Source organism: Polypterus senegalus, chromosome 18 (assembly GCF_016835505.1).
Source record: "Polypterus senegalus isolate Bchr_013 chromosome 18, ASM1683550v1, whole genome shotgun sequence".
Taxonomy (NCBI): domain Eukaryota; kingdom Metazoa; phylum Chordata; class Cladistia; order Polypteriformes; family Polypteridae; genus Polypterus; species Polypterus senegalus.
This window is the reverse complement of record NC_053171.1, coordinates 42,496,680-42,568,768: the sequence shown is the minus strand read 5'-3', so window position 1 is coordinate 42,568,768 and position 72,089 is coordinate 42,496,680. Positions and strand designations below refer to the sequence as shown.

The 72,089-nt window shown below is 39.3% G+C and overlaps 2 protein-coding genes across 2 annotated transcripts in view; both read right to left on the bottom strand.

Annotated features, from left to right (window-relative positions):
* The window catches only part of brf1b (BRF1 RNA polymerase III transcription initiation factor subunit b), a 319,216-nt gene extending 309,044 nt beyond the window's left edge, over positions 1-10,172 (bottom strand). The window contains exon 1 of the mRNA XM_039741834.1: positions 9,870-10,172. The gene's annotated coding sequence lies outside the window, so the exon portion shown is untranslated. The remainder of the gene's footprint in view (positions 1-9,869) is intronic.
* A 4,598-nt stretch (positions 10,173-14,770) lies between these two features.
* Positions 14,771-49,924, bottom strand: LOC120518965 (protein phosphatase 1 regulatory subunit 36). Its single transcript, XM_039742008.1, has 12 exons — positions 49,885-49,924; positions 46,078-46,241; positions 44,323-44,387; positions 42,437-42,526; positions 40,197-40,339; positions 40,044-40,113; positions 24,176-24,274; positions 23,775-23,918; positions 22,728-22,770; positions 19,475-19,665; positions 17,066-17,260; positions 14,771-15,418 (listed from the first exon to the last, which is right to left on the bottom strand). The coding sequence occupies exons 2-12, from the start codon at positions 46,111-46,113 to the stop codon at positions 15,163-15,165; spliced, it is 1,332 nt and encodes a 443-aa protein (XP_039597942.1). The 5' UTR covers positions 46,114-46,241; positions 49,885-49,924; the 3' UTR covers positions 14,771-15,162.
* Positions 49,925-72,089: the final 22,165 nt, after the last annotated feature.

Below are 72,089 nucleotides of genomic sequence, written 5' to 3'. Positions count from 1 at the left end.
GGTTTATAAAGCCTTAAATAATCTTGCTCCACCTTATATATCGGAATGTCTGACACCCTATATTCCAAATCGTAACCTTAGATCTTCAAATGAGTGTCTGCTTAGAATTCCAAGAGCAAAACTTAAAAGAAGTGGTGAGGCGGCCTTCTGCTGTTATGCGCCTAAAATCTGGAATAGCCTGCCAATAGGAATTCGCCAGGCTGATACAGTAGAGAACTTTAAAAAAACTGCTGAAAAGACATTACTTTAACATGGCTTTCTCATAACTTCACCTTAATTTAATCCTGATACTCTGTATATTCATTATAATAACTATTCATGGTGGCTCTAAAATCCGTACTAACCCCTACTCTCTCTTCTGTTTCTTTTCCCAGTTTTCTGTGGTGGCGAGCTGCGCCACCACCACCTAATCAAAGCACCGTGATGTTCCTACATTGATGGTTTAAAAGCCAGAAGTCTACATGACCATCCTCATCAAGTCCTTCCATGAAAACCCTAAATACAAAGAAGACCGTTTCATTTATGTTAGGTAGAATGCCCAGAGGGGGCTGAGTGGTCTCATGGTCTGGAACCCCTGCAGATTTTATTTTTTTCTCTCCAGCCATCTGGAGTTTTTTGGTTTGTTTTTTTCTGTCCTCCCTGGCCATCGGACCTTACTCTTATTCTATGTTAATTAGTGTTGTCTTATTTTAATTCTTACTTTGTCTTTTATTTATCTTTTCTTTATCATGTAAAGCACTTTGAGCTACATAAATTTGTATGAAAATATGCTATATAAATAAATATTATTGTTGTTCTTGTATTTCTAAGAAATTCATAAATATTTGTATTTTTTGCCATAGATGTAAGTGGTCATATTGTTTGGTATTTTCTGCAGACTTTCTTTCTTAATTTCATCCAAATGCTAATGACTATCGCTGGGCAAGGCAGACATGGGTGTAAACATTGAATGCTAATGGAGGGAATTGCTGCACTGCCACTTCCACTTGTCTGCATATTAATTTGCTTGGTGTTAACACTGAGCATGACTCAGGCTAGTAATTCTGTGTAAATACGGCTAAGCCCAAGTCAGACTCTGGGTGACGTGTAATGATCCATTTTACGGTGTGGGGCCTAAATAACTTTTGATGCCGTACTCTGCTGCCATCTAGTAAATGAAATGATATGAGGCTGCAAGAAATCATGTACAGTCATGTGCATACATCCTTCAGTACTATTATACCTTGGAAGACACAAACAGTGTCTGATTTAAAGAGAACATAACATGAGGGCTGAACGTAAATGGAAAAAAAAGAAAGATAAACTGATGGTCCACTATGAAATATTGAAGGCTAAGATAACGAAGTACAATAACGTAGTCTGCCTTGAGAGGCAGTCCTATTTCTCTGAAAATATAAATGACAATGCTGGTGATCCAAGAGTTTTATTCAAAACTACTGATCGTCTTCTAAATCCAGCTCACTCAATGGAATGCCTCCTAAAAACTACTAGTGAAACTTGTGAGGCTTTTGCAATATTTGTTTAAACACAAAAGAAATATTAGAAATAGTACATTCCCTCAAAGTGAATCCAATTGAATCACAATATTCCCTTTTAATCATGTCAAATTCTTTCACTGGAATAAATCTACCCAAATTTGGAAGAAAAATTTCTCAACTGAAACCCTCTATCTGCCTCCTTGACTTCATTCTAACAGGCTTTTTCAAAGAAGTCTCCGATGTGCTCATAGATAGTGTACTTGACATAGTAAACTCATCATTAGATATGGGGGTCTAATGCGACTGTCTTAAGACTACAGTTGTTAAATCCCTGCTCAAGGAAAATAACCTCTGTTTTTGACAACTTCAGAACAATTCTAATCCACTTTTCTTAAGTAAAATTCTAGGAAAGGCAGTTATCAAGTAGCTAAAAGGTTAATAAAAATTCTATTCTTACCAAATTTCAGTCAGGTTTTAGAACAAATCACAGTTCAGAAACTGCACTGTTAAAGCAGTAATTGTTTTGTGGGTTAATACTGACAGAGGCTGCATATCTTTTCTAGTTGTCTTAGGCTTGAGTGCAACACTGTCACCATACCACAGTATTCTTGTAAATTGCAGACAATGGGTTGGCCTCTCTAGCAGCAACTTAAACTGGTTTCAGTCAAATTCTTTGTTACTTGTAGTGACTGTACTTTGGAGACCCATGATATTGTAAAAGATCTACACAAAGATCTATTCTGGGTCCACTGCTTTTTGCAATCTACAGGTTTCCATTAGGTCAGAATATTTTCAAAGCACAAATTGAGCTACCACAGCTATGCAGATGACGCACAGCTTTATTTATTGATAGTGCCCAATGACCCCGACACTCTAGGCTCTCTTACCATCCTAGCAGTATTTCTGATCGGAGGAGTAGTAATTTTGTCAAACTAAATTAGCAAAAAACAGAAATCTTAGTGATTGGCAAACATAGGTATAGCAAGGGCATTAGAAACAAACTTGATCCTTTAGGCTTAAAAGTCAAGATGTAAAGAATTTAGGGGTAATTATTGACTCTATCCTAAACTTTAAATCACATATTAACCAGATTACTTGGTTTGCATTTTTTCACTTAACTCTTTTAGGGCTGATGTTGACTTTTGTCGGGGTAGAGGATGGAAATCAGCTGTAAATTGTGACAAAACTCACCCTTACTTTTTAGTTCAACTCTTTGCTTGAAGGAAAGTTATGTAGCTTTGTTTATTTGACTTTGATTCCCTGCATGTACATGAGAAGTTAAGAGCAAACATCTGGTGAGAGTAAAGCATATGTGCAAAGCAAAATACTCCATGAACGTTTTACGTATTATCGCTGAATTGCACTCTGACTTTTCGAAGTCTGAGTTTGATGCATGTGATCTGGAGATATATATCGAAAATGAAAGTGAGGTACCAGCATCAGCCTATTGGTCCTCAGCTGATCGTGGTGCAGAACACGTACATGATACACTTACAGCAGCATTTGCCTAGGAGGACCACCACTTGTGATGACGAGAGGTACAAACCAGATTGCATCACACTGCGACTGCCACCGTTGCCCACCTGTTGTGCGAAGACAGAGAGGTACCCAGTGAGCCATGCATTCTTGCTTGTCATTAAGCCACCTCTGTACAGCCACTGCTGCAAGAGATGCCGAACAGGTGCCAACAGCAGCCACAGCACGTAGCAACATATGTTTTATGTTGATTTATGTGTGAAACTAGTGCATTGTGTGCTTTTCAAAAAACTTAAGTTTTTTGGAAAAAAAATTCAGCCCTCAAAGAGTTAAAGAATATTGCAAAAATTAGACCTCTTATTTCTTTACAAGACACTGAAAAATTAGTTCACACTTTTGCCCCCCGCTCGCTTCGCTCGCCAACCCCGTTTTTGTTTTTCCGGATACATACTTTTAAGATTTTTTTTTTTTTTCTGTAAAGACAGCATTTTGAATCTTTCAAGTCCCAACGTGCTGAATCTTTTTAATGAGGTCAATGAGACATGTGTTTAATGACTTTATACCATAATTCAGGATAGGTTTCTCTGTTTGGAATTTCAGCACAGACAAAATGATCTACATCATCAGCAGTTAATCAATTTTTTGCAAAGTAACCAATAAATGCATGTGAGGTAATCTCCGTTTATGAAATTCTTTTGACTTTAATTTCGAAGTCTTACAATATTTACACATACTTCTGACATATCACCTATGTCCATATATTCGATCTCTATTCGCCTTTTCATTATTTCTCTGAGTAATAATTTCTCTTTCTTTGCGTTAATGCAATGTTTACTTTCTTTTTTTTGACACTGTCGTTTTTTTCTGATTTCATATTCTGTTGCTTGCTCTGTATGTGTTTCGCGCTTTAAGTTTTTTTTGAGTCTTTTGAATTCCAGTTTTCATTGTCTCTAACCTGCTCTGCATGTGTTTGGCCCCCTTGTTTTTCAACCTCTTTATGACGTTTTACTTTGTTTTCTACTCTGTCTTTTATTTCTGACCTCGCTTTATCTATGCTTTTGTTTCAATAACACCTGGTCCGTTGTGATTATTTTCCTTTTTTCGAGTAATAATTTTCATTTGTTTGCGCTCCTGCGATCTTTACTTTCTTTTTTTATACTTTCTAATTTTCCTACTTTCATATTCTTTAACTTTTTCCACATGTGTATCTCGCCAAATATTTTTTTTTTTGAGCCTTTCGAATTCCACTGCTTTCATAATCTCTAACCTGCTCTGCCTGTGTATAGCGCCAACATCCCGATTGGACGTGCTTTTTTCCCCCCCAATTCCACTTGTTCCGGGCTGATAATTACTTTCCTTATTTTCTAAATTTACACCTAGATTGTTCTTTTTCCTTTTTGTCTCTCCAACGCTTTTGAGTCTCTTTTCTCCGCACAGCTTTCTTCTTCACTTTGTCGTTTACGTTTCATTTATAACGTATTGTCCTTATACGCTTTATATGTGCTGGGAGCCCTGGATCTGTGTGTGCTCAAAGCCAAAATACGACTTGAGTGCATTTGCTGGTTGCCCTTGTTCTTATTTATTTCTAAGTAGGGCGTGCCTTGCAAGAATCTCATGTTCTACGTCATCGCAAGACAGTCCTGGGTCAACCCCTTGGCACAAAGTCTCATGTTTAAGGTCCCCACAAGACGTTCCATGGCCAATCTCTCTAGTCTCACAGGTCTTTTAAGTGTCTTCCGTTATCTTAGGTGAAGATCATGTCTCGTCGCCCTACAGTTTCTCTACAGGATTTTTTTTATAATAGAGAGACTAGATTACAATAATGTACTCCTAACAGGACTACCTAAAAAAGACATCAATCAGTTCTAATTAGTGCAGAATGCAGCAGATGGAATCATAACTAGAAAAAGAAAGCTTGTGCACATTTCACCAGTTTTAGTGTGGTTACACTGGTTACTCATGTCACTCAGAACGGACTTTAAACTACTACTACTACTGTATTTTGGAATGTCTATTCTCCTACACTCCAAGTCGTAACCTTAGATCTTCTGATTGGAAGTCTACTTATAATTCCATGGGCTAAACTTAAAAGAACTGGTGAGGTGGCCTTTTGCTGTTGTGCACCCAAATTTCTTTACAGATAGAAATTTGTCAGGCAAGCACTGTGGAACATTTTTAAAAACTGCTAAAATCCCATTATTTAACGTGGCTTTTTGTAGCTACATTTTACTTGTATTCCTGATGGAATATATGGGCAAAAATGTATCATATTCTTCAGAGATCCACAATCTGTACTAATCTCTACTATTCTCTGCTGCCTTTTCCAGTTCTATTGTAGTGGCGATCTGTACTGCCACCACCACCTGATCAAAGCACCATGCAGCCCCCCTGCATTCATGGACTGAAGATGGGTGTCCCAGCTGTCCACAAGATATCAAATACTAGCATGTGAAGCCTGAAAATCAAGAGGACTGATTATGTTAAGTAGAATGCCCAGAAGGGGATGGGTGGTCATTTTAGTCTTAGAACCCCTGCAGAATTTGATTTTTTTTTTTTCTCCAGCCTAACTGGAGTTTTTTTTTTTTTTGGCCATCTGACCTTAACTTTTTCTTTGTTACTAATTTTTTCATATTATTGGCTAATCTTATTTGTTTTTCGTTTCATATAACTTTTGTTTTGTTGTCTTGTAAAGCACTTAGAGCAACACTGTTTGTATGAAAATGTGATCCTTCTATATAAAAGCGGTCGGGATTGTCCTTCCGTCCCGTGAGTGCTACGCAGGCGCGGAGTTTCACACACGCCCCATCCATTTTGCAATGCACGATGGGGTTTGTAGTTTCGTTTTTCCAGGTAAAAGATGATTTTCTACTCCAGACTGTGCGGTATCTTCTTCTTTCTTACTATATAAAAGAGGTCGGGATTGTCCTTCCATCCCGTGAGTGGAAAGCGTAGCAGTATTCCACTTATCACAGACTTACTACTTGCAGCTTGCGTAACGAAGCGACATGATGTGAGCAGAGTTCTGGTGCTCCAATCGTTCCCTTGCTTTTGAGCGCAATGCGCTGGAAAAATAGACAAAATTATGTCTCTGGAAATATTTAATGTTGATGGAGTACAAATGCCTCACCGCATAGTAAATATAAGGGGGGTTCAAAAGGGCGACCTCAATATAGAAAAAAAGTTTAAATTTCATCACAAAAATAACAGAAACTACGAGTATTAAAGTAATACCGCTCAAATGCAATATAACCAAATTAATGAGTTTGTATAAAATATCTAATTGATCTACATATTGAATTGCCTTAGGAAGTGGTCAACTTAAAAGGCGGGTCAGCCTAGCATATAAATAAAAGTTATTGTTCCAAACTTACAATTCCGTTTGGAACTGGCAGTATGTCAAATTGGCAACATGTCGGTTTCAAAGTGTACAGGTCACTGCAATCGAGACTCTATGGTTCTGATGTAGCTCACCAGTTGGCAGACTTAACTGCCGGTATGGAGTTGCACAAACCAATGTTGATGACTAGGCATCTGTAAACTGGTTACATGTAAGGTAGCAAGCTGGTTTCTCAACCACTCAGCTGCACCACCAGTGAGTCGAGAGTTGCCATTACTGGTAAGAGAGTGAGTCAGGGTGGGTCATCTAAGCTAATTCAGCAGTGCTGAGTGCAGTGAGCTCATTTCACCAAGAGAGATCCTCCGATTATGCTTCTTTCACCAAAGGGGCACTTTGCAATAGCTGTCAATAAATTTAAAAAAGACAAAACATGGTCGTGGTAGCATAAAGGTTGAGAAGCACTGATGTAAAGAAGGCAGTACAGCCAAATGCACTAAAGAAGGCAGTACAGCCAAATGCACAAGAAGTTTCCACATGGAGCAGCGCTGAAGAAAAAACATCCAGAAGGGCCCACCTAGTGTCAAAATAATATGAGACTCTTGGTGAAACAAGCGTGAATCAAGCAATAGCGAGGACTATGTGAACTGGTCGTCACACGTTGACATGGACCGTGAAAATGAAGCCTATTCATTAGATAGACCTACAGACTCATGTTTTTTTTAAGTCGTTATTGGCTTCATAATATAACCGACAATACTGCACCTCCTTGTTGCCCATTTATGGGTATCTCTGGTCTAAAGGTGTTGATTGAACATGACTATTTGAAATATTTTATGATTCGTCAATGGTAGTCTGGTGGAGAAAACAGTTGCTGTAACAAACCGCAGTGTCAAAAACGCTACACTGTAAACCAGCAGTAAACCATTTGTAATCACTGGCAGCCTGTCACTACAGATGACATGTGGGTGTTTTTCAGTCTCATGATACTGCAGGGCATAGTTGGGTAACCTGTCCAGAGATACAATAAAATTTATTTTTGTATAGCCCAAAAAAAAAAAAAAAAAATCACACAAGGAGTGGTACACTAGGCTTTAACACGCCTTGTCTTTTAACAGCCCCCCCAGCCTTGGCTCTATAAGACAAGAAAAAACTCAAAAAAAATACATAAATAAATAAATAAATAATGGAACAAAACCTTGGGAAAGGCTGTTTAAAGACAGACCCCTTTTCATGTAGGTTGGGCATGAAGTGGGTGTCAAAAAAGGGGGGGTCAATACAATACATAGAACACAAGTAAACATTAATATAATAGTGCAATAGAAATATTACACATACACAAGTTAATATGGCTCTTCTTTTGTATTCTGTGTTGTCGGCATTTGGATACAATTAAGAAAGCAAACTCTACAGAGAAAGGAGAATTACAAGGAAAATGACAAAGGAAACAAAATGAAATAATTGAAAGTTTTGGCAAACAAACACTCCACAATTTCTTAGAATAGGAGAATTAAAAAGGACAACTCACTAAGCAATGAGGTCAATTAAAAGTAAGAAATCAAGTGCTTACTTCAAATTGGTTGGAATAGCGTACCCTGACTGAACCAAAAAGTTGCAAGCAGTAATGACAGAGGATTGTGCAACATGAGAAAAAAAAAAAATCTATACAACATAAGACAAATTTTATAAAACGTGTGCATTTAAATAAACATTGTTCTAATTAAAAATTCAACTACAAATAATTATTCAAAAGTAATGTGTATCAATTAAACAATTAATGCTAATAATCCATTAAAAAATAGCTAAAAGGTGCCTAAGTGTTTTCCTTTCTTAACACTTAAATTCTTAGTAAAAGACAGAAAACACAGGACTGAAGGATATACAGTGTTTAAAGAAACACTTATAGTCTTCATTTGATGTTTTGCACTTAAACATGACCTCGTTATAATAAAAAAATAAAAACAAATAGTCGTCATCTACAATGGAATTTTAAAAGCAACAAACATCTGAAAGAGATTGGTGAGCAACAACTTCATGTGTTGACTAAAAGAAGAATTAATCCTCAGTGGTCAGCACATGTCTGCAGCATGTTTACACCCAAATCTCTGCAGCTGTGCCAATGTTAGCTGTGGAAAACCTGTGGAAATGTGGAGGCAACACATTTTATGGAATACAGCCAACCATTAAATGCAAGATGAAACAGTTCCCTATAGTTATAATAGTGCATAATCATATAAATAAAAGGAGCAGCACTTGCCAACCTGTAAAAAGGACCAAAAAGTCTTGGTAGACCATTTCTAGGCTACACCCAAATGAGTGAAGAGAGGGCTAGCAAAATGGCTACCATCAACTAAATACTAGCATATACATATATATATCTTGAAGATATACAAACAGTGAATGAGAATCTGACATGTATTATTATTTTAGGTCCTGGATGTATTCTACAGGAAACAAGGCCACACCATGTATTCCAAAAGAACAGCAATAAAAATTAAACCTATGCAAGACAGGCAGACGTGCCATGTCACTGGAAATCTGAGAAATCATTGCAGAACAGAAGAGTTCAAAAAGTCTTTGGAGATTTTCTCCCAGGATAAGAGGTGTCTTTAATCATAAGTTGCACATTAGAACTCTAAACTGCATAACTGACATTATGTGTCCCATGGCCTCCTATAAATAAATTGATATTCCTTGGTACAAAACTATCCCAACACTGGTTTCTAATCCATTCCAGGAAAAAAGCCTTATAGATAAAGTAAATGTGAAAGGGAGATACCTGCCATATACCATTATTTAAAGATCTCAAGAAGACACTTTCTACTGTTACCATGATCCACACAAATTAGCAAGAGTTATAGATAAAACTGCACAGCATACACTCAAGCCCAGAAACTGTAAACAAAACAACAAATACGGTAAATGCGCCCTTAACCTACCAAAAGTAATCTAATAAAACGGCACCGAAACACTGTTTAACCAGGAGGCTATGGTGAAAGGTCCGATGGCAGCTGGTAAGCAATGCGTTGTGGCAGAATTAGACTTTTAGCTAAAGGTGAATGTTGAACTGGATGGCACGCACTGGACGTGAAGCATCACTGATGCCTGATAAAAACAATCTCCTTCTTTCTGCTACTGGAAGGCAAGACCCCAGAACTAAAGACGGACATATTTCTGGATAGTTGATTCTCACTTTGTCGGAAAGCGTACTGTAGACCCCATAAATTAGAATGTCTGACAGAAAAAGTAACCACTTGGAACACACATACAGTACTGCATTCCTTATCTGTCACCTACGCGGTTGATGAAATAAGCAAGCCAACTCTCGAGTCTCACTAAAACTTAACGTACTCACTTTCACAGACCCACCTTTAGGCAAAATGAAATGTGCAAGAGTTACATCAGCTGAGTAAAGCAAGTATTCCTGGAACGAGCACTTTTCATGCACAGGCTTCCAGTATGAACACGTGTTTGCAAAGCAGCTTTATGAAGGTTCCTTAGTACTTCGTGCCATGGATGTTACAGATAAAATCTTAGTATTTGTACTTAATCGACGTGTTAAAAAAATTAAAGCTACATACCGTAACTGCCGGTCACCGGTGCTCGCAGCAGAGCACCACTACGACTGGAACAACCAACAGGAAGCTCCCAGGCTTTACTCTCCGGTCAGGCTCTGACACTACAAAAGCGGTTGGCCCGCTGGGGATCTTAAATACACCTCTGACCCAGGTTAGATACCCAGTGACGCCACCAGTCTTTTTATGTTTTTTAAAACATGTTGTCTTTTGATAAAAGCCAAGCAAAAAAAACGCACGCGGCTTCTCCCATTCGAGCAGTTCCAACTACAGGCGCACAACAAAGACTTGCTCAAGTGGAGACGGTAAAGGAGAGAGATAACACTTGACAAGTCAAATAGGGTAAAGCGAGAAAAATATTTTATAACAGAATACATCCGGAAACTAAATGTGTGCTAATTACAAATGCAGATTTTATTGGTTTAGATACCTGCTTGCATACATTTTGCTAAAGAGTAACAATTAGAAGAAACAAATGTCCCACTCACCCCCCCTTCTACGGGAGGTGCTTTTGGTTTATTCCAAATAGCCGGGTGGCTCGTATCGCACTGTTAGGTTATGTGGTGATTGTTTCTATTCACAATTGATATGTGTGCTTGCAGATTTACTTTCGAGTTTGTTCTTTAATGCCATAGTTTATTTGTTAATATCATAAATGTGTATCTTTCACAGAGGCTGAACTTCACTACCCATAATGCTTAAGACAGTTCTTCTACTTCCTTTAGGGTTGATTTCCGGGACGAGAGGCGGGCTTTTCCGTTTTGTAATGTAAGGTTATGTGTAATAATAAAACTGATTTGTTAAGTACAGCTTTAAGCATCTAAACGACAACACGTCCAATGAACAAAGGCAACAAGAAGCACAAAGAAGGAGGGACTTAAGGACTAGTGTATCCACTGACCAGAGGTTCTTAAATGCCCGACATGATCGAAACAGACGGACCTACCATTGTATCACTGTGCCCGTTTTAACAAACATGAGTTTCGCTATGCTAGTTTCTTGTATTCTGATGGTTTACAAATATATTTAAATCTGATGGGTGAGTGATACTGCTTCACCTTGATGTAACCGTAGATGATAAGTGAGGTCTCATTTATTTTAAAAGGTATGTACACCAATCCATTGTAAGTACATCGTTCTCTCTACATGAAAGGTAACGTTTAATAAAATAGCATTGACATTGGAACTTAATATTCCTCATTTTTTGTTAATGTTATTTAAAATATGTGTGTGACCGTGCAGTCAATTGATATTGTTTATACAGGCGCCTTTTACTTACTGATTATTACTGTCTGGGTTGCCGTGTTATATCTTAAATACAGTATATTTTAACAATTACTGTAATCGTTCTGAATGCTGGAGACTTCAAACAAGGAACCGAACGTCTAATGTTGATGCTTTAAAATGTCAACCTGTGGCTCATTGGGCAAGTCCGACCTCATCTTAAAGCGATCTATTACCCTGTTATTGAAAGTAGCCGCTCTCGTATTATCTAGGTCAAAAGTGTTTTAAGGGGGTGGAGGGAGAGTATTGTAAATATCTTACTTTTAAACTTATGTAACATTTTAATTTGTACTTGCAGACAAATAACGTATCTATGCCGCTGATCTCAACCGAAATAAGGTCACATTCATAAGCTTAACTCGAGCACTTTCAGTTCTGAAGCCAGACAAGATTGGGTCTGTCTGATACATTATGAAAAGGCAGGTGATTGTGTAATTGAGCAGAGACAACATATTCGGTTATTGCAGCAAAGAAGTGGAATGTTAGCAACGAGTCTACTGTATAGTGCGATACATCCGTTCACATCATGCCCTGCCATCTTGGTGTGACTGCAGCAGTTTTTTCTTCAGAGGTATTTACAGTCACAGTGAAAAGATGAAGTATATTAAAGATGAAAGTGAGTAGTAGGTCAAGAATGCTGGTGATAGCCCTCTTTTTGTCACCAATTTAATAGTGTAAATGTTTTATAGTAAGCTGTGTGTATTCAAAGGTACATTTGTTACTGATAACTGAAAAGTAGTCAAGAATCATCGAAATATAATACCTCTGACATTTTTTTTTGTTTAGTCTAATGTTGCAGAATAAGAATTTTTCTTATAAGTTTGCTGTGAACCAAATTTTCACTGTAACTTTATTTGTATTGTAAAGTATACTTTATAACATCCATTGATCCATTTTTTGAAACTAGTATTTCCTGCAACAGTATTTGTAGCCAAAGCCTCGGCCAGTAGCATAGGCTGTAAAACAGTAATGTGCACTTTACAGGATAATACTCCCTCACCATGCCAGTTTGAATGTCTTTCAGCATCATGTCTTCAGACTCCAGTGGGGGGGGGACATCCTGGCCAGGACTATTAGATTTCTTAAAAGTTGTTAGGCTTGTGCATCTCACAGCTTGTGAATAACATCTTGACCATAAATTTAGCCAACAATAGCTTTAGATGTTTTTGTTAAACGGCTTGTGGGCAGTTGAGCATTGCTGCTGCCCTGCTTTGGTGTATTGGTATTGCCGTTTTAATTGTATGAGCTTCAGGCAGCTGATGTTATTATAGCAATACATTCTCTACTTTTATAATAATTATAGGAAACCTGGCAATTAATCACATCATCAATGAAAATAAGGACTTTAAAAACAAAGGCTACCCTAGTAAAAACAAAATTATCACATTCTTTAAATTAGAAGGCCAAAAATTACAGCATAAATGGAGAACAGCAACATCTACAAGGTGTACTCTGATTAATACTTAAAATTGATATGCAGAAATAGATAGATACTTTATTAATCCCAAGGGGAAATTCACATAATCCAGCAGCAGTATACTGATACAAAGAAACAATATTAAATTAAATAGTAATAAAAATGAAAAGAATTAAAATAAAATTAATGTTCGCATTTACTCCCTCGGGTGGAATTGAAGAGTCGCATAGTGTGGGGGAGGAATGATCTCCTCAGTCTGTCAGTGGAGCAGGACAGTGACAAAAGTCTGTCACTGAAGCTACTCCTCTGCCTGGAGATGACACTGTTCAGTGGATGCAGTGGATTATTCATGATTGACAGGAGTTTGCTTAATGCCCGTCGCTCTGCCACAGATGTTAAACTGTCCAACTTTACTCCTACAATAGAGCCTGCCTTCTTAACAAGTTTGTCCAGGCGTGAGGCGTCTTTCATCTTTATGCTGCCACCCCAGCACACCACCGCGTAGAAGAGGGCACTCTCCACAACCGTCTGGTAGAACATCTGCAGCATCTTACTGCAGATGTTGAAGGATGCCAACCTTCTCAGAAAGTATAGTCTGCTCTGACCTTTCTTACATAGAGCATCAGTATTGGCAGTCCAGTGCAATTTGTCATCCAGCTGCACTCCCAGATATTTATAGGTCTGCATCCTCTGCACACAGTCACCTCTGATGATCACAGGGTCCATGAGGCGCCTAGGCCTCCTAAAATCCACCACCAGCTCCTTGGTTTTGCTGGTGTTAAGGTGTAAGTGGTTTGAGTCGCACCATTTAACAAAGTCTTTGATTAACTTTCTGTACTCCTCCTCCTGCCCACTCCTGATGCAGCCCACAATAGCAGTGTCATCAGCGAACTTTTGCACGTGGCAGGACTCCGAGTCATATTGGAAGTCTGATGTATATAGATTGAACAGGAGCGGAGAAAGTACAGTCCCCTGCGGCGCCTCTGTATTGCTGCACACAATGTCAGACCTGCAGTTCCCAAGACGCACATATTGAGGTCTGTCTGTAAGATAGTCCACAATCCATGCCACCAGGTGTGAATCTACTCCCATCTCAGTCAGCTTATCCCTAAGGAGCAGAGGTTGGATGGTGTTGAAGAAATATTAACAACCCTCACTTTTTCTTCAAAAACAAGTTAGACCTAGTTATATCTAATATTAGTAGCAGTGACCGTATAGATTTTTACTAGATAATACACGATTAAAATTCTGAGCTTCCAGCTCAGTTAGCAATGGGTGACAATATATTCCCCTAGTGTTTCCTGTCTTAAGATAGTTTTCATTAAATATGGGATGGGGAATTTTATATTGAATTTCTCAAATAAGATTTGCTACCTGTGCCTTGGACCCAATTTCAAGTACCTGGATGAGAAAGATGTCTGCACAGACATCAACACTGGACAAATGAACACCTAATTATTTAACAGTACTACATATGATTAGTAGTTCTGTTAGAGGTTTCTTAGCTTTCTCTTCTAAAATGTGATTTAAATCCATTATGTTGATAATAGTTAAAATCCAATTTCAAAAATTACGTTTTTCTATAGTCCTACTAAAAACTGTTCTCTGAGCTCACACCCTATCCAATAAGAAAAACCATTTCTGTGTAGTGTTCAAACATTTAAAAATAAAAAAATGTGAATTCCCTCTGATGCAAGAAATGCCACCATTATTATGCTTTTATTTTTAAGAACACCTTTTGCTACTCGAGCATAGCATTCTACAACACAGATTTGAGAATTTAGTCTTAAATGACTTTCTAATTAATTGGAGTGAACAGGACAGTGCTCTATTTCCAGAGCACAGGCACACGCACATCCCCGCCAACTGTCACTTCAAAGTCGCCAAACAACCTAACCTGCGTGTCTTTGGGATGTGGAAGAAGAGCAAGGCAGGACAAAAACTTAGATCACTAAATGTGAATGCAGAATAACCTGCCTCTTTGTGCATGTGTTCATCCATTTTTGAACCTTTGTTTTCTATCATTTAGTATTGGAATCCACCCAGGCCAATGTTAGGCTGAGGTCAAGGACCAGCTCTGGAAGGGCCAGCTTCTTTGAGATTTGTTAGGAACCACACAATAGAGGGAGACATACATATTCTGTACAAAAGCATAGGTTTTTGAAACACAAATCTGTAAAGTATGGTGCATGCATTTCAGCCTGTCATTAATTGTCCAACCCTGAGATGTACTTCGGTGTTTCACGTTGTTCCCGCATTAAAATCTTTGCAGACTCTGTGCAGCACCAACAGTACTGAGCCTAGCAAATCTTCACAAATGCAGTCATAGCTTTGTGTTTGGCAAACACTTGTACTGACTTGATCTGACATAAGAAATGCATAACGTTTTTCTTAGAAATCTTTCTCTGCTTACATAATTACCTAGTAAATGTATGATTTAGTTTAATTGATCCTTGTGAATATTATAATTATTAATTAGCAAAGTTCCACATGTTGGACTTCCTAAACTTTTAACAGTTAAAATCACAGTTTTGGTGTAACATATAATTTTGCATAATAATGTTGAATATAATAAACAGGTTTTGACATTGAACCCTTTTATTCTGTATCAGAATAAACACCCTCTGTGGTAGCTCTTGAAATGACCGTCACTGGTCGACTCATGTTGCCATTTGACTCATTTAGACCAGACAATTGGGCCCTTGATGCAAATGTTGTTTTACTCTTTCTCACATTTTCATCGGTTCCCTTTTCTTCAGTCTCAGTCTCTTCATTTTCTTCTTCACGTTCTGTATCACGAGGTATCAGGGTCTGTGGGTTAAAATGTCGGAGAGGCTCTCCAATGATTCCAATCCTTCAAAAAGCAAACAATAACAATGGTGGTCATAAGATAGCATACAATTCAAAATAGCAAGCATGTTCTGAAGTACCTCCCATCCATCAATTTTCCAAGCCCCTCTCATCTTTTTTATTTCGGGTTTTTAGCAGGCTACCTCAGCAGTTTGGATGGGACATATATGGAATATGCTACCACAGTATAGATGGAACAGCAGCTGCAGTGAGTTGTCATTTAATTTGTGTGCCATGTAGCATATTATGCCGTAATAGTGAGATTTTAGTGTAGGACAGTTGGAGGCCAGACACTGAAAATGTGCACTTTACTGACAGATCCTGTTTCACTCCTAGTGACCAAAGACTTGTGCATTTGGCTAACTAGCATCACTGAAGTGGCCTGGCATGTGGGAGTGGGAGATGTGAATGACTGTGACTGAAATGGAATGGCCCAGCATCCTGGATTAGTTTGTGCTTTGCACCCAGGATGGGTATCAGTCAAGTGTGACACAACAGGGCTGTAGAAGCCATGTTGGATGGGAATGTCACTGTGGTCTGCCAGATTTATGTTGCGCATGATCAGAACTTCCACACATGCACACTGTAAGTGTACACCACCTCACACTTTATGGCGCTACCTGATCTGCTTTTAGCATGGGTAAAAAACTTAGGACATATACACGCATGTGTGATGTCACAAGCTGAACAGTAATTCAGCCAGATTTGCCCCCCGCTTGCAATAAATAAAATACGTGGCAGTATTTTCATTTGACGGGTACATAATGATAAAAAAAAAAAAAAAAATTGTTCTGCATAGATTCATTGTACATAGTGTCTTCACTACTGGATTAAGCATTGTGTGTTCCTTGCTACGTAGCACAGATCGGGTACTGACTGGGACATCCTCCTGAGTAAATATCGCTAATCCTTTGTATCACAGGTCCTGTGGGTGTGTGTTAGTCGTAGTGATAGAAGCTTGGCAGATGTAGAGAGAGATGAAGGACTCATAGTATTATGGATCTGGGAGTATAATTTTATCTCAGGGTGGCATGGTGAGACAATAGTATCACTGCTACTTCACAGCTCAGGTCACATTTTTGGCCACAGTAATCAGTCCATCATTGTTGGTAGACACTTCTGTAGCCCCCGAGGACCATTTAAAGACCATTGCACCATTATAATTCACTCAAAACTAGTGCAGTTTCTGCTCCCCTATTGACTTTAATGAAGTTAGCCAAAATTCCTGAACATTTCTGCATTTTCATTGAACTTGAGGCAATGCAAATTCAGTGGAGGTTGCTCATCACTAGTCACTACCAATATCTAAATGAGCAGCAAGTACCACATAACTTGTCAACTACATGTAATGGAAGTGGCACATTAATTCTTTAAATAGAATGCATATAAAGCAGACCAGGCTGCATCAAAATTTGGAGTGAAGACCTATAGGATAGGATGTGGCAGTAAGTAGCCCCAGGGCATGACAAAAAGTATGTTTGTTTTCTTCTACAACATACCTGTGGATTAAGACAGTACTTTTCAACTGCCATGGAGATGTTTTATTTTATACTGGGTTGTAAAGATCTCAGTTACTTCAAATTCTTATACATTGCTATTATCTTTTATATTATCTTATTATATTATCTTTTTCAAATAAACACATTCTCACTTTGAAGATAAAGCCGCAGTGATCTCCTCTGATAAAGCATCCAAGTCAAAAACATCTGTGCTGCCTTCTTGGGAAAGATGACGCTGTTTATACAAATGCAGTGCACTTTCTTTAGGAGAAGGCAGAAGAGACACCATTGCTGGGGATCTCTGGTGAATAATGCTCTTTATCGATGGCCGCTTGGGAAGGCTCCTCCTAGAGAAAAATTTAAAAATGATAATGTTGTTTAATGCCATTTCATGGTGGAACACTGGTGAATTAAGTAATTCACTCAGTCTCTCATGTATGTAGACTGAACCTGCAACTTTGAGCTTTAAAGTCCAGATTCATAGTCACTGTCATGAAGTAGCATCACATGTCACAAATAAATAATTTTTAGTACATTTAAAACTCTCAAACCTGCCTTATACAGTGCATCCGGAAAGTATTCTCAGCGCATCACTTTTTCCACATTTTGTTATGTTACAGCCTTATTCCAAAATGGATTAAATTCATTTTTTCCTCAGAATTCTACACACAACACCCCATAATGACAATGTGAAAAAAGTTTACTTGAGATTTTTGCAAATTTATTAAAAATAAAAAAATTGAGAAAGCACATGTACATAAGTATTCACAGCCTTTGCCATGAAGTTCCAAATTGAGCTCAGGTGCATCCTGTTTCCCCTGATCATCCTTGAGATGTTTCTGCATCTTAATTGGAGTCCACCTGTGGTAAATTCAGTTGATTGGACATGATTTGAAAAGGCACACACCTGTCTATATAAGGTCCCACAGTTGACAGTTCATGTCAGAGCACAAAGCAAACATGAAGTCAAAGGAATTGTCTGTAGACCTCAGAGACAGGATTGTCTCGAGGCACAAATCTCGGGAAGGTTACAGAAAAATGTCTGCTGCTTTGAAGGTCCCAATGAGCACAGTGGCCTCCATCATCTGTAAGTGGAAGAAGTTCGAAACCACCAGGACTCTTCCTAGAGCTGGCTGGCGATCTAAACTGAGCGATCGGGGGAGAAGAGCCTTAGTCAGGGAGGTGACCAAAAACCTGATGGTCACTCTGTCAGAGCTCCAGAGGTCCTCTGTGGAGAGAGGAGAACCTTCCAGAAGGACAACCATCTCTGCAGCAATCCACCAATCAGGCCTGTATGGTAGAGTGGCCAGACGGAATCCACTCCTTAGTAAAAGGCACATGGCAGCCTGCCTGGAGTTTGCCAAAAGGCACCTGAAGGACTCTCGGCCCATGAGAAACAAAATTCTCTGGTCTGATGAGACAAAGATTGAACTCTTTGGTGTGAATACCAGGCGTCACGTTTGGAGGAAACCAGGCACCGCTCATCACCAGGCCAATACCATCCCTACAGTGAAGCACGGTGGTGGCAGCATCATGCTGTGGGGATATTTTTCAGCGGCAGGAACTGGGAGACTAGTCAGCATAAAGGGAAAGATGACTGCAGCAATGTACAGAGACATCCTGGATTAAAACCTGCTCCAGGGCGCTTTTGACCTCAGACTGGGACGATGGTTCATCTTTCTGCAGGACAACGACCCTAAGCACACAGCCAAGATATCAAAGGAGTGGCTTCAGGACAACTCTGTGAATGTCCTTGAGTGGCCCAGCCAGAGCCCAAACTTGAATCCGATTGAAAATCTCTGGAGAGATCTTAAAATGGATGGCTCACCGACGCTTCCCATCCAACCTGATGGAGCTTGAGAGGTGCTGCAAAGAGGAATGGACGAAACTGGCCAAGGATTGGTGTGCCAAGCTTGTGGCATCATATTCAAAAAGACTTGAGGCTGTAATTGCTGCCAAAGGTGCATCGACAAAGTATTGAGCAAAGGCTGTGAGTACTTCTGTACATGTGATTTCTCAGTTTTTTTATTTTTAAAAAGTTTGCAAAAACCTCAAGTAAATTTTTTTCAAATTGCCATTATGTGGTGTTTTGTATAGAATTTTGAGGAAAAAAATGAATTTAATCCACTTTGCAATAAGGCTGTAACATAACAAAATGTGGAAAAAGTGATGCGCTGCAAATACTTTCTGGATGCACTGTATAGTTGAGAGCTGTAGCCTATCCCAGGAGCACCCCATTAAACTAAACTGAATGGGGTGCCAGTCTATCCCAGTGTCATTGATGTTATGTTAGTTGGAGACTCTAAGCTAAACCCATGAGTGAATATGTGAGTGTGCTCCCCATTCACGCATGTCACTTGGATTGTATAGGAGATACTCAAACCATTTCATCTGACAGACCTCAGGTAACAGACTGTAGCCTCAAATAGAAAAGTAGTCAAATTTTGCCTGTTTTTTCAATAATACTCAAGTTTTCACTTAGCAGACCTGCTTAGGGGAGTGTATTAACACTGACCATCACCATTATTTTTAGCCTCGTAGTACATGAGTTTCTCACTTACCTCACATTACTAGGAGAAGCTCTGCCACCTTTGGATACAACCTTTGCTTTAGATTTCTCTTCTATCCTCACTCGCCTTATAGCGTTGAAATTATCTGTGCGAAAAAGTCTGTAGACTTCCTCCTGAATGCCTGGCAGGTCCTTCCGTCTAAACGTCACCCAGGCCACATAGGCACAGTAGTTGTAGATGCACTAAATGCAAAGAAAATTTATTAATAAGCTGATACAGTCAGTACGTATGACTTTGCTAAGTAGTTTAGAATGTTTTACGAGATAAAATGTAAATTTGCAGACCATTTTAAACCTGTTGAAAAGCTCATGAGATATTAACGCATAATTTTTTTTTTTTTAATCATCAGAAATATTTTTTTAAAGAGCTAGCTTAGTACTTTAACCCTGTAAATGACTCCTTATTTGATTTTATTAACATAAAGTGCAAACAGTTCCATATACTGTATGTTATACTCTTTCATAGACTTCACTGAAAAGGTAAAAAAAAAAAATAACCAGACAGGACTGTGGGGGCAGTTTTTGGATGTGTGTTTGTGGTGAGAAATACAAGAACACTAAAGTAACAATTTTGGTGATTAACTGTAAGGTTTTGCCTTATTTATGTGCCTTTCAACTAAGATTAAATCTAAAACATTTTGGTAATTAAGTCTTTTGAAGAACCAATGCAAAAAAAAAAACAACTGTTCAGCGTTGAAGGTGTCATTATGTTGGGGGTGTCATAAATGTTCTAAGTCACCTTGGCTAAAGGCTTCAGCCAAACAAGTAAATGTTATGTAAAGTTAATGAAATATTAACAAACAAATCCCAGCTTCAATCTGGAGGTAATGCTTTAAAAGTAAAGCTCACACAGCTACAATTTTACAACCTGCCATCTTTGGAACCCCCAGAGACAAGGAGGAAAAAGTCTCTGTTCATTTAACAACTTTTCATAATTAGGAGACATTTATTCAAGGGAAACCATTTCAGATATTCTGAAACAGGTTTAGCTTGAAGATGTCACAGAGTCTTGAAAACACTCAGTCGTGACACTGCCACTGGATACTTGTACACATTATGTATACCAATTGATCGTGTTACTTCATCTTCACGTTCAGTGCACTAACTTTTTACACACAGTATGTTTGAAGGTTCTGGTAACACTAGCAGTGTAATAAAGCTCTCTGCTATCTGCACTGACTTATGTAGGTTTCTTTTCCTTGTTTATTGCTACAAATTCCTGACTTCTGAATGTCGGTGGCCACAGTGAATTTATTGATGGCTCTTTAGGTTTAACACCAAATACACATTATAACATTGGATTTCCTCTCCGTGAATCTTCTCATACACCCAGAAGAGGCACAGACTCAATGACAATCAGCTTCTACTAACGTTAGGACAATGGAATTGAGATGAACATTCTCTATTTCTATTACATAGTGTGAATAAGTATGTTTTTGGAATAACATCACAAGTGAAATATAAACTAGATCCAGTTTAGTATTACATTTATATATTACGCTGCCTGGTAAAAAATAATAAAGTCACCACCTCGATTTTATTAAGCAAATAGGTAAGACCCTTTCATCGGATACGTAGTGCAGTGATTAATATGTGTGAGCTGGCAACAAGTTAATTAACCCTAACTGATGCAGTCAGTAGCTTCTCATTTCTTAAATAACCATGTCAGGAGAAGGGTGCAATTACTGGCCTGCATCAAGAAAAAAAAACAACTAAGGAGATTGCTGAAACTACTGAAATTGGGTCAAGAACTGTGCAACATATTATTAAAACCTGGAAAGATAGTGGTGAACCATCATCATTGAGGAAGAAATGTGGTCAGAAAAAAAACCTTGAATGATAATGATCAGATATCAAAAGGGTGAGACGGGCTGTAGAGCGGACTTCAGTGTTCAGCATGGTGTCAGACAATAGTGTTAAACTCCTTAGAGCGGACGATTTGCCAAATTTTTCTTCAATATCTATCATATGCTATCACCCATATAAAATACAAATATTATGTAAGTTTTAGAAATTGTATTGTTAAATGAAAACCAAGATATGCTGAAAATCTGCTACATTCAACTTGAGTCAAGAGATTAAGAGACATACTCTTACAAACCTTCCTGTATTAAATAATATTTATTTAATAGCAAAATGTTTGCTTTTGGGCAGCACGGTGGCGCAGTGGTAGCGCTGCTGCCTCGCAGTTAGGAGACCTGGGTTCGCTTCCCGGGTCCTCCCTGCGTGGAGTTTGCATGTTCTCCCCGTGTCTGCGTGGGTTTCCTCCGGGCGCTCCGGTTTCCTCCCACAGTCCAAAGACGTGCAGGTTAGGTGGATTGGCGATTCTAAATTGGCCCTAGTGTGTGCTTGGTGTGTGGGTGTGTTTTTGTGTGTCCTGCGGTGGGTTGGCACCCTGCCCAGGATTGGTTCCTGCCTTGTGCCCTGTGTTGGCTGGGATTGGCTCCAGCGGACCCCCGTGACCCTGTATTTGGATTCAGCGGGTTAGAAAATGGATGGATGGATGTTTGCTTTTCATTTTTCACTTTTAGTAAAAGTCATGTGTGAAATATGTTTGAATGGAAATAAAAAACTTTTACTGTTACTGTTTTATTTTACTTTTACTGTTTATATTACCGCCTGTTCTAGACATCTAATACATTTTGAAATCTAAGTAATCAGCATAGACCTCAGTATTAAATTTTGCAGTGCACCATTTATTGGAATGTATTTTGTAATGCATGCAGTAATAAAATGCATTGCATTAGTCATTCCAACAGATGGCACATTACAAACATTTGTATTAATAAAATGCATTACTACAAATATTTGCGCTGTCTCATCTGTCAAAATGACAAATGCAATGCATATGTCTTTGTTATAATCCATTTGTTATGGGATTTGTAAAAGCAGTGTTAGTGTTGGTGATGTGACACCTGTTGGAATTAGAAATGAAATTTATTTTATTACTAGAAATGTTTGTGATGCACCTTCTTTTGCAATGACAGAGACACAGCAACTAAACGGACAAAGATACACAGACACTTATCCTTTTATTAAGGTGTGCATTATATGACCATTGTGATTTCTCTGTATGGCTCTGCAGTCATTATGGTAGTAATCCTTGTCTCAGTCTCAGTATGGTCCTCAGATTAAAAAGGTTAAGGACACCTGTATTAGTGAATGAATACTTTTGAAAACCGCTACACTCATTTGCAACACATAGAAAACAACAGAAGTTACCACACCATTGCATTCATACTTACCTCAAATAACAACCTGTCTTTGCAAGTGGATGAACCTCTTTTCCTATGAACAAAAAATCCAAATCCAAATTAGAATGACATCAGGATTTGCAGTGAATGGAGCGAACGAAAAATAGCTAAGACTTCTGGTTGTTATGCACACAATATTCTGAATATACAAGTCACCTATTAAAGTTAATTTTTTTTACAGCACTCCCTGTTGTCCATCAGAGCCCATAGCCAGTTACCAAATAATAGGTCTGCTGTCTGTTGTACCTGCCTGTTCTGACTGATATATGTAAGTTCAATGCATATGCATACTGATATAAATGATGCTTTCACTATATAGGGGTCCTCAGGCCGAGTTGTTTCGGGTCCCAACTTTTTTTTCCCCAACCATTGTCTTAATAAGTGACTTGTGTTGTTCATTGCACACACACACTGCAGTGTGTGATATTATTTTTAATGCACTATATCTGTAGATAATCCAAATATTTCCAGTTAAAATCAGTGAGTGATAAAATGAAAATGTGTATCCTTGTATAAAATGAACAAATACTTGTCAGATGTTAATAAAAAAAATTACAGTTTTTATATTAAAACAATGAATATCAGTGTGCATAGTTATGAGAGGGGTCCAGTTTCAAAAACAAAAATCTGCTGCTACAGGGGCCATCAAGATGAAGTTTAGTAATCCCAACACACAACAGCCCTTATCATGATGACATTAAGCAGTTCCTCTGCTGATCAGAAGGTGGCAACAAAATCAACCATTTGCCCATCTGGAAAAGTTATTCAGATTGGAGCAGAAGCAGTGAAATAAATGTCATATAATGAAGCCTAAACAGTGGCTAGGATGACAGACAAAGACACTGTATGTTCTTGACATGAAGATGGACTTTTACCAGAGTCTCTGGGGTCTAACATTATTGTCCAGAAAGCTGTTATACATCTGCAAACATTTGATCAATTCCATATCTTATAGACTCAAAAGATCTTCTCCCATAAAGTCCCAGCTATTCTGGCTCAAATGGAAGCCTTGATATTTGGTGAAAGGCATATACTCACTTCCCACATGCTAAGTGATGCTGTTCCTCGATCCCCAGCCCAAGCACTAGGATGGAGTACGTCAATGCAAACTGCTTACGGGCTGCTTCGACCTTTGCATGCAGCAGAGCTAAGTCTCTTTTATCTTGCAAACTTGGCTCCCGGCTGGAATAAGGAGATAAAAACGTATAAAAAGTATTTTATATTAAGTATCAATGTTTTTTTCCTTGACTTCCCACTGACTAATACAGCATTTGTAAAATTATTGTCTTGGCAGGTAGAGAAAACATATACCATTTATGCAGTTTAAAGTTTAACAAATGGCTGTTTTAAAGGATTTTGTCAAAATAGTAAAATCGGGGAGGCTTCACATAGCAGTAGGTCTCAATGTTCTGAGCTACTTCTTAGATCGTGTCACTTACAGGAGCAGGGATGCCCATTTCTTTATCACAGCTTTCTCCTCAAAGTAGAAGGATAAATATAAAAGAAGGGCAGACAAGAAGTCATTCAGTTGCGGACTCCTGTAGGGAATAAGAAGAGCAAAATTGAAATGCTATCTGATTATATAACACTTCAACCAATCAAAAACCAAATAGTTAAATCATTTTAAGTTGCCTGGAGACCCAATCCTTATCACAGCTGCATCACCACACTAGAGGTTTAGGTTAAAACATGGCTGCTGTATGCTGTAAGCTTCCTTCCTCTCTCTATAGAGTTTATTCAGGTCATATTCGTTTTACTGCCACATGCCATTGTTTGCGCTGCTCAATATAGTGTTCATTATCTTAGGATGAAGTATTAAGTTGTTTTTAGGTCTAATTTGTAGAAATTTGTAGCATGCTAGTGCAACGGTCAGTCTTGCACCTCACACCTTCAGGCAGAGAACTTGGAGCAACATCACCACTTGGGCCATGTCCACACTAGCATGTTTTTATTTAAAAGCTTCATTTTTCAATGAAATCAATCCCTGTCCATACTAGCATTTTCACACACAAAAAATGGCTGAAAACTCTTATGATGTACACCTGTCTACATTGGGCATGTGCACATTGGCGAAAAAATCCTTGAAGAGTGCCGGTCACTGGATTTATCACAAAACTGTAGCAGCTGGTAAATTATTTGCCTTTTGTACAAGTGTGCTGCCTTCAAGTGGTACAAAACATAATTTAGTTTACACAGAGGTAAGCAACACAACAATCTCCACTTAAAGCAACTCTTCTATACCCATTGTGTTGGAATATGGTTTTCTTCCAGGAAGGCTGATAAATCAGGGAATGAGATGTTGTAATGAGCAGGATCCAGTCAGGGAAGGAATACATGATAAGCAAATCAGAGCATGATTAGAGTTTGCATTTACAAAAGTCTATCTTTTTGCATGTCCACAAGTATACGACTCTGGAAAGTGTTTTTGAAAGCCTACTATATGATGGATTAAGTGACCATACCCAGGTACAGTTTTGCCACGATAGGTTCTGGCCCTCCACGATCGCGTAATGGAATATGTGGATTCAGAAAATGGATAGACCAATGAATGCTCAGCTAAAATAATAAACTTTCAGTTACCATTTTACTGTATATTCACATAAAAATTAAAGGAACACTTTGAAAACACATCAGATCTCAATGGGAAAAAGAAATCCTCCTGGATATCTATACTGATATAGACTGGGTAATGTGTTAGGAACGAAAGGATGCCACATCGTTTGATGGAAGTGAAAATGATCAACCTACAGAGCCCTGAATTCAAAGACGCCCCAAAAATCAGAGTGAAAAAATTATGTGGCAGGCTAGTCCATTTTACCAAAATTTAATTGCAGCAACTCAAAATTGTACGCAGCACTTTGTATGGCCCCTGTGTTCTTCTATACATGCCTAACAACATCGGTGCATGCTTCTAATGAGATGACAGATGGTGTTGTGGGGGATCTCCTCCCAGATCTGGACCAGGGCATCACTGAGCTCCTGGACAGTCTGAGGTGCAACCTGGTGGCATTGGATGGACCAAAACATAATGTCCCAGAGGTGTTCTATTGGATTTAGGTCAGGAAAGTGTGGTGGCCAGTCAATGGTATCAATTCCTTCATCCTCCAGGAACTGCCTGCATACTCTCACCACATGAGGCCAGGAATTGTCGTGCACCAGGAGCCACTGTACCAGCATAGGGTCTGACAATGGGTCCAAGGATTTCATCCTGATACCTAATGGCAGCCAAGGTGCCTTTGTCAAGCCTGTAGCGGTCTGTGTGACCCTCCATGGATATGCCTCCCCAGACAATCATTAACCCACCACCACACTGCTCATGCTGAATGATGTTACAGGCAGCATAATGTTCTCCATGGCTTCTCCAGACCCTTTCACTTCTGTCACGTGCTCAGGGTGAACCTGCTCTCATCTGTAAAAAGCACAGGGCACCAGTGGTGCATCTGCCAATTCTGGTATTCTATGGCGAATGCCAATCGAGCTGCATGCTGCTGGGCAGTGAGCTCAGGGCCCATTAGAGGACATGGGGCCCTTGGGTCACCCTCATGAAGTCTTTCTGGTTGTTTGGTCAGAGACATTCACACCAGTGGCCTGCTGGAGGTCATTTTGTAGGGCTCTGGCAGTGCTCATCCTGTTCCTCCTTGCCCAAAGGAGCAGATACTGGTCCTGCTGATGGGTTATGGACCTTCTATGGCCCTCTCCAGCTCTCCTAGAGTAACTGCTTGTCTCCTAGAATCTCCTCCATGCCCTTGAGACTGTGCAGGGAGACACAGCAAACCTTCTGGCAATGACACGTATTGATGTGCCATCCTGGAGAAGTTGGACTACCTGTGCAACCTCTGTAGGGTCCAGGTATCGCCTCATGCTACCAGTAGTGACACTGACTGTAGCCAAATGCAAAACTAGTGAAGAAACAGTCAGAAAAGATGAGGAGGGAAAAATGTCAGTGGCCTCCACCTGTTAAACCATTCCTGTTTTGGGGTCATCTCATTGTTGCCCCTCTAGTGCATCTGTTGTTAATTGCATTAACACCACAGCAGCTGAAACTGATTAACAACCCCCTCTGCTACTTAACTGACCAGATTAATAACCCATAAGTTTCATTGACTTTATGCTATACTCTGATTAAAAAGTGTTCCTTTAATTCTTTTGAGCAGTATATATATATATATATTCAACCATCCATTATCCAACCCGCTATATCCTAACTACAGGGTCACGGGGTCTGCTGGATCCAATCCCAGCCAACACAGGGCGCAAGGCAGGAAACAAACCCCACTGCAGGGCGCACACACCCACACACCAAGCACACACTAGGTTCAATTTAGAATCGCCAATGCACCTAACCTGCATGTCTTTGGACTGTGGGAGGAAACCGGAGTACCTGGAGGAAACCCACGCAGACACGGGGAGAACATGCAAACTCCATGCAGGGAGAACCTGGGAAGCGAACCCAGGTCTCCTAACTGTGAGGAAGCGGAGTAATTTCTACAAAAGGCGGATCTACTAAATACTGATTTCATTTCTTTTTTGTGGTGCCCAAATTTATGCACCTGCCTGATTTTGTTTGAACAATTATTGCACACTTTCTGTAAATCCAATAAACTTCATTTCACTTCTCAAATATCACTGTGTGTGTCTCCTATATGATATATTTAACTGACTGATTTTTTTATCGTAACAACCAACGATTTATACAGGAAAATAATGACTATTAACAAGGTTGCCCAAATATATATATATATAATATATATATGTGTGTGTGTATATATATATATATATATATGTGTGTGTGTATATATATATATATATATATATATATATATATATATATATATATATATATATATATATATATATATATATATATATATATATATATATGTATATGTATACATATGTATATATATGTGTATATGTATGTATATATATGTGTGTATAAATATATATATATGTGTATAAATATATATATATATACAAACCGGATTCCAAAAAAGTTGGGACACTAAACAAATTGTGAATAAAAACTGAATGCAATGATGTGGAGATGGCAAATGTCAATATTTTATTTGTAATAGAACGTAGATGACAGATCAAACGTTTAATCCAAGTAAATGTATCATTTTAAAGGAAAAATATGTTGATTCAAAATTTCACGGTGTCAACAAATCCCAAAAAAGTTGGGACAAGTAGCAATAAGAGGCTGGAAAAAGTAAATTTGAGCATAACGAATAACGAATTAGGTCAATTGGCAACATGATTGGGTATAAAAAGAGCTTCTCAGAGTGGCAGTGTCTCTCAGAAGCCAAGATGGGTAGAGGATCACCAATTCCCACAATGTTGCGCAGAAAGATAGTGGAGCAATATCAGAAAGGTGTTACCCAGCGAAAAATTGCAAAGACTTTGCATCTATCATCATCAACTGTGCATAACATCATCCAAGATTCAGAGAATCTGGAACAATCTCTGTGCGTAAGGGTCAAGGCCGTAAAACCATACTGGATGCCCGTGATCTCCGGCCCTTAAATGACACTGCACCACAAACAGGAATGCTACTGTAAAGGAAATCACAGAATGGGCTCAGGAATACTTCCAGAAACCATTGTCAGTGAACACAATCCACCGTGCCATCCGCCGTTGCCAGCTGAAACTCTACAGTGCAAAGAAGAAGCCATTTCTAAGCAAGATCCACAAGCTCAGGCGTTGTCACTGGGCCAGGGATCATTTAAAATGGAGTGTGGCAAAATGGAAGACTGTTCTGTGGTCAGACGAGTCACGATTCGAAGTTCTTTGTGGAAATCTGGGACGCCATGTCATCCGGACCAAAGAGGACAAGGACAAGTTGTTATCAACGCTCAGTTCAGAAGCCTGCATCTCTGATGGTATGGGGTTGCATGAGTGCGTGTGGCATGGGCAGCTTGCATGTCTGGAAAGGCACCATCAATGCAGAAAAATATATTCAGGTTCTAGAACAACATATGCTCCCATCCAGACGTCATCTCTTTCAGGGAAGACCCTGCATTTTTCAACAAGATAATGCCAGACCACATTCTGCATCAATCACAACATCATGGCTGCATAGGAGAAGGATCCGGTACTGAAATGGCCAGTCTGCAGTCCAGATCTTTCACCTATAGAGAACATTTGGCATCATAAAGAGGAAGGTGCGACAAAGAAGGCCCAAGACGATTGAACAGTTAGAGGCCTGTATTAGACAAGAATGGGAGAGCATTCCTATTTCTAAACTTGAGAAACTGGTCTCCTCGTCCCCAGACGTCTGTTGAGTGTTGTAAGAAGAAGGGGAGATGCCACACAGTGGTGAAAATGGCCTTGTCCCAACTTTTTGGGATTTGTTGACACCATGAAATTCTGAATCAACATATTTTTCCCTTAAAATGATACATTTTCTCAGTTTAAACTTTTGTTCCGTGATTTATGTTCTATTCTGAATAAAATATTAGAAGTTGGCACCTCCACATCATTGCATTCAGTTTTTATTCACGATTTGTATAGTGTCCCAACTTTTTGGAATCCGTGTTTATATATATATATATATATATATATATATATATATATATATATATATATATATATATATATTGTAAAAGGCGCTGTATAGCGCCCGACCCGGCACAGACCACGCAGAGGCACGTGTACAAAAACACACAGGCTTTATTTTTCTTCAGCTGTGTGACGCGTCTTCCCCGTGCCACACAGCCCAAACACAGTCCCAAAGCACAAAACAAAACAAACCAGAATTCTCCACCTCGCTCCACCACTCCTCCCAGACAAGCTTCGTCTCCTTCCTCCCAACTCTGGCTCACTGAGTGGTGGTGTCTGGACCCTTTTATAGCCCACCCGGAAGCGTTCCAGGCGATTAAACACCTGGTCCTAATTGCACTTCCGGGTGGGGCTGCAGGCTCGTCCAGCCGGGCTGTGGGAAGCAGGCAGCTCCCCCTAGCGGCCACGCCGGGCCCCAGCCAAGCTGTGGAGGACTCCATCTCCTATGGAGCCCTGCGGGTGGATGGGAAAACACCGTTGGCCAGGGAGGCTGCCACCAAGCATCCCGGGGGAGGTACTGGACTGTCCATGGCGGCTCCCCCGGAACATAAGCAGCAGGGGCGTCCCTGCCGGGCATGGGACCCGGCTGTCCTTCACAATATATATATATAGCACATGTATATATATATGTAGACTCAAACCCATTATGACAGCAGCAATCCAAGCTGTGAGAAAACAGTAAAAAGGAGGCGTGTCAGACGTCGTGGTACATTTTCTGATGCAGCTAGACGAAAACAACTTTGTGATGCTGTCGCCGAATACACAAAACAATTACTTTGACAATGTTACGTTATTTTTAAAATGTTTCCTTTTCTTTTTCATAACTTCTTTAACACACTACTTCTCCACTGCGAAGCGCGGTATTTTGCTAGTATACTAATAAAAGGCAAAGCCCTCACTGACTCACTCACTCACTCACCACTAATTCTCCAACTTCCCGTGTAGGTGGAAGGCTGAAATTTGGCAGGCTCATTCCTTACAGCTTACTTACAAAAGTTAGGCAGGTTTCATTTCGAAATTCTACGCGTAATGGCCATAACTGGAACCTACTTACGTACATATATATACGGCCATAGCCAGCAGCTTGGTCGCCGTGTGAGGCAGAGTTACGTCCCGCATCATCACGCCTCCCACGTAATTGAGTGCCTGCCCATATAAGGTAAATATTCGCGGGTGAAGGACTGTGCTTAGCATATTCATAAGTGCAGCTACTGCGGAAACCCTCTGATGCTGAACAAGCCTTTGTACACATATCAACAGGAAAGCAAGGTGTAAAGCTTAAGTTTAAATTACGTTCATAGACACGCTGTCGCTAAATATTCGCAGGCAAATCCACAACTTAATACCGGGAATGCGTGTTAAACATCTTAGATTCACGAGTACCGATTTGGGTAGTGATCACTTCGATGAATGAAACCTGTTCAAAAAACGCATTACACAATTGAGAAGGCAGCAAAAGAATATGAAGCAAGTGGCGCATACAAGCATATTCATAAGTGCAGCTACTGTGGAAACAAAGCACGGTGTAAACCTAAAGTTTAAATTAGGTTCATAGACAGGCTGCCACTGGCGTTTGTCATGCCTATGATGAATACGATATTCGCGAGATACAAGTTTAATGAGAAGACGCAGGGTATAAACGAGACTTTTGATCACTTTGTAATAAAGTTACAATTGCTGTAATGGAGTTAAAATTGCTGGTGAAGGACTGTGCTTATGCAAATGAATAGGAAAGCAAGGTGTAAAGCTTAACTTTACATTAGGTTCATAGACACGCTGACACTAGCGTTTGTCATGCCTAAGATGAATACGATATTCGCGATATACAAGTTTAATGAGAGGACGCAGGGTATAAACGAGACTTTTCAGCACTTTGTAGCGGAATTAAAATTGCTGGTGAAGGACTGTGCTTATGCAAACGAAGATAAGATGGTCAGGGATAGAGTAGTGTTTGGCGCAAACTCCGCAAAAGTGCGAGAGAAATTTTTAAGTGCCGGGTCTGAGCTAACATTAAATAAACCCGTGGACATCGCGAGATCACACGAGCTAGCACAAGCACAGCTGAGAAGCTTCGATGCATGTACTCCGAGCGGCTCATGTGAACTGACTTTGCAGGACTGGGACAGGTTAAATTAAGTTCATTGACACGTTACCGCTAAATATTCGCAAGCCAATCCGCAACTTAATACCAGGAATGCCTGTTAAACATCTTAGATTCACGAGTGCCGATTTGGGTAGTGAACACTTCGATGAATTAAACCTGTTATCTTTACAACGGTTGATAAACATGGAATATAACTTGAACACAACACATCCTGCAAATACGAACCTGATTGAAAGAAATAATGACAATCAAATCCTTGATGACTGTAACACTCATAACAGTGACAAAACAATTACATTGACAATCATGTTACGTTATTTGCAAAATGTTTCCTTTTCTTTTTCATAACTTCTTTAACACACTACTTCTCCTGCTAGTATATTTTGCTAGTATAATATATATATATATATATATATATATATATATATATATATATATATATATATATATATATATATATATATACTGCTCAAAAGAATTAAAGGAACACTTTTAATCAGAGTATAGCATAAAGTCAATGAAACTTATGGGATATTAATCTGGTCAGTTAAGTAGCAGAGGGGTTGTTAATCAGTTTCAGCTGCTGTGGTGTTAATGAAATTAACAACAGATGCACTAGAGGGGCAACAATGAGATGACCCCAAAACAGGAATGGTTTAACAGGTGGAGGCCACTGACATTTTTCCCTCCTCATCTTTTCTGACTGTTTCTTCACTAGTTTTGCATTTGGCTACAGTCAGTGTCACTACTGGTAGCATGAGGCGATACCTGGACCCTACAGAGGTTGCACAGGTAGTCCAACTTCTCCAGGATGGCACATCAATATGTGTCATTGCCAGAAGGTTTGCTGGGTCTCCTGCACAGTCTCAAGGGCATGGAGGAGATTCTAGGAGACAAGCAGTTACTCTAGGAGAGCTGGAGAGGGCCATAGAAGGTCCATAACCCATCAGCAGGACCAGTATCTGCTCCTTTGGGCAAGGAGGAACAGGATGAGCACTGCCAGAGCCCTACAAAATGACCTCCAGCAGGCCACTGGTGTGAATGTCTCTGACCAAACAACCAGAAAGACTTCATGAGGGTGACCCAAGGGCCCCATGTCCTCTAATGGGCCCTGAGCTCACTGCCCAGCAGCATGCAGCTCGATTGGCATTCGCCATAGAATACCAGAATTGGCAGATGCACCACTGGTGCCCTGTGCTTTTACAGATGAGAGCAGGTTCACCCTGAGCACGTGACAGAAGTGAAAGGGTCTGGAGAAGCCATGGAGAACATTATGCTGCCTGTAACATCATTCAGCATGAGCAGTTTGGTGGTGGGTTAATGATTGTCTGGGGAGGCATATCCATGGAGGGTCACACAGACCGCTACAGGCTTGACAAAGGCACCTTGGCTGCCATTAGGTATCAGGATGAAATCCTTGGACCCATTGTCAGACCCTATGCTGGTACAGTGGCTCCTGGTGCACGACAATTCCTGGCCTCATGTGGTGAGAGTATGCAGGCAGTTCCTGGAGGATGAAGGAATTGATACCATTGACTGGCCACCACACTTTCCTGACCTAAATCCAATAGAACACCTCTGGGACATTATGTTTTGGTCCATCCAAAGCCACCAGGTTGCACCTCAGACTGTCCAGGAGCTCAGTGATGCCCTGGTCCAGATCTGGGAGGAGATCCCCCACAACACCATCTGTCATCTCATTAGAAGCATGCACCGATGTTGTCAGGCATGTATACAAGAACACAGGGGCCATACAAAGTGCTGCGTACAATTTTGAGTTGCTGCAATTAAATTTTGGCAAAATGGACTAGCCTGCCACATAATTTTTTCACTCTGATTTTTGGGGTGTCTTTGAATTCAGGACTCTGTAGGTTGATCATTTTCATTTCCATCAAACAATGTGGCATCCTTTCGTTCCTAACACATTACCCAGTCTAAATCAGTATAGATATCCAGGAGGATTTCTTTTTCCCATCGAGATCTGATGTGTTTTCAAAGTGTTCCTTTAATTTTTTTGAGCAGTTTATATTGTCAGAGACGGCTGGGGAGGCGTCCCAGCCGGGACGCCCATGAGGACCGGAGGAGGGCTTGCGCCTTCCCCAGACCATGTGGGGGTTAACTGCCCTGGTTGCTTTGGGGACCACGGGTAGGGAACGTGGAAGCTCAACCCTGTAGGGGCCCGTGGTTACCGCCAGGGGGCGCCCCAATGCCTTGGAGACCCTGGACCTCCGCACTGCCGCCACACCCGGAAGTGCTGGGGGAAGAAGACTGGGGACACCTGGAGTGCTTCCGGGGATACAGCCGGCACTTCTGCCACATGGGGGCATGTTTGTGGGAGTTGGCCGGGAAGCACCTGGAGCACATCCGGGTGTGTATAAAAGGGGCCGCCTCCCTTCATTCAAGACAAGAGTTGGGTGGAAGTTGGACGACATCGGGAGTAAGACAAGGAGGCGGCCTGAACAGTGGAAAGGCTTTGTGTTGTGTGGCCAGGACTATGGGGTTGTGAGCACTTAAGTGTAAATAGTATTGAATAATAAACACGTGTTGGGTGACACGAGTGTGTCTGCCTGTCTGTGTCCGGGTCAACGTTCACTATATATATATATATATATATATATATATATATATATATATATATATATATATATATATATATATATATATATATATATATATATATATATATATACTAGCAAAATACCAGCAGATGAGAAGTAGTGTGTTAAAGAAGTAATGAAAAGAAAAGGAAACATTTTGAAAATAACGTAACATGATTGTCAATGTAATTGTTTTGTCACTGTTGTGAGTGATGAGTGTTGCTGTCTATATATATATATATATATATATATATATATATATATATATATATATATATATATATATATATATATATATATATATACACACACACACATATATATATATATATATATATATATATATATATATATATATATATATATATATATATATATATATATATATATATATATATATTTAGACGATGCTCAATTGGCACTAAGGGGCCTAAAGTGTGCCAAGAAAACATCCCCCACACCATTACACCACCACCACCAGCCTGCACAGTGGTAACAAGGCATAATAGATCCATGTTCCCATCCTGTTTACACCAAATTCTGACTCTACCATTTGAATGTCTCAACAGAAATCGAGACTCATCAGACCAGGCAACATTTTTCCAGTCTTCAACTGTCCAATTTTGGTGAGCTTGTGCAAATTGTAGCCTCTTTTTCCTATCTGTAGTAGAGATGAGTGGTACCCGGTGGGGTCTTCTGCTGTTGTAGCCCATCCGCCTCAAGGTTGTGCGTGTTGTGGCTTCACAAATGCTTTGCTGAATACCTTGGTTGTAAAGAGTGGGTATATATACACACATACACATCTACATATATACATATACACACACACACACATTATTTGTACAAAATCTTAATTTATTTATCCATTCCTAAATAATTAAATGGGCAGGCTATTTCGTATCAGTGCAATACGCTGTTTGTTAAAACGGATGACTCCCGCTCTTACGTGCAAGTCTGCATGGATATTATGAACTATCGTATCTGTTCAAGTTCTATTTAAATTTTAAGTAGCAGGAATTTTTACTTAGTCGACAGAAATATCTTTGGTAGGAATGTAAGTTAAATGTAGGCATCATTGCATAAATTTTTCTTCACCATACTAATGTAAAGAGTAAATTCAACTTGCATTCCAACGATATTGGTGTCGACTAAATAGAACTTGAAAAGATATATTTTTTCGAATGTGATCACGCAATTCAGATCGAGTTGACGCGCACCGACGCATTGAGCCCGCGTGCTATTGTGGTTTCGTCTGCGTGCCTCAATAAGTCACCCTCCCCTCGCTCTTACTTTTTTGCTGTTCATCTAATGAATACACTGAGTATGGCTTTACCAAAACAATCATTAATGGCGAATAAAGTATCCATTATTCATAAAGCTTCCATTGGTGATCTGTCTTTCTGCGTTAACTGCATATTATTTCATATACCCGCACTTCGCAGCGGAGAATTAGTGTGTTAAAGAAGTTATGAAAAAGAAAAGGGAACATTTTAAAATTAATGTAACAAGATTGTCAATATACAGTAATTGTTTTGTGAGTGTTATGAGTGTTGCTGTCATCAAGGATTTGATTATCATTATTTCTTTCAATCAGGTTCGTATTTGTATGATGTGTTGTGTTCAAGTTACATTCCGTGTTTGTCAATCGTTGTAAAGATAACAGGTTTCATTCATCAATTCGTTTCTTACTGCATCAATAAACAGCTCGTCTTCCTCTTTATCTGAGACATGACACACTGTTTTTTTTTTACACTGTCTTCCTTTAGCGGGACATTGACTTTTTCCACCGTGTGCTTTGTTTCCACAGTAGCTGCACTTATGAATATGCTTGTATGTATCACACGCTTCATATTTTTTTGCTGCCTTCTCAATTGTGTAATTCGGTTTTTGTTCAGCACTCTTTGGAACTGTTGCTTTTTGTCTGTGCACTGCGTCATTTCACGTGAGCCGCTCGGTGTACATGCATCAAAGGTTCCTAGCTGTGTTGGTGCCATCTCGTGCGATGTCCACAGCTGTATTTAATGTTAGCTAAGACCCAGCACTTAAAAGTTTCTCTCGCAGTTTCGCTGAGTTTGTGCCAAACACCACCCTGACCATCTCATCTTCCTCTGCATAAGCACAGTCCTTCACCCGTGAATATTTAGTGGCAGTGTTTCTATTGGATTGCAGCTGACAGACGGCCTTATATGGGCAGGCACTAAATTACGTGGGAGGCGTAACTCCGCCTCCCACAGGCATCGAGCAGAAGTCTATTATAGTATATGGACAAAAAAATAGGTTCCAGTTATGACTATTACGCGTAGAATTTCAAAATGAAACCTGCCCAACTTTTGTAAGTAAGCTGTAAGGAATGAGCCTGCCAAATTTCAGCCTTCTACCTACACGGGAAGTTAGAAAATTAGTGATGAGTCAGTGAGTCAGTCAGTCAGTGAGTGAGTGAGTCAGTGAGGGCTTTGCCTTTTATTAGTATATATAATTGACTGTATTGGACAAGTGATGAGCAGTGCCTGGTTGTCTCCACACATACCGCTAAGAATTAAGGCCAAAAAGTTCTATCTTGGTTTAATCAGACCAGAGAGTCTTATTTCTCACCATCTCAGAGTCCTTCCGGTGTCTTTTAGAAAACTCCATGCAGGCTGTCATGTGTTTTGCCTCTCCTCAGTTGTGTGGAGACCAGGCACTGCTCATCACTTCTCTAATACAGTCCCCACAGTGAAGCATGGCAGTGGCAGCATCATGCAGTGGGGGTGTTTTTCAGCTGCAGGGACAGGACGACTGGTTGCAATCAAGGGAAAGATGAATGCGGCCAAGTACAGGGATATCCTGGACAAAAACCTTCTCCAGAGTGCTAAGGACCTCAGACTGGGCCGAAGGTTTACCTTCCAACAAGACAATGACCCTAAGCACACAGCTAAAATAACGAAGGAGTGGCTTCACAACAACTCTGTGACTGTTCTTGAATGGCCCAGCCAGAGCCCTGACTTAAACCCAATTGAGCATCTTTGGAGAGACCTAAAAATGTCAGTCCACCAACGTTTACCATCCAACTTGACAGAACTGGAGAGGATCTGCAAAGAGGAATGGCAGAGGATCCCCAAATCCAGGTGTGAAAAACTTGTTGCATCTTTCCCAAGAAGACTCATGGCTGTATTAGCTCAAAAGGGTGCTTCTACTAAATACTGTGCAAAGGGTCTGAATACTTAGGACCATGTGATATTTCAGTTTTTCTTTTTTAATAATCAAAAATTCTTTTTTTTTGTCTATCAATATGGGGTGCTGTGTGTACATTAATGAGGAAAAAAATTAATTTAAATGATTTTAGCAAATGGCTGCAATATAACAAAGAGTGAAAAATTGAAGGGGGTCTGAATACTTTCCGTACCCACTGTATATATATATATATGTATGTATGTATGTATGTGTGTATATATATATATATATATATATATATATATATATATATATATATATATATATATATATATATATATATATAGTGACAGATAGGGGGCGCTGTCATCCCTTTGAACCCTTAGACCAGACACCAGATACCAGATATAAGTCCAAAAGTTGACTTTATTATAATTAATAAATGCACAAAGCACCCTACACTCCACAATACTCATACAATACTCAATAAATCCACAATAATCAATAATCCTCCTCTCCCTGATGTATTGTCACCCTGCAACCCAACTCGGCTCAACCCTGGAATCTCCCACAGTCCTTTTTATAGTCCTTGACCCGGAAGTGTTTCTCACTTTGTCCATGTGACTAGTAACACTTCCAGGTCAGATAAAAAACTCTTTTTTTTCCATCCGGAAGCACGTCATTTCTTCTCTCCATATGACTAGGAAGCACTTCCGGGTTGTAGGGAAAACAATCTTTGTTCCTCCCTGCAGCGCCTTCTAGTGGCCCCTGTGGTATCCAGCAGGGCGGTGGATAAAAACTCCATTGTCCATAATTCCCTGCTGGCATTCTGGGCACCTCCATGCTGCAGGGAAGGCTCCATCTGGCGGCCTGGGGGTATTGGCCAGAACGACTGGCCAGCCATATACATACTATATATATATATATATATATATATATATATATATATATATATATATATATATATATATATATATATATATATATATATATATATATATATAGAGTATATACATATATATAATATACACCTATATAGCTAGCTACATCACCCGTCAAAAACAGATAATAGAATCATTCAAAATATTTGCTATGTTTTGCGCATTTTTCCTCTGTATTCTCATGTGTCTGATTGATTCTTCACTAGTGCTCCTTTCCTCAAGCATGTTCTTGCAAAGCCAGCTTCAAAAACTCTCTCATTATTTTCAAGGCACCTTCCTCACCCCCTGTTCTGTTTTATATACTTTTCAGTCTTTGGAGGTGACCGTTACACCTTTACTAACATCTCTTGACTGGCACACCATCTCTTGAGTGCATTCCTGTAAAGCCTGTTTGTCAGACTATGTCATTATTTTGAAGGCACCTTTCTCACCTCCTGTCTGATTTTATATTTGCCATCTCAGGGTGCCTCATACACCTTTACCCCTTTTTGTTTGCCTCTTTTGTCACATCACCACAGCCTAACTGACCAATCACACTGCTCAGAGGGACTGGGCACAGACCTTAGTGTTTTATTATATAGCAGAAGATATATATACTAGGATGCTTTGCCCCCTGCTTGCTTTGCTTGCCCCCCCTCTGGGGCACATTACGCGCCAGCCACTTTGCATCTTTGCCACTCACATTGTGAATGGGGGGCTGAACGCACGCTAAGGAGATGCAGTCGGATTAGCTGCTGGCTTGCTGCTGCCGAGCTGCATGTTCTGCTTGTCGCACTGCGAGCTGATAATTTAAAAGCCTGAGACACTTAAAAGACCTACGAGATAAAAGAGGTTGGCCACGGAGCATCTTGCGGGGACCTTAAACATGAGACTTTCTGCCAAGAGATTGACCCAGGACGTAGAACATGAGATTCTTGCAAGATACGCCCTACTTACAACCGATATCAAATAAGACCACAGGCAGAAAAACACTCAGTCATGTAAAGACTTTGAGCACATGCAAATCCAGGGCTCTCAGCGCATATAAAATGTATAAGGACAATACGTTATAGATGAAACATTGGTGACTAAGCGAAGAAGTAGGAACAGTGTGGAGAAACGAGTCTTAAAAGCATAGGAGAGAAAAAAATGCAAAAAAGAAAAAGAATAATCTAGTTGCAAATTCAGAAAATAAGGTAATCAGCCCAGAACAAGTGGAATTGAAAAAAAAAGTAGGTCCAATCAGGCTCAGAATTAAAAGACAAAGAGTAAAAAACAAAGTAGAACTTCATAAAGACATTCAAAAACATTGGCGCTATACACATGCAGAGCAGGTTAGATTTTATGAAAGCAGGGGAATTCAAAAGGCTCAAAAAAACGTTGGTGCAATACAAATGCAGAGAAAGTTAAAGAATATGAAAGCAGGAAAATTAGAAAGTATCAAAAAAAAGAAAGCAAAGATCACAGTAGCACAAACAAATTGATATTATTACTTGAAGAAATGGAAAATAATCACCACGGACCAAGTGTCATTGAAAAAAAGCAGAACAAAGCAAAGTCAGAAACAGAAGACAAAGAGTAGAAAACAAACTAAAACGTCATAAAGAGGTTAAAAAAACAAGGGGCCAAATACATGCAGAGCAGGTTAGAGATAATGAAAACTGGAAATACAAAAGCCTCAAAACAAAATGTAGGCGCGATACACATGCAGAGCAAGATACAGAATATGAAAGCAGAAAAAACTAAAGTGTCAAAACAAAGAAAGTAAACATCGCATTAGCGCAAACAAAGAGAAATTATTACTTGGGAGAAATAACGAAAAGGCGAATAGAGATCAAATATGTGGATACAGGTGATATGTCAGAAGTATGTAAATATTGTAAGGCTTTGAAGTTACACTCAACAAAGTTAACTCTCTTATAAATATGTATACATTATATATTTCTACGAGAGTTGTATTTATTTACTGTATACCCACCTTATTAAAGCCATAAACCAGGAGGCGATAGTCTGGTTTTCATTTTCTTTCAGCAAGCCAAGAGCCACAGCTATAAAACAGGAATGGCTAACTGGGTGAACAGCATTTTTGACTTTTGCTCGTCCTGGGACATATAAAATCCTGCAAGCCTACCTTTAACATCTTCCAGGGTGACTCTCTCATGGTGGCCCTGTTTCAGAGCAGGCTTTGGTGAACCTGATTCGGCTTTCTGATTTTTTTTTTTATCTGCAGTGGTCTTTGCATCATTGGCGCCTCTAGCCGGGGCAGATGGCAATCTGTTGCAAAACCATTTACAAACAAAACATAAAATATTTATTGATAAATGACAATAAAGCAACACTGACATGACCAAAAAAGTTATTTAGATTGTATTTCAGTAAACAAATCTGTTGATGCTTCAAGATGTGCTTTGACTGTTTTCAACACAGTGACAGGTTTTTTTTTTTTTTTGTGCATAAAATGAATCAACCAGTTGTATTTTTAATAAGCCTGGATCATAAGTTAAAACCCAACATATCATAACCTTTGGAAACACATGAATATTTCACATCTGTATCTTTTAAAAGGTAGTATGTAGAATTCTTTATTATGCACTATGCAAATGAAACAGTAATCCATTTATAATGTTTTAAATATATTCACAAGACTCAACCTTAAAATACTTTTGGTACTTTACTGTTGAGTTCTCCTTATATAGTGCGTTTCATAATTACCTCCATCCCAAAGCCCCTCCTGAAAGTAATGAAATATAACTGACAGCGTGAAAGAAACATTTAGCTTTGGTGTCATTTAGAGGTATGTAGTTATTGCACATAAAGTGTTTTGCTATGCTTTCCTCATTAAAATATAGCATCTGTCTTAGTAGTTGTATAAAAGGCTAAATAAATGTCAGACTCCTGTTCAAGCACATCAGAAAAATCACATAAAAGGTCAAGTGAACTACAAACAACAAGAAGGTCCTGGGTGATGGTTCAAAAGTTGGCCGACTATCATGTACCATGGAAGACTTGACAGATGTCTCACACACATAGGAAAATACTGAAAAGTATTGTAAGGACCAAGAATATACAGTAGTAGAAATGTGGTCTGAGCATAAATAAACAAATATAACAAAATGCCAAAGCCAAAATGTTGACCAACACTCAAAAAGGAGCATAAAATTGTAATTACGTGTAAAACAAAAAGGTTTCATTTTGACAATCAACAACACTGGATGTCAGGACTTATGCCACTATTTTAAATACTGCCCAAGAAATGATGTTTAAACATGGCATTATCCTATTATCATGTGAAAAAAAAAGCTGAAAATGGTGACATGCACAATAAATGAAATGGACGTACAAAAATAAACAAACTTACAATATAAATGAATAGAATCTTAGGTGTACAGAAAGGAAACCGGAAAATCATAATCCCTAGGTCTTTGTTTTCACTTGCCATTCCCTGTGTATATGTCCTATGTGGGTGAGATGAGCTTTCAGAAGTATGTCAGTAAAGTCCCTGTTAACACATTGTGTCAGTAATTTTTATCAGGATTCGCACAGGATAAGATACACCTAGAAAAATTACAGAGATAGGCATGAATTCTATGGTAACACAATGTCATTAACTCAAAACAGCCATGTGCATTGTAGTGACGTAACTAGAAAAGAAAGAATGGCGCCAACCAGGGTAAGGAAAAACTGTGACTGCAGCAGTGCTGAAACTCTGTGCCTCATCTTGGTTTGGGGTGCCCAGTGGCACCAGTCTGAGCAAATGGTTCATAACCTCCAAGTTTGACAGGGCATATTTAAAGAGTTGTGTGAGAAATATCCTTTCTTTTAAGGAGTCTTTTGGACAAAATGTGGAGAACATACCAAATACCTGAAATGAAAGAATAGGGACTGCTTTGGGTGTGAAGTGATCAATGTGGGTAACACAGAGTGCGGAAAAGGTCAGGTTTTTCCACAAAAACTTGTAAAACCCCAGGGGAAATGATGTACTTTTACCAACAAGTCGATTCACATGGGACTAGTATTAAATTTAACAAAGTTTTTACAGAAGGTAAGACACTCCATAATCTTTACTGAGGTGTGAACTTACACTCCACAAAAAGCTACTGACATGAGTATTCAGATGGGACTAAAATTAAACAGCAATAAACACTTTACCTAACCTTCTGGTTTAAAAATGATCCAAACCAAATAGGGCCAACACCAAATAAAACTGAACATTTCCAAATAACCCCAGATGCTTACATTTATTACTTTGTCACTGAATACTTTACTGATGCTACATTCTGCAAAAGGCACTATATAAGGTAACAAAGTTTGTAGATATAAACTATTTAATACATCAAAATAAAGCAAATACAAGCTGGAAATGTTGTTTACCTGTCTGAATGCTTGCTGCCAAAGTCCTGAAAATTGATAGTTTTGTTGCTCTTCTTTCTTTTATCTTTAGATTCTACTGATGAGCTGAAACTACAAATGTGCCAATCTGTTAATAGGAAAATTTTGATAATGATAGATAGATAGATAGATAGATAGATAGATAGATAGATAGATAGATACTTTATTAATCCCAAGGGGAAATTCATATGTTGCTTTAAGAACATGTAGGTATCAGATATGACTTGGAAATTAAAAAATAAATAAATCTTTGCAATCAGGAACATTTCAAAAGAGCTCATTCTTATATTTTGATTGAAACCAAGACAGCAGTTTCTACTTTTGAGACACTTTTAACAGCTAGACTCTAAATATTCAATGTAAGATGTTGAACCAGCAATCCTTCCATTTTCACAGCCTTTGTTTTCCTTTGTCATATTTTTATGCATCTATTTTATGTTCCTGTTCCTCCACTTCAGTGTTACAGGGGACATCAGCATTTAGTGGAAGTCAGAGACCCTTTCAGGACAGATGTACACGTATATATTCACACCCCACTCAGTCACACTGGTGGTTTTTTTCCCCATAGGGTCACCACTGAGCCTAAACTGCATGTCTATGTCTGTGGGAGGAAAATACAGAACCAGAAGACGAACCCACAGAAACCCTAGGAGAATGAGTGTCGTCCACACCGACAGGGACTGGGCCAGGCTCTGGAGCTGTGAGGAAGCAGTGCTCAGCATGTAGCATTCGCCATGGTTTACCCAGGGTCCAGTCACTGGTTTTAGTTTCCTTTCTTTTTTTTTTTTTGTTTATGTAATATTTTTTTGTGAACTCCTATTAGTTCAGTTATCCTGCCACAAAGAAGCAAAACAAATTGCTGTAGGTCACCATGAAACCCCCACAAAAGGTGATATCTGCCCTTATTTTAGGTCTGAGCCCAATGGCCTTCACACACCCCAGGCAGCCAATCCCAGAACTCAAGAAGCAGACTTCAGGCCTTCTGTAAAGTGCAAAGTCACAAAATATTACGTTATGAAGAGAAGGAAAACTTTAAAACCCTTTAATCCAAACAAAACAAAGCAAATTACTTATATTTGAAGATTTATTCAAAACAATTGAATAAAACAAGAAAAACTAAGGCAGAAACATAATAGTGCAAACAGACAGCAAACAGTGTGCGGGGCCTAAAGCTGAATGACCCCGGTTATGTCAAACACTGTTACCGGTATGTGTGGACTGTATAAACTTGTGCACGAATTTAATAAAAATAATGTTAACATACACCGGATTTTCTCATTACAGTATTTAGCTAAATTTTTGCAAGATAACAAGCGGACATTATCAAAATATAACTGGAGAATATAACTTGACAACTGCAGTGGGTTGGCACCCTGCTCAGGATTGGTTCCTGCCTTGTGCCCTGTGTTGGCTGGGATTGGCTCCAGCAGACCCCCGTGACCCTGTATTCAGATTCAGCGGGTTAGAAAATGGATGGATGGATAACTTGACAAATCTGCTCAAATGGGACACGTGGACCTCAAAAGCGGAGGCCCCTTAGGCACAGGGCCTGGGGCAGATGAGTGAAAGTGACAGTTTTAAATTCAAGCCATATTTCATGTTGCTCTTGGAGAAATGTTATGGACAAAATAAAATAAATAAATGGCATTTTGTGACACATGTATTTATTTATGTTCTCATTTGATGTTCTTTTTTGTTATTGTCACATTTCACAGTACTTTTATTTATTTACGTATTAATTTATTTAATTGATTTTATCTGAACTGTTCCACCATACTTCTGTAGTTCACATGATTTTACTTTCAAACAGATTACATTTTTCTTTATGCTGCAATTTACTTTTTTACATTGTAAAATGTTATAATTACCTAAAGAATTCCAGAGAGCGTGTATCTTCATTCCAGTTCCAGCGTCCAGGAACGACTGGTCCAATCTTTTATTTCAATAGAAGCACAAATATAACGCATTATAACAAGATAATAATGTTTAAAATAACATTTATTATTACATAAAAAATAATTTAAATTAATTTAAAACTAATCTGGCATGCTTGTACACTGAAGAAAAGGAAAATCTCAGAAGAAATATCAGTGTCACCTTTATTTTTGTTTTACAAAGATGTTAGTGATCTTGGCACACAGAGAGCAGCAAGAGATACTGAAGTCTCCACTCTCCAGACTTGACCTTAGGTTTGGTAATTCAGAACTACTGACAGAGTGGACTAATGGTGGAGTGGTCAGCGCGGCGTCTCTGTCTCTGTGTGCAGCTTGCCTGCTCATTTTATGTCTCTTTTCATTTGTTTTTCTACAGGGTTCCAGTTTTCTCTCACATTCTAAAGATGTGTGTTAGGGTAATAAGGAACTTTAAATTCTGGTGGGCCCTCTGGACACCTCTACTGAAATAGGTACAGCAGGTTCAGAAAAACGACACATGTATGGATAGGGCTGGACAAATAGAGAGCCCATTTATTATTCGTATTAAACTCAATCAGGGCCGTATATCTATTTCATCCCTAAGCTTGTTGCCCATCACATTTTTCTTATCTTTATAATAAGACAACAGGCTCCCTCTTCTATTACAGCCAATATAGATAGCTATGTCAGCTGCAACCTGCCTGCCATTTTAAAAGAATACCTTGTAAATCATGAAGAAAATGACTTATTATTAAAAAGGTTTTGTTCAAGAAAAGAATAATGAAGCAGCTCATCACCAGTTCATTTGTGTTCAGCTACACTTTTCACTTTAATCAAATTTAGTGACTTGGTGGGCGACATTTTGGAAGCATGACCATGCGTTGATGATTCATCTGCGATATATTTTATGGTCCACCGGAGGTTTATTTACTGCAGGAATACTGCAGTGTTTTCTTCCCGTATTTACTGTTCAATGTTGTCAACTGACCATATCTCAGATTTTATATTAATGGACTTGTCACAAATTGTTTAATCACGTAGAAATGTCCCTGCCTGACTATGTGTTTAATCTAATTTTAGTTCCATTAATAAACATCATCTAATTTGTATTAGGTTTGTTGCAGTGTTCTGAATACCCTATACAAAATAAAGTTAAACTGAACTGAATATTATGTCATGAGGTACTGATGCACGGGTAATTTTTTTATTATTATTATTATTAAATACATGGTTAAATAAGTATTATTTATGCTATAATGTATTGCAGGTCCAAAGAAACGTGTCCAGAATTTAGAACTGCGGGGTAAGCTCGTCTCAGGCACTGCTTATCATTGCCATCAACCGAGACGTGGGCTGAAGGATCACGATGACTACCTTTAAATAATCGATTATTTAGCTTATTTAATTTAGGTGAATTGTTTACTTCATAGTCTTTTAATAAATGCTACTTAACTACTGCACGTCATGGGCTGTATTAAAAGGTAAGGCAAGATCGTGAGGCCAAAATAACTCAGCCCCGTTAAGCCCCATGTTAGCCTATAAAACACAAGGGAATAATTAGAAGTCATCCGTCTGAACGAGAACCACCATTCACATTGACGGAATTCACCTACAGCTACTGTGACCCCAAAAAGTAATTTGAAACTGGACTGGATACATTAATTTAAATTATGAAGGGCTAGAGAGGCATTCTCGCAGCGATGAACTCACCATGTCTAGGGGTGCGCTAGTGACTTCATTAGCCATTTGCAAAAACTTTGCGCTTCTTCCTTGCAGTCGCGCTTCGATAGACGCCTCTTCGTATCCAGGCAACGCACTCGGACTGTGACGTCAGCGGAACGAGAAACTCGGACGAGAGGGCACAACTTCAACGACTGTAATAAGAAAGAGGACATCAGTAGCGAAGAGTCGTGAGATAGAAGACGTGGTGGAGTTCCGGTTATTTAAAACTGCCGATCATTAAAAGTCCAAACTGTCCTGCAGGAAAAATCACTCTCGTACAAATCATTTTGACAGGTCAGATCACACTTTACTGGGTTGTGTGTTTCCTCATTGAACAATTCCTCCACAAGCAACCATTTCATTTAGGAAATGGTTCTTTGTATATTTAATTAGATCTTTGGGCTTTGAAATTATTCTAAAAAAAATGGACAAAACAGAAATCATTAATGTATGTCGGCTACCTAGTAGTTTACTGACAGATCAAGAAAACCTTAATTTGGTCCGTGTTACTGCAGTCAGAGTCCTTTTAAAATCAGAAACCCACTGGTATGTCACATATCTGTTATCATATTTTTATGATTATTTATGAAGCCTGTTATGGATCTAAATAAATAAAGGAACTTTCATGTGGATGGTTGTTTTGGGAGCCAAACATAGTTCAATTAAGTCATCACCCTGCAAGAACTACGTTGCTGCCTTTATTTGTAAGAGTGAGTTTACTCAAAAATAATGACTCATTTGTAGCAGGTATTCAATTATTTCTGTGGTCACATAGTTGTAGCTTTCAAATTGAGGCCAAAAACCTTTATTTGCAATGGGAGCAGAAGGGAACCTGATCCTCACCAGTACTGTCCAAACCTGACACAATGTGACTGCCTCCCTTTTTGTTAAAGTCAAGAAGGATATGTAGGGACATTACTGTGGTGGCAGAATAGATGAGGAGATCTCTGTGTCTGTGGAGATCAAACGGGACGGCTTTAAAAAATATGTTGTTTATCATCAGTGGAAGTTTAGGTGACTACACAGAAACATTAAGCATAGTCTAAAAAAGCATGTTACCTTTTGTGTATTAAATCATTTTAGTTGAATGTCAAGATAAGAAGCTGCTGAAATTCCTTGGGTAATGGGACCCAAAACCCCCCACCCCCTTAGGTACTGACTAGCATACACTGATTCCATTGACCTGCTGGGATCTCGAGAAAACACAGAAATCTTTAATTAATAGTAATCTACCTAGCAGGACCCAACAGATTGAGAAAATCTGAACATGGACTGTGTGCTGCAGTAAGCATCCTTTTAAAATCACAGACTCATTGGTATTTCACAAATCTGTTATCAGCTGGTTATTTATTGAGCAAGAAAATGGATCTAAATAAATCAAGGTTTTTTCTAGAACCTTCATGTAGATGGCTCTTATGGAAACCAAAAAACGGTTCACTAATGGCATCAATCTGGAGAATCCCTTTGGTACTTTAATTTACTTAAATACCGGGAAAACAGTTTATACAGTTTAAGCTTTTCTGTACATGCAGAGCTCATTCACGTCTTTATTGTCTAAAAAGCCTTACCAATGTTGTCCCTGCAACAGAGAGCACACAATACTTCATTTCCTTCCATATCCAGTAATAAACATTATGATAATTGACAACAATGAGAAGTCACCACCTAAGACAAAGTGATCCCAAAATCCCAGTAATGCAAAGACCTGCAAAGGATGAATGAATGGGACATCAAATAAACATAAGAGAAGAATACAAAGATAAGGAAAAGAAGGAGAGAAAAACTTTAAGAGACAGGAGAAAAGTACCTCAGAGGGTGCAGGAAGGAGAGCTCAGCACGAGACAAGTACCCTCGATATGGATGTGCAGAGCAGATGAATGGCAGACCTAAAGGCAGGAGGTAGGGAGGGAGAGTGAACAAAAGTGTCGTCACTGAGAGCGGCAAGATTCAAAGGAAAAAGATAGGGTCCTTCTGACATTGACAAATGAATGTCTCTTCTCCAGGTCACACTCAGAATTATCCTTGACTTTTAAGACTGATGTAACATGTTTTAAAAATGTTGAAATGTTTAAACACTTTTTAGATTTACAATACAAGATCATATTTTTCAAAAACAAGTCAATGTCCACCCCTACCTGCTTAAAGCAAATGTTTGAGCCAGGCTGTGACAGAAGACGTCCATTCACATAAATGACAAACATGTAACATGACATTGTTAAAGGATGTGTTCTATCTGGGCCTGGTCATGAACATTTTCATTATATTGTATATGTAGTTTGTTTTCGTTTCTGATAGTGTAAATGGAAAGGGCATTGACATATGACTGTTTTGCACTTTCTAATGTTTGCATGAAATGTATTTATTACTATATATATATATATATAGAGAGAGAGAGAGAGATAGAGAGAGAGATTACACTGTGACCAAAAAGCCATTCCTCTGAGGTGAAAATTAAATCAAACAACATGCCTACACACAAAAACATAAGGATTGGGGCGCAGAAAAATCGCTGTGAGGTGTACTGGGCGGATGAGTCAAAATATGAACAGAAGGGCAGTTTGTCCACTAAATGGCTGGATAACAGTACATGTATGAATGAATATCTGCAGCCAACTGTGAAGCCCACTGGAGGGTCCCTGCAGGCTGGTGGCTGCATTACTGCAAACAGAGCTGATGATCTGGTTAAAGATGATGGCTCTGTCACTGCTGTGAAATCCAGGCAGATTCTTATCCATAATGAATTACCATCATTGAGGCGTGCGATTGGTGATGACCCCAAACACATGGCCAAATCATAAAAACTGTCATCAGTAAAAAGAGGATGACAGATGATAATGGCTGTCATCAACCTCTAAAAAGAAGATCATTGAGCCTATCTAAGATTACAAGTAAAAGTGAAGTGAAACTGTGGAGCAAGTGAACAAGAGGCTTGGAACAACTGGCCATGTGAGGGCCTTCAGAAACTGCATAACAGTGGAACTAAGAGAATTGGCAAAGGGTGGTAGCACCAAATATGTTTACTGCATTTTTTCAGGACTGCCTGAAATTTTTGCAATTTGTATTATATGTACATATAGTATATACAAATATACTGCATGTTATATTATATACACATATAGTATATTTGAGATAGATAGATAGATAGATAGATAGATAGATACTTTATTAATCCCAAGGGGAAATTCACATACAGCAGCAGCACACTGATAAAAATAAACAATATTAAATTAAAGAATGATAAAAATGCAGGTAAAAGAGACAATAACTTTGTATAATGTTAACTTTTGTATGTTAACTAATGTATATTTTCATACAATATAACATATATGCTTTGATGCATGCGTATCTGGGAGTCCCCAGATAGCTCAACTGAGGTAAGCAATACCATTCTGGGACGAGAGGGGGCACTGTCACTAACAGTACCCTGTCCTTTCTCCACAACCCAGAGAAGATGCCCAGTCAGAGCATTCTTTTCCAACTGGGACATCTGGAACAATACCCTCCTCCCCCTCCCCCAGCCTCATATAAAGCGATGGCACAAAATCGTGGTGTCTTTTTGCAGACCTGGATCTGAGAGCACTAAGAGCAAGAGACACATACGAGAGAAAGGGACTGTGTGACCGACCTTAAGTCAGTGCCTTTTCAGTTGTGTGTTTAAGTACCTGTTTTTATCCTTTAATTTTTGTTCAATTAAACTGGATTACCAGGGTGGTACCCCAACACTTCTTCCTGCTGCCAGCTACTGTATTTATTTATTTTTAAGAAAAGCTCAATGAAGGTGACACACGTGCATACCTGGTGAGCTGAAAGTCAGCATCCAATAAGTTTTCAAGCTTCTATTATAGATGAGTCTCCTGAGAACAGAGAAATGACAGGGTAAGTAGGAAGATTTTTTTTTTTCTGTTCACTTTATAAAGCAGAACGTCCATCTGTTCATTCACATTTAAAACCTGGTTGAATCGGCCAAATGTAGCTTGGAGATAAAGGTGATATATACATAAAAGTATTACTATTATTACAAAGAGTACAGTACAAGAAGTACACTGACATTGGGGTGCTTTATATTTTCCAATCAATAATAATCCAATGTCACTGCCATTTTGCTCCCATTGGATACCGGCAATGCCATCTCGCACCAGCCTCCGCTGAAGGACCTGAAGTGACTCAAGCCAATAGACTCCAGCTGCGGACGGAGCTCCAGAGCTCTACTTCGACTCAAGATGCTTCGCTACATTTGCGTCGGGTTTATCGAAGTAACCACAAGAGGGCGCTAAAGGTACGTTGAACTACAAGAAGACTTTTTGAGGCACACCAGTTTTTCTTCCTCCTCACCCTGACAGTACAATTGCTTATCTAAACGTCTGCTTACAGCTGTGCTAGGGGGAAAATCTGTTAACGAATTGTTTATTTTGCAGTAGGAAATGACATTTGTGAGGAATTTAAAATAAAATGTTTTAAAGTCCGTAAAACTGATTTACTCTGTTTGTACTATTTACAAAAATTTCCAGACCCCCCCATATAACTACCCCTCCTCTCGCATGATAAATGAATACGTGAACAATAAATTAAGCAAATTAATATTTTAATGCTGAAATTCTATGAGTTCAGGCTCTGTAAAGCTAATTGCAACAACTCGAGAGATGTTTAATAAAAATATTACGTTTTTTGTTTAAAATTTTTGAATACTGACTTTTGGCAGTTAGAACTAATGTACAGTATGCAATATATCCACTAATGCACGCGACCTTACTTTCTACTGTTAGCATTAGTATGGTCGGTCACCCGTTACCGTTACTTGTTGGCCTATTACGTTTATCAGTGAGTGACACAGTGCTTGGCGCTGCCTGGTGCACTTCCTTCCTGTGTCTTTGCGAATTGGTTTCTTGGTACCCTGGCTTTCCTTCCATATTCCAAAAATTAAGATAACCGGGGACTGTCAGCTAACGCTGACTGCATATTGGGCGTGTTTTGGAATAGTCCGGCGTCCCATCCAGGACAGGTTCTTTAATTCCAGCCAACACCAGCAGAAAGGCTCCGCCCACGACACCCTGAAACGAAACACGTGTTTCATAAAGTTGTATAAAAAGATAGATAGATAGACTCCACTTGATTAAAATACTTATAAAATGGAGGATGAACATCACATCCATGCAATACACACATGCATATAGCAGACCAGGAAACACGTTTTGCACAGCAGGCAGGTAGCATTACTGGGCTGAGGTACCAGATATTTAGGATTTTGATTTTGAATGAATGAATGAATACCTTTATTGCCACTGCACATTTCTTGCACAACACAATTTGCAGTGCAGTCCCTAGAATGTGCATATATTTAGACAACCAAAATTCATCACAATTTGTACCAGAATTTGCACACAAGCTATAAGTTAAAAACTTTACACTAAGACATATAAGAAATACTGGCTATGAATACAAGAAGTTGAACAAAGAGGTACGAAGACAGTGTCAAAAAGCAAAAGAGAAATTCTACATGGAGCAATGTGAAGAACAGGAGAGTCTTGAACAAAAGATCCCACAGCGTATCCATAACAAGGTATGATAGTTGGACAACACAAAGTGATCGTGGGATGTATAGAAGCAAAAGATGGTTCAGTCATCATGGATCAAGAAGAAATGCTGCAACGATGGAAAGAGTGTATTACAGACCTATCCGATGATAATCATGGTGACAGACCAAAAATAAAGAAGACAGGCGGTTGTCCGATATTGGAGGATGAGGTAAAGAAGGCTTTGGATAGTATGGCAAAAAGGAAGGCAGCTGGAGCAGATGGGATAGTCACTGAAATGTTGACAGCACTTGATGAGTTTGGTATTAAATGTATTAGTCAGTCGGCAAATAAGATTTACGAGGAAGGTTATTTTCCAAAAAGAGATGTGTAAATCTATATTCATTGCTATTCCAAAGAAACCAGGTGTGATTGAATATGAGCTACATTGACCTATTAGACTCATGAGTCATCTAACCAAAGTGATACTTAAGGTGTTATTAAACAGGCTGTGTGGAAGAACAATTGGTTAGGTGTCAGAAGAGCAATATGATTTTAGGCCAAATAAAACAACAAGAAATACAATTTTTGTTCACAGGATGGTAGCAGAAAGATATTTATGTATGTTTGATAGATTATGTGAAAACATTTGATTGAGTGAGGCATAAGCCATTAATTGAAATGCTTGAATCTATTCATGTGGACAGACTAAGACTTGGAATTATTAAAGAATTTCTATTGGGATCAGGATGCTGTTATTAGTTAAATGGACTTATTAGTGAGTATAAAAAAGTGAAGAGAGGAACAAGAAAAGATTTTGTCTGTCTCCTTATCATTTTTCATTATATATGCGTAAATGATCATATCAGAGAGCTTGAAGGGATAAAGGTTGGTGGCGTGAATATAAACAATTTGCAGCATGCAGATGATACAGTGCTGTTATCTAATGAAGAACAAAAACTGTGGTAGTAGAAGAAAGTGATAAGAAGCAGACCCGCACCTGGGGGGGGACAACCATGACACTTGTCAGGGGCCCAAGCTAGATAGGGGCCCGTCCTTTTTTTCGAAAATAAGTGGCGTTTTAAAATATACGCAAACACGAAAGGGGCCCGAACTCTGTCAGCTGCCTGGGGCCCAGAATTTTCTAGGTGCGGGCCTGTAAGAAGGGTCTGGAAAGAAATCTTATGTGCTGGTATTCTCAAAAAAAAAGATATAGTCCTACCTGTAAAAGTCTTTTGTGAAAGGTGGATCAGTTTATATATCTGAGTAGTATGTTGACAGCTGACATGAGAACAGACCAGGAGATACAGTGCCGAATTGCCATAGCTAAGAGTTCTTTCAAAAAGAAGGAGCAGGTTTTGTTTTCAAAAAGCGTGTCCCTAACTACTCGACAACGAATATTGAAATGTTATGTTTGGTCAGCTTTACTGTATGGTTGTGAGAGTTGGACAATTAGCAAAGCTATTGAGGTACGATTATAAAGTGGAAATATGGATGTCAGAAGGATGATGAAAATATCATGGACTATAAAAAGACTACAAATGTAGAGGTTTTGCACAGAGCTGGAATGACTTGAGAACTGTTACATGTGATTTTAAAAAGACAAATTTAATTTGTTGGCCATTGGTTGCAAAAAGAAAAATTGGAGGAACTAGTATTGACCGGAAGGATCAATGGTAAACGGGCAAGGGGTTGTCAATGTATTAACATCTCTTGGCAGGCTACAACGAGTAACTGGAATGAAGGCACTCAACATATTGAGGAAACTTAAATACAGAAATGACAAAGAATGAATACAAGAAATACGATTCTGAGCTGAACTGGAGTGCAGTTCAGTAATGTCTCTAGGACAAAAAATGTTTTTGAGCTTTAAAGTGTGAGTCTTTAGGGTCCTATAGTGCCTACCTGATGGTAGCAAGTAAAAAAGGTGATGGCAGGAGTGAGATGTATCCCTCAGATGTTGCTAGCTCTGCGGAGGCAGCAAGTCTTGAAGATATCCTCCAGTGAGGGCAGAGGAAGTCCAATAATCTTTTGAGCTGTATTAATAACTCTCTGTAATGGCCTCCTGTCTGCTGCTGTGCAGTTGGCATATCACTCTGTAATACAGTATGTCAAAACATTCTTCTTCTTAAGTTTCCTTAAATAATATAATGTTGTCTCAGTGCTGATGCTGATACAGTATATCTTGTGTTACTAAATTGTGTTTGTGAATTTCCCCTTGGGATACTATCTATCTATCTATCTATCTATCTATCTATCTATCTATCTATCTATCTATCTATCTATCTATCTATCTATCTATCTATCTATCTATCCATCCATCCATCCATCCATCCATCCATCCATCCATCTATCATCTATATCTCTATCTATCTATCTATCTATCTATCTATCTATCTATCTATCTATCTAAAATCAGGCCACATGTTTGTGCTGAGAAGGCTATGAAGGTCTACTGGCCCACTTGCAGCCATTTAGACTTATAGGAAGGTGCACTTGAGTAGCAGACAGCAGTGAGAATGGCAGATTTGAAATATGGTACCTTGTCTTAGTGCTAATGCTTTTCATATCTCCACAAGTTCCTCCAATATTATCAGTATTGGTTTCTTGGTGGCTCCAGCTTTCCCAATTCCTGAAGTGTACAAACATGACAATGATATTAAACTATATATAATTATGAATTCATTATTACAAATATGCCAGGGACTGAGGTGTTTGACTGTAAAAACACAAAATTACCAACTCAGTCATCATCAATAACTGTGTGACCTGAGCGAACCATTTGACGTGCTAGTAGACACTTTGTAGTATCGGTGACACAGCTGTATTTATATTTGTGATATGTACTTTGAAAACTCTAGCACATCTTGTGTTAGTTATCTAACCTGCCTATATTCTAATTGTGGGACCTTAAATAATATATTCTTCAAGTTCTAGTTACCAGAGAGATCCAGAAGTAACTACTAAACTCTTCATCTACCTTAATAAAAGGTTGTTTGTGTGTCTGTCTGTGTGTCTGACCAGTTGCTATGTCTCTGTCATTCATAAAGATTGCACATCAGAACATTTGTCATAATAAAATGCATTGCATTTGTCTTTCGAACAGATGGAGCATCACAAAAATTAACGCTGCTTTTACAAATCCTATACCAAATGGCATGTAAGACAAACATTGCACATGCATTGCACAACAAATATTAACTCTGAGGCCTGCACTGATTACCCCAGCTAGTGGGAGTGCATCTGGAGTACAGTAGGCAGATTTGATTATCAAGAAAAACATAGCAGCACTTGAAGCTGTGCAGAGGAGATCACCCAGGAGCATTCCAGGCCTTAAGGACATGTCCCACTCTTGACAGGTTTAGAAAATTTAACCTGCTTAAGCTTGAGCAGAGGAAACTCTGGGGGATATAATATAGGTCTTCAAAATTCTCAAAGGCATTGATAAAGTAAATCCATAAGAATTCTTTCAACTAAACAATGATCTACATTTTCAAGGACAAGTAAGTGCAACTCAAAGAGTTGTGGGAATCTGGAACAAACTACTGAGACATGTCATTGAAGCAGAAACCTTGACAACCTTTAAGAAAAATCTGGATGAGCCATTGGGACAGCTTAGTTATTAGCTAAACAAATGGGCTTGAAGGCCTCCTCACATATGTCAAATATCTTAAGTTCTTATGTTCATACATGGCACACCCCTTATAGATGCTGTTGCTTTACCTCTGGTGTCCCCAGACAACCCAGCACTCTTTATCTTCAGATTTGGTATTGTATATTTGGTTTACATAGAGCAACTTAAAAAGTTAGGGACCATTATAGCAGCATTATTAAAATATTATTGTGAAAGGGGTGCATTGTATAACAGAACTATTTGCAAACTGTTTTTTTTTTTAATCCAGACATTTTCATGTTGGTCTCACTATGGGTCAAATATAAAATACAAGTTAATGCCTAAATCTGAAGTGCAAAGGCTCAAGAATGCATGTGGCCTGGGGCCTCAAGTGAATGTTTTGTTTTGAGGGACAGAAGAAAACAATCTGGCATGTAGTAAAGCTTTTCCTGATCTGTACTCCCTGAGAAAATAATATTCCATTGTCTACTGTCCTTTCCACTGTTTCTCTTTCATCCCAGTTTTACCAGTTGAACAACAGACTGCTTGTCATGTCACTGAGGCAGGACCGGTACTTCAGGGCCAAGAAAAAGCACATATGAGGGAAAATGGCTTACAGTCTCTTCTTTCTGGACTGAAACTGATCATATTTTCATGTCATTGGTTAAACTTTCAGCTTAATCTTATCATTCTGTAAGTTTTTACTGCTTCAGGGTCAATTCCCCCCAAGACCATCTAGAGGGCAGTTACAGAGCGGGATACACATGTCACGCTCATGGCCTTCTCATTTCCCACTGTCCTTTCCCCCTGCATTGTTCTTTAGGAAGATGTGTGAAGCCCATTGCCTCTCTAGGGCCTACTTTGGTCATGTCACAAGGAGTGCTAGTGAGGTTCAAAGCTGGCTCATTTGGGCTGGGGCATAGGCACCCCCCTCCCTCCTTCCTCTAATCTCATTTGCCAACTGTGTCAGTCAGTCAATCCAGTACACTGGTTTTGCTTCAATGTGACTGGTGTAAATTAGATGCTGGCTAATACAGTAAAGATCTTTTGACTGATTAGTTACATACTATTTATCCTCAAATTATAAAAAAGCCTGACAAATGGAAAGATAACTGCTAAGTACAGACACACCAGCATACATCTCAATGGAAAGCCACATGATATCTGTACAGACCAAACTGAAATACCAAAGGGTCTATGCATTGAATGAATAAAGTTGTTAAACCAAACAATGTGAGAACATTGTGACGAGAACAGTCCATTCAGCCCAACAGAGCTCATCAATTCTACCCTCATAGTTCCTCCTAAATAACATCAAATTAAGATGTGCACATCCCAAAACTCCTACTGTCTGCCCCACTACTTGGTAACTTAGTCCAATTGTCTATGGTTCTCTGGGAGAGAGAGGTTGTGATTTTCCAGGTGCCCGCAGCTATGGACATCTTCAGTTTCCTAGGACATTGATAGTCATAACCAAGGAGTGACTAGGGCAAGTTTGGCCACAACAAGTTCTAAACTGCAAAGTGCAATACACCACTTTATTGAAACAAAGCAATGTTCAAAACTAAAGTGCAGTGCATTCCAAAATCTTCACCAATAAACTGTCCATAAAAATAGCGCAGTGCGGAAGATAAAGACCCACCAAGTCTGAATTGGCTCTCTTCTGTCTAGACACTATGTTTTTCTACCTCTGTCTCATCTATCCTGCTCACCCTTCAGTGCTTAACAGCAGGGTTGAGAGACCAGCAAACATGGTCTGCTGTTTGGCTTTGGTCCCAGGCACTTTCACTGGAATTAGCTGGGACCCACCAAACCTGGCTCTCTTGTCCTGCCACCTCCATCAGTCACCACAGGTCTCTGGAATCCTCAACCTCTCCTGCTCTACAACTCATCAGGAGTAATCTGGCCCTGGAATCCCATTCCTCTCGCTCTACCTTGGGGCATCTCCCTGACCACTCTTGCTTCCTCACTTCTGCACTGGCTCGACCACCTGATTCTGCACTCTTCTTCTATCTTACTTGGTTTTTCCCTTCCTTCATTCCCCCTTCTTACCTACAGTATCAAGATAATTTTATAGCCATGTGAGTGTAGGTGCTTACCTAGCAGGACCCACAGATCTACACACACTCTTACTTGACAAGTTTGGAAACACCTGCTAACCCAACAGGTTATTTTTGAGATGTGGGAGTAAACAGGAATAGAGAAACATCTACAAGGGATAAAGGGGAAATGCAAAGTCTAGAGAAACAGTGAATGGATCGGGATTCAAACAACCTCTTGAAAATTGTTTATTTATTTACTTTTAACTAATCTGTGTAATGGATAAAAATAAATAATAAGGTAGGCTGTGTAATCAGAACACACATTTTCTTACCTTTACTCCTAGTTTGGTCAGCTACATATCATTTAGACTTACATTTGTTTATTTTTTTGGTATTTGGTACACTGTATTAAGTTAGCTGATGTAGTTACCCAATAAAGTTGATAAGCTACCTTATGATATTTTCATATTTCCAGAAGTGGACAAACATCACAAAAGGAGTCATTTGCTCAAGATAAAACAGCAACTTAGTGTCAGAAAACCAAGCCAGCAGTCCCATCATTTGCTTCTTAGCTATCTGAGGGCCCCACTACCTTACTATATGCATAAGGTGTCTAAATACAGTGTGTGTGTGCAGAACACCCAGCCACGTAATTATAGGGAGACCAAAATGTCATGTGCTACCAAACAAGTCGCTGTGCATTTGGAAGATACTACTGTTATTGCTTTTGCACATACTGGTGTAATTGTCTGTAAGTGAGTCAAGGTAATTCCAAACAATGCAGGAGCACCGTTCTGTGTGTGAAGTGAGCCAGTCTTTAGTAATATCAGGCATAGTGTGTGAAGATGAATGGATAAGGTGCTCAAGGTCTTGATCTTTAAAGAACCCTGCATGCTAAAACAGCAAACAATACATACAAATGAAATAATTTGTTCTTATTATTAGTGGTAGTATTAGTACTTATTTAGCAGAAGCCTTTATCAAATGCAACTTACAAAGCAAGTTATAATATACACAAGAATGATTAAAAGATTTCAAGCATCAAATGCAACAGACAAGATAAAACAAGATAAAAAATACTGACCAAGAGGGACTAGCACCACTACTACTACTATACTATACAATTACAACTGCAACTAGAAACACGATTATCCTAAAGACTTTGCCAGTACAACAGGTGCTATCCTGTTGAGGGGACACTGAGCAGCTCCAGAGTAAATTAATGAAAAGGTATGTTTTCAAAAGACGCCTAAACATGAGTAAACCCGGTACAGTTGGATTAGCCAATGGAAGATCACTGCACACCTTTGCAGCAAGAACAGAAAAGCATTGTCCGGTCTTGGCATGTCTGGTAAAAGGAGGGACAGTCAGCAGACTGGCAGAACAGAGGTGTCTTGAAGAATTGATATGAAGAGACCAAAGACTGGAGATATTGAGGAGCAGAGCTATTCAGAGAGCCGTAAGTTAAGACAAGAGTTTTGAACTGGATCCTTGCAACAACAGGAAGCTAGTAAAGACTGAAGCAGAGAAGTAGGAGTGAAATGAGGAACAGAGGACACCAGTCAAGAAGCTGCATTCTGGAGGAGCTGAAGATGTCAGGTAACAATTGAAAGAAGCCCAACCTGGAGACAACAGTCACGTTGAAAAAGAACCGATGCCTGAACAAGGAGTTCTGTGTCATAACTATTGGTGAAGGGTCAAATCCTCTGAATATTGTGAAGGAAGAAATGATATGATTGGATCATTGAAGAAATATATTTGATGAATGAAAGTGAGGATTCCAGAGTCACTCCAAGATTCCTGACCATGACTGATGGTGAAAGGAAGATATCTTTAAGTTTGAGGTAAAGAATTTGAAGGCAAGAACAGAATATCTGAGTTTGAAGTGTTATGTTTGGCGAGATAAGCATTCATCCATAATGAGATGGCAGAGAGACAGCCTGAAAACTGAGCTTAAGCCTATGGGTTGTAGGAGAGAAATGAGAGGAAGATCTGTGCATCATCGGCATAGAGGTGGTAGGAGAAGTTGTGAGAGGAAACGACATTGCCTAGGGAGCAAATGCAGAGAGTAAAAAGAACTGGATCCAAAACTGATCCTTGAGCCATTCTTGTGGAGGTTCTCTATGGAGAGGACAAGAAGTTAGACCAGAAAAGACTAAAATAATTGGCCAGGGAGGTAGAATGTGATCCAGTCCAGAACAGAAGAAAGGATTCTAAATTTATTGAGGGAAGAGATAGGTAATAAGTGGTTCACAGTATCAAAAACTGATGAACGGTCAAGAAGGATAAGGTCAAGAGGAGATTGTGTTAGCTTGAGTAGATCTAAGATCATTGGCGACTAAAAGCAGTACAGGCTCAGTAGATTATCCCTTGCGGAATCGAGATTGAAGAGGATCTAGCAGATCATTGTCAGATAGAGAAATGAGGAGAGTTGTTTGTTACTATCAGTTCTTGAGTCTTGGAAGGGAATGGCAGAAGGGAGACTGGACAGTAACTGTCAATGGCAGATCAGTTGACACAGGGTTTCTTGAGAACAGGGACCACATGAGGCGTCTTGGAATCAGTAGGAAAGATACCAGAGGTCAGAGAATCATTAAAAAGAGAAGAGATGTAGGGGATCAAGGAAGGAGAAATGGACTGAAGAAAATGTGAAGGAATGGGGTCCAGTGCACAGGTGGTAGGTCAGTATATGAATTACTTCAGTCTTATATATTCTTTTTCATCTACATGAAAAATATAGTTTGGTTTATGGTCTGGATGTGTAAGAACAAGAATTTTTTGTTTTTATCAAGACCCTCTGCATACCCCCAGCATAGCAGTGATAATAATGTTAGAATTTAAAAGATAACTCTTGTCAATTGATAAATATCAGTGTTTTATGTTGTACACAAGTTTGTAATGTTAATTATTAAATACAAGCAATTCGTTATGGAGCATCATGGGGGCACGGTGCTATGCATGTTTCATTTCCTTGTTGTGATGTAAGTAATTGTGTATGTATTGTAAGTGTACCCTGCGTTCCACCTAATACTGCCAGGATAAGCTCAGCTCTTTTTTTATATTGCAATGGATAACACAGTTTCAGAAAATTGATTGGTGTTCAATGTAGAATGTCATGGTGGCTCAGTTGTTTTCTGCTACCGGGTTTCATTTCATGGTCTGCTCACTAATTTTGGAGACAGTGCACCTTTTCTTCACTCCCATTTGAACTTTACTGTGGCTTTAACACTATGGCCTTAACATATACAGGCCAATTTAACTGGTGGCTACAAACTGGGCCAATATGTATGAGGATGGGTATGTGATAGAAATTGCCATGCAATAGCCCACCAACTTGGCCTGGACTGCATCCTTGCTTATGGCCCAGTGTTGCTGGGATAATCTCTGGCTAAATGCAACTCTCTTGTTGAAAGCAGCAAACTGAGAAAATGCTTAGATATTTACTATAAAAAGTGCCATATAAAATGAATATTAATTGTATGATATTCATATACTTTATACAGTAAGTATACACTGAGTTCACTGGGATCTGCACTGTGTAACTATGGAATCTGTTATCTAAATAAGTCCACCTAAGAGACATCTTCACATTCTCTGGGGAGGCTGCTGATTGTCAGAAGCAGCAACACCCCATACTAGTGTCTTTAACAGAGGTGCACACTCTGACACACCCTTGCACCCGAATCAATACATCTTAAATTACATTAAGCCCACTTTTATAGAAAGGTGTTACTTGCTCTTTACATAATGGAACAAATCTATTTGCAGGAGATGTCAGCAAGACATCACTGATGTATAATAATGCAGTTTTGTGTACAAAACAAAGAGAAAAAGAGAAGATGGGAGGATAACAAAAGTCCTTTTAACAGCTTAATTTCCCCCTAAAATAACAGAATGAAAGTACTGGGATGGGACTGATTGTTTGCAGATGACAAAGAAGTACATTCACTTAGCTAATCGTGGCCCCCATAGTGGCGAGTATCAGCAGCTCCGCGCCGAATGAGCTTCCAGCTGGGTTTTGGATGTTGTTCAGATACCACATGGCAGTGCACGTGGACAGGAGACCAAACAATTACTTCCTGTCCTATTGTTCTACTCTTTACTTACAGCCCGGTATTTGTTAAATGCTCACAAGAACATCTCATGATGAGCTTTACAATTAAGATTCATTGATCTCTGTGCATTTTGGTTTAATGTATTATTTCCATTACATACATGTGGATCAGAATCATAGTAAGAATAAGCAGCCCTGTGCATATGCTGTGGAAAAAAAATAACCCAGCATTGTAGTATGATATTCAATGGTTTCAGGTTCCTAGAATTACCTCGCCTTTAAAGATAAGCTGTTAAGTAACATCATCCAACCTAAAGTTGGTAATACTGACAGTGCATTTGGGCTATTTTCAATAATTTGACCATAATATATTAAAGTTCAATTCAATTCATTTTATTTTACTACAGTATAGTGTTTTTTGCTGAGTGCAGACTCAGAGAGCCGTTACAAGTCCACAGGTACAAGTGCAATTAAAAACTTAAAGTGAAATGAACTTCTAGCTGAGGCTATGAACACATTCATGCTACTGACATGCAGGGTAACATGTCCTCAACACAACAGATAAAAAGTAGGCAAACAAATTCTTCAAACATAGTGTAGAAAAGTCAGGGTCCAAAACTAACAGGGACACATTCCTCAGGTGGCCGAGGACTGTCCAAAGGGGGCTAGCATACCAGAAGAAGCTGGCTATACATCAGCCTATGAGCAGCAGATAGTAGGGGGGTGCAGACACAGCACTTAAAAACCTCTTTAGATGCATTTCTCAGTTTCTAGAGTCCTTCGGCCCAAATACATGGCTTCCACTAGCTTGATTGACTCAAAGAGAGAAAGGGGAATAGTAGGGCATATGGGTTGCTTGTGACCCTGGGTGAATGGAGTTAGGCGGACATGGGTGGTGTGTGTATGTGTGTGTGTGAGTGGAAAAAGGGACAGAGCAGCTGGGAGTACATGGTGCTATCAAACAATGGGGCAACAAAGTGGATGTGTGCTAAAGAAAGCAACTGGTCCTTCAAGGGTCACTGACCAGAAACAGCGTAAAGAGGCTCATTCCATTCCTCCATTTCCTGCACCCCCAAGTTGTTATGTTACAATATTTAATATTCAAAATACGCTAAAAACATGAAACAAATACCATTCTCTATCCTGTTCAAAAATCAAGTGTACTAAAAAAAAGATATCCATTAATTTACAAAATTTTCCTTATTTAGTGTTAGGCTTCATGGGAATGAGAGTATTTGACTGCCACTGGGCATAAAGTAAGAACCAACCCTGGATGGGTAAGCAGTCCATCATAGGAAGGCAAAATGTAATGTGTAAAAACTAGCAAAACATTCATAAATCCTCGTTGTACAATTTGGGGGTCACATGGACTGTGGCAGAGCCTATCCCAGAAGCACCTCGTAACTCTGAATTTGATCAAGTGGTTTTGATAATGGATTGATAAATATCTATATCTACATATCTTTATATATTAATGAAAACTTCAGGTCACTAGTGAAGGATAGTGCACTTCTGTTTCTCTGTAGCAGTGGTTTTCAAGGCATTGTGAGTGGACAATGGATGGTTCATGAGCCTGTGCCAGGAGGTCCATGGGCTGACCTAGTAATTTTTCTTAGAAGATCTCTATGTCCAGTCACTATCTGGGGAATGGATTGTGAGTTGGTTCACTCCTACAATTGTCTGGGGGTCCACATAATGAGAGGTTGGACTGGTCTCGCAATACAAAAGAAACTATATAAGATAGGGAAGAGTAGACTGGTAACATCACTTCAAGAGAGGCCCACCAATGAACAATGAACAATGCTGCACATCATCTCTCAGACACACTAACACTGAGTTTTAGCAGAAGTTTGTCAAGAAATGCTTTATACCAACAGCAATACATCTGCATAATGCTTCATTGGAACTGGAACTGCCAAGTTATCTATCTATCTATCTATCTATCTATCTATCTATCTATCTATCTATCTATCACCTGTCATATCTATCTATCTATCTATTGCGCCTCCTCCAGACCATGAGGGGATGACCGCCCTTGTTGCTTTGGGGGCCACAGGTGCAGAGCTTTTAAGCTTAACCCTGTAGGGGCCTGTGGTCACCGCCAGGGGGCGCTCCAATGCCTGGAGAGCCCTGGACCTCAGCACTTCCGCCACACCAGGAAGTGCTGGGGGGGAAAGGAGCAGGGACACCCGGAGTGCTTCCGGGGATACAGCTGGCACTTCCGCCACACTGGGGCGTGTCGGTGGAAGATTGGAGCACATCCGGGGGGACATAAAAGGGGCCGCCTCCCTTCATTTAGGACTGGAGTTGGGTGGAAGAGGACGAGGTCTGTGAGAGGAAAGAGGCGGCCTGAAGAGAGGAAAGGCAGTGTGGAAGGAGGCCTGGACTTTGGGGGTGATTGGTGCTGCGGCACTGGGTAGTGCACTTTATTATTGTAAATAAATGTGTGTTGGACATTAAAATGATGTCTGTGTCCGGGCTGTTTCCCACACTATCTATCTATCTATCTATCTATCTATCTATCTATCTATCTATTACTGATAAGGCCACATCACCCTGTCTGACTTTCTTGCAGACGACAGTAAATTTTACTACTATACTACATCTTCCCTCTCTGATCCTGTATGGTTGTAGTGATTGTTTCCTGTCATTCTTATTCGATATTTCTTTAAACTTGTCCCTCTTTGTGGGGCTTTTTTTAATTTACATTGAAGCCCACCTGACAAGCCAACCTCTAGCAGCAGCAATCCCTTAACTCAATGCAGATGCTGACGCACGCTGCTTGTAATGTATTCATTTTCTCAATCTGCGTGCCATAACACCATCTTCAAGGCTTTATTATGGATCATTCACAAAATCTGGGGCTTTGTAAGTTAAACCCAGTAAGATCTGAATACGAAGACTTTCCTTTCAGCTGGGGAAGGCTGAGCACCTGATAGGCAAGCGGCTGAAATAGACACAGTGTATGCTACCCAGATCTGAGAGAAAACGCAAGGTGAGTGGCAGAGACCTATGGGTAAAACTAACAAAAGGAGTTAGTATGGCAGCTCATACAGTAGCAGTATGACAATTAGCTTGCAACATGGAAAAAGAATGAGGAACATTGCAAGTTTGAGAGAGTTCTGTTTGTACTTTGATGTCTTTCTTAAGGCACCCTTCATGAGAACAACAAGGACACTTAAATTAATGAGGTGCTTTCCAATAATTAGGTACACGAAATCACTATTTGAGTCTGATTGCCAACTCCGCCAGGTACCTCTGTAGTCTTCACACGAGCACACGTAGAATAAAGAGAGTGATAAATGTGACACAGAACTTATGCTAATGTGTGGATGTTATCCATAGGTGGTCCTCTATACCTTTGACTTTGATAAAATGGTTCTCTGTCCCAAACAGGATACTCAGCAATGTGTCCCCATGCCTAACTAACCTTTTACACTGTATACACAGAACAAGTTCATCAGAGGGGCAACTTACATTTCTAAAATGTCACATTCTTGAAACCAAAATAGCTAACAGTGTTTCTTAGCGAGACACTGCCCTTCATAAACGTAACACATACCTGAATATTTCCAGGCCAGTGGCAATCAAAGTGGATATTAACTACTGATGAGATGAATGAAGGTAACCTGACGTCTAGAGAAGCCTGAGTGCAGTTTGCCTTTTCTCATCCTGCCTGGTCTTTGAGAACTTTGCTCTAGTTCACCATTTTTTTTCTTCACCTCATCTCCTCAGGAGGAGACACAGACTATCTGGCAGGATGCACTCTTGCATTTTTCTTTCTTTGGAGAAACTATTTTCTGAGATGCCATGTGATTCTGAATCTCCCTCTGTTTTGCTGTTTGTATCTCCTGGGACTTAAAACCCGACCTCCTCCCTGGTACCCCACCATCTCCTCCCCTGCAGGGCACTTTTAACCCCAGTGTGCGGGCTTAATTACAGCCTTCCTATGTAGGAACTCTGTGTGCTAATTGCTGAATAATTGTGCAGCACTTTGAGAGCTGTTGTGTGAAGAGGCGCTATAGAAACAGACGCATTTAATTAATAACAGTTGTCTGGGAGCATGCTGAAGGGGCCTTTTCATTATTTGCAGATTTTGACAGAAAATGAGGTTCATCTAAATTTTATTCACACGGGGTGGGGTTAATGCTCAGCGGATTTATTATTAAAACTGAGCAGGGGGTGCGGAGCCAGACTTTAGGGGGCGAGCCATTGTGTGCACCAGACAGTCTCCAGTTCCCACTCCACGTTTTCTCATCCCATGCCCTCAATAAGAAATGGGCACATGTTGGCTGCTTGTGTGGGTGACTTAAGGTGAATGGTTTGTGAGAGCTTTATTTCCTGAATGAAAAAAAAATACACTGGAAAAAAAACAAATAGAAAGCTACTTGTGTTCAACGAAGCAGCCAGTGTTTATTTAAGAGGCTCCCTTCAAGTGTTTGATCTCCACTAAGAACAGTAATTTTTTTTTAATCTTTTTCCATAAGTAAAAAAATTATATTAATCCTTTAAGAGTATGATATTTCTGTATGTTCAACACTTTTAATACATTTCCATATTACTTGTGCATAACTCCCTTATGAATAATTGTTTATCACTGCAAGATCTGTAAATCTCACTGACTTCTGGCATGGCTGACACAGATGGTTCTAACTAACAAGGGACATTCATGGTATTTCTATTTCAAAAACAGTAACTGTTTTTAATAAAAATGACTGCTCCTGTTCTACTGCCTGCTTTCTCTGCTCCCTGCATAATGTAAGGCTGTGATTTTTCTAACCTGACATACTGATAAGACTATTACTTCAGCTTTGGAATGCTTCTCTTACACATTGTCCAAGGCAAGCAGAAACTGGTTCAAAGATTTGGACTTTACATAAAGAGGGATGTGAAAATTAGACATTTATCACAACACGGTGCATTTGTAGGCAACATACACTGACATCCACAATGGACAACTGGACATTACTTTCTTGTTGACTGTCGTAACAGAAGAGATAAGTGGATAATTTCTAAACTTAAAGAGCTGCTATTTATTTTAGGCTTACAACAAAAAAAAGAAGAGTGATCAAATTACCAAATTTAAATCCATTTACAAATAATGGGATATTTGCATCCTTAATAGACTGCTTACAAGTTTTTACCAGCCACAACTTCAACTGGATTTGACAAGCAGTCAGTTTCTTAATTGCTATTATATTCTTTGTTCAAAAATAATTTTCATGGCAGAGGCTTTAAATTTTCATTAAATTATCCTGCCAGTGGTAATAATAACACATGTCGCTGGAGAGGGTCCCGGTCTCCCTAAACGGTTCACGGCTGTTTGTCATGACCTAAGCACCACTGTTGCACTTCTAAATCAAAACTCTCAGCCGTTCTCCTTCACTAAACTCAGCAGCCTAGACTGCGCTCTGCTCTGACGGAGAAGACATCGGCTGGCAATGTTGCATTCTGAAAAGCCTATGCTGTGTCATGGATGGCTTATAAATGATTATTTATAAGAACTACTTGTCTTTAAACACAGATAAAACAGAGATGTTAATTGTTGGAGGTAATGACGCTGATCACAACAATATTCTGTCATCATTTAACTCAGTTGGAATCCCCATTAATTTTACTGAATCAGCCCGCAATCTAGGAGTTATCTTTGACTCTAGCATGTCATTTAAAGCACACATTTCAAAATTGTCCAAATCATGTTTCTTCCATCTTAAAAATGTTGGGAAATTAAGGCGCTTTCTAAATAATCTGGATTCTGAGAAATTAATTCATGTGTTTATTTCTAGTAGGATTGACTACTGCGATGCCGTGTTCACTGGCTGTTCAAACTGTTCTCTATACAGCCTCCAGTTAATCCAAAATGCTGCTGCAAGAATTATTAAAAGAACAAGAAAATACGAGCACATAACTCCAGTTCTTAAATCCTTAAACTGGCTCCCGGTTAAGTTTAGGGCACATTTCAAAATCCTCTTTTTAACTTATAAAGCATTAAATGGCCAAGGTCCGGCTTACTTATCTGAACTTATCATGACTTACAAACCAGAGAGCACATTAAGATCTCAAGATGCCGGTCTGCTTAGGATTCCAAGGATTGATAAAATAACAGTGGGAGGTCGAGCTTTTAGTTACAGGGCCCCTAAACTGTGGAATGGTAAGAGATGCCCCTTCGATCTCAGCTTTTAAATCCCAGCTGAAGACTCACTACTTCAGTTTAGCATATCCTGACTAGAGCTGCTGATTAACTGTACAGACTGCATCTCTGTTGTTAGTCATTAGCACCAAAACATAAGTAACATGAGAGTTAGAATTTGATACTAACCCTCACCTATTCTATTTCTCTTCTCTGTACTCAAATGTGGCACTTGGTGCCATGGCCCACCTGCCAAGTTGTTTCGCCTGCCTAAGGTGAAGTCATCCCTGATGGAGGATCACAGAAATCGTGGGAAAGAGGGGTCCTTTCATCGAATTAGTGCTATTACAGCTGTGGAATGGCCAAATGGGGGAGGCAGCTTGATGAATAAGGTCTCCAGGACTCTAAACAAATCCAAATCATATTATGTGATATCATCTACTGTTAAATTCTACTCTGTACTTCTAAAAATGTTATTTGTATACTGTATTGAGGATTTGTTCTGTTCTGTGTATTGTATTGTATTGACCCCCTTCTTTTTGACACCCACTGCACACCCAACCTACCTGGAAAGGGGTCTCTCTTTGTACTGCCTTTCCCGAGGTTTCTTCCATTTTTTCCCTCCAAGGGTTTTTTTTTGTTTTTTCTTGTCTTCTTAAAGAGTCAAGGCTGAGGGGCTGTCAAGAGACAGGGCCTGTTAAAGCTGATTGCGACACTTCTTGTGTGATTTTGGACTATACAAAAATTAAATTGTATTGTATTGTTTTGTATTATGATTTTGTGCTACTTTTCAGAATATCTGCAAAATTTATTACTGATAGTTTTGACTATTAATAAAGCATTATATGCATGCAGTCCATTATCTGAGGTCTTCCTCAGTACAGGGATGCAAGAAGCTAGCCCTAAATTGGGGCAATGGGTACAACAACACTTAATAAACTAACCTACTGTATATATAAATATAACTATACTCAGCAAAAAAAGAAACGTCCTCTGACTTTCAACTGTTTTTACTTTCAGTAAACTTAATGTGTAAATATTTGTATGAACACTAAAAGAGTCAACACCATAAGACATAAACTAAAAATGTTTCACAATGTGTCCCTGAATGAAGGGAGGCTCAAAATCAAAAGTACCAGTCAGTATCTGGTGTGGCCACCAGCTGCTTGAAGTACTGCAGTGCATCTCCTCCTCATGGACTGGACCAGATTTGTCAGCTCTTGCTGTGAGATGTTACTCCACTCTTCCACCAAGGCACCTGCAAGTTCCTGGACATTTCTGGGGGGAATGGCCCTAGCCCTCACCCTGCGATCCAACAGGTCCTAGACGTGCTCAATTCCTTCGACGATAAACACGAATCCGTCCATCACCCCTGGTGAGACAAAACCGTGACTCATCAGTGAAGAGCACTTTTTGCCACTCCTGTCTGGTCCAGCGAAGGTGGGTTTGTGCCCATAGGCGGCGTTGTTGCTGGTGATGTCTGGTAAGGACCTGCCTTACAACAGGCCTACAAGCCCTCAGTCCAGCCTCTCTCAGCCTATTGCGGACAGTCTGAGCACTGATGGAGGGATTGTGTGTTCCTGGTGTGACTCGGGCAGTTGTTGTGGCCATCCTGTACCTGTCACGCAGGTGTGATATTCGGATGTACCGATCCTGTGCAGGTGTTGTTACACGTGGTCTTCCACTGCGAGGATGATCAGCTGTCCTTCCTGTCTCCCTGTAGCGCTGTCTTAGGTGTCTCACAGTGCGGACATGGCAATTTATTGCCCTAGCCTCATCAGCAGTCCTCATGCCTCCCTGCAGCATGCCTAATGCACGTTTACGCAGATGACCAGGGACCCTGGGCATCTTTCTTTGGGTGTTTTTCACAGTCGGTAGACAAGTCTCTTTAGTGTCCTGCGTTTTTAGAACTGTGACCTTAAATGCCTACTTTCTGTAAGCTGTTAAGGTCTTAACGACCATTCCACAGGTGCATGTTAATTAATTGATTATGGTTAATTGAACATGCATGGAAAACATTGTTTAAACCCTTTACAATGAAGATCTGTAAAGTTATTTGAATTTTTAAAACATTATTGTTGAAATACACAGTCCTGAAAAAGGGACGTTTCTTTTTTTGCTGAGTTTAGTTGTATTCTATATAGTGCCCCATGTCACAGTACAACTTGGACAATTAAATTTATTTTGTGTTACACTGACACCTGTTGGTTTGAGTTACATGAAATTACAAACCATGGGCACATCACGAATCACAGGAAAGATGACTTCTCAACAGTATTCAGAGCTTATTAAAACAGTAACAAAATAAGAATCAACAATAATAAAAGTCATATAATAATAATAATTCCTTAACAATTAAGTGTTCAATATGGGACATTGAGAATCAGAATAGCACCACCCATATAGTAGTCACATTCATCCACCTTAATTAAAGGATAAGTGTCTGAGTGTCTTTTGCACTGTTGAGGAGTCATCCTACTTTTGATTGGTGGCGTGTCCATAATTTGTCATTTTGGGTAACTTGTACCAACAGGTGTTAGTGTAATACAAAGTACATTTAATTATCCAAGCTGTACTGTGATGTGTGCAGTAATGGGTGCAAGGCACTAACCATCCCTCTGTAGAACACCTGCTATTACAAGATTCTCTCCAAAGCACACTTTCACTAGGCCAATGCAGTGTCACCAACTCAGCTCACAACTAATTTCTGAGGCTTTTTAGAAAACCAGAGTCCTCAGATGAAATAGAATAATCTGGGAACCAAGTGCTTCAGGGAGCAAGTTTTTTTACATTTAATATACTATAATAAATACATTGTGAAAGACAGTGTTGGGTATTAAGCTGGTCATCTGGTATGTTGTCCCATATCTTAGTCAATAAGTCACTCTATCTAGTAGTCTTCTCCCTTTTTTCGGATTTGGTACTTGTCTTGGGTGCAGTGCTTGTTGCTCACCCTGGATTGTACCCTGATAATCCAACTAAAGTCCCTTTTAAAAGTTCAAGTCATTACATAGCCATTTTTCCTCTAAAAATTCTCTCCAATGGGTCCCATTTTTTTTTAGCACTTTTGTCCGATGGCAGCATGATGTTTCATTGCATTTTCATAGATGTCTCTCAACACAACTCACCTCTCTGGTATCAAACACTGTGTGTTTTCTCTCTCTTGTCAAAAGATGTCTGTCGTCTCTCTCACAACCCTTGCTTGAATAATGGACCTTGGTAGCTAATTAAGCAAAATTTTGTTTCAATTGCCTAAATCAAACAACTGATAATTGTCCAAGGTCTGGTTACTTGTCAGTTAAGTTACTTTTAGCTACTGTAACTATAAGGTTTTACAAAAAACACTTGCCTGTCAAACACCTGTTTAAATACACACTGTCAAAAATAATCCTAGCTTTCCCAGTTTATTCACTTAAAAGCTATACCTTATCTAAATTATCTCATAAAATCTGAAGTAAAAACAGTGGCAAAAACCATGAATGTAGGTTTCAGTCTATGCTGCTATGGAGGGTGCCAAACATTAGTAGACTTCGGAAAAGGCTAATGGAGGCACTTCAATGGCCTATAGCATAACCTGCAGCTTCTTCCATGAAGATGTTTTTTCTGCCTTGTGAATCCTTCTCAGTGGGTGTGAGATACTTTCTGCAACCACTGCTGTCAACATCATTCCATATAGCCAGTACTGTATGTGTCATCAGGCATTGAGCTGACCACCCTTACAAATATGCCCTCCAGCTGTACATGCAGATCTGGTTTCAAGCAGGATGGCAAGAATCAGTAGAGTATAATGATTGGGACATTTTGCAGTTCATTATCTTCCACTGCATTTCTAAACATTTGAAAAAGGACACCATTAGCTTTATATTCAGCCAAATGGTAGTTTATTATTTAAAACATATTTTGCTATTAAGGTTTCTGAGTTTAAAGGAACACTTCACCTAAGAATATTTTTGTAGTTGTGTAGTTTGTAGTGATGGCTGAGAAAAAAATAAATAATTTCATGCAGAATGGAGGTAACAAAGATTGTTATAGAATAGGGGTCTATGGCATCCAACACTTGACAACAGCAAACGATATCAAACACACCCATAACAAATAACACATTACTTATGGTGCACAATCCACATGACAAATCGTCCCGTTCACAACATACTGAACACATGTATTTTTACTAAAATATTATTAAATAAACCAGTTCCAGGAAATGCTTTCATGAACGAAAGTGGGCTGCAAGAATTTGAACTGAAAACCTGCTTCCCTCCTCATTCGTTGGTCTCAAGTCTAGCCCAGTAATGGCTTATTTATTATTCATTGGTTAACATTGCACTTCATGTGATATCAACATTATAAAGTGCACTTAGAAACATGAAACTAAAGATTAAAAAATGAAAGAATAGCAAGTGAAAACATTATCTGGACGAGATATGTGTTGGACTTGTGCATATCAGACATGCTTCAACAAGCGGTTTTACAGCCTGCCACTAAATAATCCCAAGGTACTCCAGTTGTAGATATAAATATAAATGTAATGATGGAAGATGGGACTAAAATGCTAATGCTGGTGTGCTTTTGAGTGCATTCACTTTTCATTCATGAAACCATTTCACGTCTCATCCGATGGACAGCACCATTTTGACAGTACAGTCTCCCC

What these genes read in the sequence shown, in the direction of transcription:
- LOC120518965 (XM_039742008.1), bottom strand. Translation starts at nt 46,113, where the DNA reads ATGGCTAATGAAGTCACTAGCGCACCCCTAGACATG. An exon ending in CTAGCGCACCCCTAGACATG is followed by an intron (nt 44,388 to 46,077) that starts GTGAGTTCATCG and finishes TTGAAATAAAAG; the next exon opens with ATTGGACCAGTCGTTCCTGG. An exon ending in AAGACAGGTTGTTATTTGAG is followed by an intron (nt 19,666 to 22,727) that starts GTAAGTATGAAT and finishes CTTTGCATTTAG; the next exon opens with TGCATCTACAACTACTGTGC.